The following is a 72,089-nucleotide window of genomic DNA, read 5'->3' as shown; positions in this document are numbered from 1 at the left end:
TTTCATATGTATTGGTTTGCACTGATATGCTATGATACTTTTTGGGTGTTTTTTGGTTGCTGGATTTTCACTAATAGATACAGGGAAACCTCCTGTGACCCTAAATGGTGTAGAAAATTTTAAGTCTCTTTCATGCCCTGTTCTCTGTAGTTTTTCTGATGTATCAGTTTGAAGGTCTTCTAAGGACTGAAATCTATTCACCATTGTTTCTTTGAGTGTCTGAACTTCTTGAACCATATAACTTTATAGAGACTTCATTTCATCAGTAAGTCTTACTTTTTCCAACTACAAATGATTCCATGTTTTTAATATTCTCACCCTTAGATATTATCTGAATGGCATGTAAACTGCCTTCCAGAAACAATGTTCTATCTGCTAATTTGCCATTATCCTCAGACATGGAATAGATTCTATCATCTAGTCTTTCTATCTTTTGTTCCAGTTTTTAAACGTCTTAGTAGCTTCCTCCAACTAGAAATGAACTGTTTCTGCTAGCATGTTAATGTTTTGCATATTTCCATTTTGGTTTTTTTTAGTACTTATTTATTATTTTACATGTCGGTCCCAGTTCCCACTTCCTCCCTCCCTCCCTCTTACTTACAGTTTATGCCCCCTCACATTCACCCTGACCACCCTGCCATCCCATCCCCCCACCCCAATTCCACATGTAGGGCAATGCCATCCAGGTGGAGTCATGTAAATCTATCAAGTTATTTGAAGAAGAAACTAGGACTTCTCTCCTGTCTCTAGGTTAAGGCAGTATCCCTTCCTGGGGGATGTGGCCACAAGATCCTTTTGTGCACCAGGAATACACCCTGTTTCCACTGTCTGAGGTCCCTTAGACTGCTCAGTCCTTCTGGCTGAGACTCATATTCAGGGGGGCCTGAGTCAGTCCCATGCTGGATTCCCAACTATCAGTCTTGGGTCCCGTTAGCTCCTCCTTGTTCAGATCAGCAGTCTCTATGTGTTTCTGCAACCTGGTCTTGTCCTCTCCCTCTGCATCTGGATTCTAGTTCGACTTAGTGTTTAGGTATGAGTGTTTGCTTCAGTTTCCAACAGGTACTAGATGAGGGCTCCATGATGGTAGATAAGTTAGTTGTTGTTTTCACTATCTGGGAAGGGCATTTGTGGTAGCCTTTCCATGGTTGCTCAAATTGTTAGATGGCGGCAATTTTGTAGGTCACTACACATTTCTTTAGGTTCAGTTTTCTTTTCAAACCAATAATGGCTCCCTCTTTTATGTTCTCTCTATCTATCTATCTATCTATCTCTCACTCACTCTCTCTCACTCACTCTCTCTCTCTCTCTCTTCTGTCTCCTATTCCTACACTGACTCAATCTTCCTAGTCGCACCTGTTTTCCTCTCCTTTCCCTCTCTTTCTCCTACTTATCTCTCCATTCACTGCTCCCCCAATTCCCATGTGCTCTGGGGGACTTGTCTCTTCCCCCTTCTGTGAGGGACTTTATGTGACTCTCTGAGAATATACCTTGTATCCTAGTTCCTCTGGTGGTGTGAATTATAGGCTAATGATCCTTTGCTCTAGGTCTAAAATCCATATATGAGTGAGTACATACTGTGTTCCTGTTTTTGTGATTGGGTTACCTCATTCAGAATGGTTTCTTCAAGTGTCATCTACTTACCTGTGAATTTAAAGATTCCAATATTTTTTTCTGCAGAGTAGCATTCCATTGTGTAGATGTGCCACTTCTTCATTAACCATTCTTCAATTGAGGGGCATCTAGGTTGCTTCCAGGTTCTTGCTATCAGAAATAGTGCTGCTATGAACATAGTTGAAGAGATGTCTTTGTTGCATGGATGTGGATCATTTGGGTATATGCCTAAGAGGGGGATTGCCGGGTTCTGTGGTAAACTCATTCCCACTTTCCTGAGGGACTGCCGTACTGATCTCCAAAATGGCTGTATGAGTTTGCACTCCCACCAGACATGGAGGAGTGTTCCCCTTTCTCCACATCCTCTCTAACATGAGTTGTCATTGGTGTTTCTAATTTTAGTCATTCTGGCATGAGTAAGTTGGTATCACAAAGTTGTTTTGATTTGCATTTCCCTGATAGCTAAGGATGTGGAGCACTCTCTTAAGTGTCTTTCAGCCTTTTTGATTTCCTCTGTTGAGAATTCTTTCGTCAGTTCTGTACCCCATTTTTAATTGGATTGTTTGGTGTTTTGTTTACTAGTTTCTTGAGTTCTTTATATATTTTGGAGATCAGCCCTTTGTCGGATATAGGATTGGTGAAAATCTTTTTCTCAGTCTGTGGGCTGCCATTTGTTCTTGTCCACAGTGTCCTTTGCCTTACAGCAGCTTCTAAGTTTGAAGAGGTCCCATTTATTAAATGTTGATCTCAGTGCCTGTGCTCCTGGAGTTATGTTCAGCAAGCAGTCTCCTATACCAATTAGTTCAAGGGTACCTCCTACTTTTTCTAAGAGATTCAGTGTGGCTGGATTGGTGTTAAGGTTGTTGATCCATTTGGACTTGAGTTTTGTGCATGGTGACAGACATGGGTCTATCTGCAGTCTTCTACACATCATCATCCAATTGTGCCAGCACCATTTGTTGAAGATGCTTCCCTTGCCCCGTTGTATTCTTTTAGCTGTTTTGTCGAAAATCAGTTGTTCATAGGTGTGTGGGTTTATATCAGGATATTCAATTCGATTCCATTCATCTACCATCTACCTGTCTATTTTGATTATTGAGGCATTAGATATGGAACAAATTCAGTTTACTAATTTGTCATTTTTATGTTCCATGTCTTGCATTCCACCTATCAGCTCTCTATTGCCATCTTTAATATTCTGAACCTTTTCCTCTAAGCATTTTATGTTTTGCATTCTAATTTTAAGCTTTGCATTGCTATTTTCAATATTCTGAACCTTTTTTTCTAAACATTCCATGTTTTGTGTTCTAATTTTAAGCTCTCCATTATCATTTGCAATGTTCTGCATTCTGTTTTTTAGATCTCTATTGTCATTTCCATATTTTGAATCCTTATTACTAACTCTCTTATGGCTTGTACAAGTTCCTTATTATTTGCTCTAATCTCAAAACATTTCTTTAAAGAATATCATAATAATTATGAAACCCATTGCTATTACCGAAAAAATGTAAATATTGGTTAAGCCATGATTTTCTTCTGTTAACATTCCCTCTATACAAGAAGAAAAAGAATTCCTAAAGTCCTGCATTGTAAGATTATCTGCCATCGGTATGGGACAATTGAACTCAGATATTATATCAACTTAAATTGCAAAGAATGTTGCAATTACCTTAGCTGTAATTCTGCTGTCCAGGAATTTTGATGGTTTTAGTTGTGGTATTTATGCCTGGAGGTATCCCACCAAATAGCATCTGGCAGCAGATGATCCTTCTGATCTTGGTCCCTGTAGAATAGCTCTTAACAAACTATGGCAAGCAAACTTTTGTTAAACAAATGAGTAAAAGGAGCCTCGTGGAATAGCTGGGACCACAGGGCTAACAGGTTGCTGGTGCCCCTGGACCATAGGAACACACAAGCAGGGCAGGCGCCATGTGGCTATGAAGAATGCAAAGTGGGGCAATGGGCAAAAAATGAGAAGCAGTGAGTGCCTTCTCAGGGCCCCTGTGGAGGCAAAGGAGTTTTATGGCAGAGGCAAATGTCCCAAAGCTATGGTATGTCCACCAGTTCGGGAATGGTGGGGGAAGGGAGCTGCATCTGCCACCTGGGTGAAAACCAGGTCAAGTGAAAATCCGGATCCTGCTTCTGACACCAGATATTGCAGTTTAATAAGGATCAATTAGGCTGAACAGATATTTATTCAGGGAGAAATAACTCACAACATAGACAGATGAATGCCAGCAGGTTCCTGGCCCCAAGGATGCTCTGGAAGTGCTCCTGTCCCTAGGCTGCAAGCAAGAGAGCATTCACCCCCATCCTCCTCAGACCTAGTTCCATGGGTCACTTCCACCCCTGGCTCCACCCACCAATGGGCGTGGTCAGTGCCACAGAAGGAGACAAAGTGATTATCCCACTAAAGTAGGCAGCCTTGTCTTGTTCCTGATTTTAGAGGAATCACCTTGAGCTTGTTTCCTTTCAGTTTGATGTTGCCTGTTAGTTTACTGTATTTTACTTTTGTTATGTTTAGGTATTTTCCTGTTCCATGTCCTTTATCATGAAAGGGTGTTGAATTTTGTCAAAGTTTTTTCAGCATTTAGTGAGATGAAAATGTGCTTTTTTTTTTTTTTTTTTTCAGTTGGTTTATATGGTGGATCAAATTGTTAGATATTCATATGTTAACCATCCCTGCAAACCAGGGATGAAGCCTACTTGGTCATGGTGGATGATGTCTCTGATGTATTCTTGGATTCGATTTGCCAGTATTATATTGATTATTTTTGTATCAATGATCATGAGGGATATTGGTCTATTGTTCTCTTTCTTTGTTGTGTCTTTGTGTAGCTTGGTAATAGTGGTCACGTAAAAAGAATTTGGAAATGAACCTTCTGCTTTTAATGTGGGGTACAATTTAAGGTGTATTGGTATTAGCTTTTCTTTGAATTTCTGGTCAAAGTCTTCACTGAAGCCACCTGGCCCTGGGCTTTTTTTTGATTGGGAGGCTTTTGATGAGCTCTTCTATTTCATTAGGGGTTATAAGTCTATTTAAGTTGCTTATCTGTTCTTCATTAAATTTTCTAAGTGACCACTATCGAGAAATTTGTTCATTTGCTTTGAATTTTCAAATTTTGTGTAGTATAGGTTTTCAAAGTAGGGCCTGAAAATTGTCTGGATTTCCTCAGTGTCAATTTTTATGCCCCGTTTTTTTCTAATTTTGTTAATTTGCATGTTCTCTCATTCTCTCTCTCTCTCTCTCTCTCTCTCTCTCTCTCTCTCTCTCTCTCTCTCTCTCTGCTTTTTGGTTAGTTTGGATAAATGTTTGTCTATCATGTTGATTTTCTTGAAATACCAACTCTTGATTTCTTTGTATTGTTTTCCTAGTTTCTACTTTATTGGCTTCAGCCCTTGGTTTGATTATTTCCTGGCATGTACTCCTCTGCAGTGAGTTTGCTTCTTTTTGTTCTAAGGCTCTCAGTTGTGTTGTTAATTCTCTAATATGACTGTTCTCCATTTTCTTCATATGGGCACTTAGTGTAATGAACTCTCCTCGTCCCACTGCTTTCAAATTGTCCCATAAGTTTGGGTATGTTGTGTCTTCATTTTCGTTGAATTCTAATAAGTCTTTAATTTCTTTCCTTATTTCTTCCTTGACCCAGGTTTGTGAGATTTTGTGTGAGCTTTGGGTTTTAGTAACATTTCTTTTAAGAATGTGGGTGCCTTTGTATTTGGGGCATAGATGTTCAGAATTAAGACTTTGTAGTGATTGATTTCTCCTGTGATGAATATGAAATGACCTTCTTCATCTCTTTTGATTGATTTTGGTTTGAAGTCTTACTTGTTAGATATTAGGATAGCTATGCCTACTTGCTTCTTGGGTCCATTATATTGGAAGAGCACTGCCCAACTCTTTACCCTGAGGTAATATCTGTCTTTGAAGCTTAGATGTGTCTCTTGTATGCAGCAAAGGATGGATTCTGTCTTCATATCCATTCTGTTAGCCTGTGTCTTTTTCATAGGCGAGTTAAGATCATAAGACCAATAATGTTGAGGAAATGTAAGGACTGTTGATTGTTAATTCTTGTTTGTTTTAGATTTGTCATTGGCAGTGGTATTGTGAATATATTTGTCCTGCTTTATCCTGTGGGTTCTGGTGAAGTGGGATTATCAATTGCCTATGTCTTTGTGAATGTAGTTAACTTCCTTGGGTTGAAGTTTTCCTTCCAGACCTTTCTGTAGGGCTGGATTTGTAGATACGTATTGTGAAAATCTGACTTTGTCTTGTTTTCTCCATCTATAGTGATTGAGAGTTTTTCTGGGTATAGTTGTTTGAGCTGGCATTTGTGGACTCTTAGTACTTGTAAAACGTCTATCCAAGACCTTCTGGCCTTGAATGTTTCCATGGAGAATTCAGGTGTAATTTTGATAGGTCTGCCTTTATATGTTTCCTGGCCTTTTTCCTTCACTTCTCTTAATATTGTTTCTTTATTCTGTATCTTAGGTGTTTTCATTATTATGTGGAGAGGGGTCTTTTTTTTTCTTTGTTCCAGTTTATATGGATCAGTCACTATGCTTCTTGTACTTTCATAAGCATTCAATGATTTTCCTGAATATGGTCTCCTCACCTTTGAGCTAGACTTCTTTGCCTTCTTTATACCTATTCTTCTTAGGTTTGGCTTTTTCACAGTGTCCCACATGTCCTGGATATTTTGTATTAAGGATTTGTTGGATTTAAGATTTTCTTTGGTGGGTGAAACTATTCCCAATAGAGGAAATCAAAAAGGCTAAAAGACACTTAAGAAAATGCTCCACATTCTTAGCTATCAGGGAAATGCAAATCAAAACAACTTTGAGATACCATCTTACCCCTGCCAGAATGGCTAAAATTAGAAACACCAATGATGACTTATGTTGGAGAGGATGTGGAGAAAGGGGAACACTCCTCCAATGCTGGTGGGAGTGCAAACTCATACAGCCATTTTGGAGATCAGTATGGCGGTTCCTCAGGAAAATGGCAATTAGTTTACCACATGACTCAGCAATCCCCCTCTTAGGCATATACCTAAAGGATTCACATCCAAGCAACAAAGACATCTCTTCAACTATGTTCATAGCAGCACTATTTCTGATAGCAAGAACCTGGAAGCAACCTAGATGCCCCTCAATTGAAGAATGGTTAATGAAGAAGTGGCACATCTACACAATGGAATACTACTCTGCAGAAAAAAATAATGGTATCTTGAAATTCACAGGCAAGTGGATGGCACTTGAAGAAACCATTCTGAATGAGGTAACCCAGTCACAAAAAGAGGAACACAGTATGTACTCACTCATATATGGATTTTAGACCTAGATCAAAGGATCACCAGCCTATAATTCACACCACCAGAGGAACTAGGATACAAGGTGTATTCTAAGAGATTCATATAAAGTCCCTCACAGAACTGGGAAGGGACAAGTCCCCCAGATCTCAGGGGAAGTGGGGGGAGGGACAGTGAATGGATACAGAAGTTGGAGAAAACAAGGTGGAGGAAAGGAAAACATGTGCAACCAGGAAGATTGAGCCTGGTTACGAATAGAAGACAGGAAAGAGGGAGAGAGAGAGACAAAGACAGAGAAAGAGAACATAAAAGAGGGAGCCAATATTGGTTTGAAGATAAAATTGAACACAAAAAAAGGTCTAGAGAACTACAAGACTGCTCCCAACTAACAATCTCAGCTTCCGTGGAAAGGCTATCATAAATGCCCTTCCCAGAGAGTGAGATCAACAACTAACTTCTCCATGGAGCCCTCAACTAATGCCTGTTGAAAACAGGATCAAACAGCTATACATAAACACTGAGTCGAACTAGAACCCAGATGCAGTTGGAGAGGACAAGACCAGGCGGCAGAAACATACAGATACAGTTTACCTGAACAAGGAGGAGCTAACGTGCCACCAGACTGATAGCTGGGAAGCCAGCATGGGACTGACTCAGGCCCCCCTGAATATGGGTCTCAGCCAGAAGGACTGAGCAGTCTAAGGGACCTCAGACAGTGGAGCCAGGATGTATCCTTGATGCACAAAAGGACTTTGCGAACATCCCCCATGGAGATATGTCTAGAGACAGGAGAGAAGCCCTAGTCACTACTTCACAGGACCTGTCAGATCTATATAACCCCAACTGGATGGCATTCCCCTACATATGGAATTGGGGTGGGGGGATGGGAGGGGAGGGTGGTTAGAGTGCACGTGAGAGGGCAGAGAGGGTAAAAGGGAAGGAAGGAGGGAGGGAGGGAAGGAGAGGGAGGGAGGGAGAGGGAACTGGGATCGACATGTAAAATAATAAATTAAATTAAAAAAAAAAAACTGCTTTGACTCCAAAATTTAAGTTGAAGGACAAGTTACTGGGGAAAAGGATTTCTATTTTTGTTTCCACAGAAAATGAAAGGATGTGAATTCCTTTCAGACTAAAGTGGTTTGATCAAGCCAGACCACCTGAAACAGAGTACCAAATGATCCTACATTCAAAACAGCTGGACAAAGCAGCCTTACAGACTACAGCCAGGATTTCTGAATCTTCTTTGAATCCTCCATGACAGTGCCCCTTACCAGCAGGAAGTAGTTTGGAAAGAACAACCCCCAAATTCCCAAATATTGTATATAAATGTTTGTTCTCATTTAATTGGACTTTTTATATAAAATAAAAAAAGAAGATTATAAACTGTAATTAACCATATCAACATTTTTGTTTGAAGTTACATAAATAAAGGTGACATTTTAAGTTTTTGAAATTACAAAAAAAAAAAAAAAGTTGTTTTGGTTTGCATTTCCCTGATAACTAAGGATGTTGAGCACTTTCTTAAGTGTCTTTGTGTCTTTCAGCCTTTTTGATTTCTTCTATTGAAAATTCTTTCTTCAGATCTGTATCCCATTTTTAAATAGAGTTATTTGGTTTTTTGTTGACTAGTTTTTTTGAGTTCTTTGTATATTTTGGAGATCAGCCCTTTGTCGGATCAGAATTGGTGAAATCTTTTCCCAGTCTGTGGGCTGCTGTTTGGTCTTGTCCACTGTGGCCTTTGCCTAACAGAAGCTTCAAAGTTTGAAGAGATCGCATTTGTAAAAGGGAGGGAGGGAAGGAGGAAGGGAGCGGGAACTGGGATCACCATGTAAAATAATACATTAATTAATTAATTAATTAATTAATTAATTAATTAAATAAGAAGACTGCTTCCTGCTGACTTGGGGGTGTTGATCGTGTTTGGGGGAATCTGAGAAAGTTGGGGTTCTGCCACTTCCTGGTAGCTAGTTGTTTCATCACATTCCTGACAGTATGGAACTCTGGCATCTCTTTGAGACCTGGCAAGATGTTGGCAGAGCAGAGAACAAGGTTAAGTTTAGGGAAAAAAAAGTTTTTCTTAGGTTCTGGTACTTGAGGAGAGAATTGTATGATGAGGGAGGGGTTCCCGAGGTGAGGGAAGGGAGTCCTAGGACCAGGGAAAGGTTGAGTAAAGTTGAATAATATTTATTTGGAGTGAATCTGACCAGTTTGGTTGGGTCCAATTCAGCTCCCTGAAACTTACAAGAATCCTTTGAATTTGTGAAAACTTAAATATTAGACACATTAGCAGCATACTCATGTTAGAAATTATTTGGCTTAAAGACAAACACTTGTACAACTGATAGATCTTTAACACAATGAAAAGCACCTTAATTTTGAGTTTATAGTTATAATTATGATCGTATAGTGCCATAGTATGGTGTTTAGTACTCTGTCAGAATTGGATTAGTAGCTCATTAAAACTTCATTGATTATTGTTAAGACTTTAAACAGTAGCAACCTTAAAATACCCATTTCTGAAATCTGTTTTCTAACAGTTGGAGCCTTGGCTGTTGCTTTAAGATGACAAAGCTACCAGTCATCAAAAGCATCAGAGTTCTTAAGAAGGATAACATTTTACCTGAATGATTAGAGAGTAATAGAGACTTACTAACTGGCAACATGGACAGTCAACCCCACAGTTGTTGAGGTAAGAGGCTTTAGGACATCTGCCTTCTGTTGATGGCACTAGACTTGTGGATTAGCTTTTGGAAGTCTTACCTACCATTGGCCCAAACAACGTGGAGAAAGTCAATTCCACTGCCCTCTTGTCCATGTCTTTAGAGTCCTTTGTAACAGTTGTGATGAAAGGCAAGATTTCTCAGTGGCTATCATTGCCACTTTTGTGGGTGGGGTTTCTTCAGTGTTCACCAGTATTCTTGGAGGAAATGGGTGGTGACAGCAGCTGCAGCTGGCCTGTCTCTGTGTTATAGAAAGCTTTTTTTTTTTTTTTTTACATGTCAACCCCAGTTCCCTCTCCCACCCTCCCACTCTTACCCTCTCTCCCCACGCTCATGGACCCTGACCATCCTCCCCTCCAATCCCCCACCCCAATTGCTTATGTAGGGCAATGCCTGCTATTTGCTGCAGGTGTTTATCAGCTGTAGGAGTTCCCTGGTAGAGTTTATTGGGCTGCTTATATAAACTATCATATCATCTGTGAATAGAGACAGTTTGACTTCTTCCTTTCCTATTTGGATCCCCTTGATCTACTTTTGTTCTTATAACTTTAGCTAGAACTTCAAGTACAATATTGAAGAGATATATAGAGAGAGGGCAGCCTTGTCTTGTTCTTGATTTTAGAGGAATCGGCTTAATTTCTCTCCATTCAGTTTGATGTTGGCTGTTGGTTTGCTATATATTGCTCTTATTATGTTTAGGTATGTTCCTGTTACCCTTGATCTCTCCAAGTCCTTTATCATGAAAGAGTGTTGAATTTTGTTGAAGGCTTTTTCAGCATCTAGGGAGATTATCATATGGTTTTTCTTTTATCAGTTTGTTTATATGACGGATCACATTGATAGATTTTCGTATATTAAACCATCCCTGCAATCCAGGGATGAAGCTTGGTCATGGTGGATGATTTCTCTGATGTATTCTTGAATTCGGTTTGCCAGTATTTTATTGTGTGTTTTTGCATCAATGTTCATCAGGGATATTGGTCTGTAGTTTTCTTTCTTAGTTGTGTACCAAGGTTATTGTGGCCTTGTAGAAAGAGTTTGATAATGAACCTTCTGTTTCTATTGTGTGGAACAATACCAATATTGGTATTAGTTCTTCCTAATTCTGCACTGAAGCCCTCTGGCCTTGGGCTTTTTTTGGTTGGAAGGCTTTTGGTGACTGCTTCTATTTCATTGTGGGTTATAGATGTATTTAATTTGTTTGTCTTGATGCCATTCAGTTGGTGTCACGTAAATCTGTCAAGACATTCAAAGTAGGGACTAGGACTTCTCTCCTGTCTCTAGGTTCAGGGAGTATTAAAAAAAAAAAAAAAAAAAAAAAAAAAAAAAAAAAAGATTTTTAATGAAACATTTTAAATGATTTTAAATGCCATTCTCTAAATCTCTGAGCATTTGAGAGCTGAGAGCTCTCTGGCTGTTTAGTATATCTCAGAAGAAAAAAAAATTGTCTTTAGTTACTTGCCTTAAGCACATAGGTGGCTATGTTAGACTTTATACCTGTAATTAATTAATCCAGAAAACTGGATACAACCTGAGAGTCTGTGGAGGAATGTTTTACTCAGAGCCCACCAGCCTGACTGTAACTGCATGCCATTCCACAAACAAGCCATGTGAAACAAAGTCAGTAAAGAAGAAATTAGAGACAAAGAATAAAAGCAAAAAGTAAATGAATTACAGGTTTTGTTGATGGCAGAAGCTGGCTAGACTGTCCCTCTACCTAGGTGGCTGGTGTAGCAGAGGGAAGAACAATGTGGGGTGAGGCTAGGCCTCATGGTCAAGATGGCGGCTGCCATAAATATATTCACAATCACTTGCAGAAGTCAGAAAGTTTTGAGATATAATTTTGTTGACTTTTTTTCTTCACAAGTGAGGCAGCAGGATTTGTGAAACTAACAGGACACCAGAGTCCAAGGAGTCCAGCATCCAAAAGACCACCGTAGGTCTAAGAACTGAATTACCAGAGTAAAGACAGTGCTAGGGTATAAAACCCAAGAGATCCCTCGTGGGTCTGAGAAACAAATGCATTAGTCAGCATGAGTGGTGCTAGGGCACAAAACCCAAAAACCTCATTCGTGGGGAAAAGTCAGGGAAATTCTTATATGTCCTCCACCTACTGTACATCAATGTCTTAAGCTATTATCTTATAAAAATCTAAAAATTGCCATTCTCTCTGCCTGATTAATATCTCTAGATTTTAATTTCGGACTGTTACTTTATTAATTTGCTTTTTGGCAATGATACTTAAGTGAGTTGGATTATCTAATAATCCAAGTAATTGTGACAATATCAATTTCACTTAACTCAGAAATAGACCATGTTTCTTCCAATGGCCAAGGGATACTATCACTCCCTCCAGTCAAACTCAGGCTGTTTCTGGATCCTCCAAGGACTTCTGGTTAGTACATCATTAGCCAATCAGTTTGCTCAGCAAAACAATTCACATAAAATCCAATCTCCAGATATGTTAATTCCTTTGAAAGCATGTACAAGAGTGACTCTGTACTATTCTTTCTCTTAAAATTACTTTTGTCTCTTCTAGTTATGAGAGAGGTAAGTAAAATGACAAAATTGAATTTCATCAACAAGCAACTACAGGTTAGAGTTCTATTGGTCTTTGAATGCATCTCTCAGTTGAAATTCATTATTCGGAATTAAATTAAGCTTTTTTTTTTCTTCAGAAACAAATGAAAAATCCTAAAGGGTTGCCTTAAATAATTACAATAATTAACATGAGTAATATTAAAAGAATAAACCTTGTTAGGAGTGTTCAAATAGCAATAATTATTGCTTCTTAAAACTACTTTTATTTAAAGTATACTTCTTGCATTATTTAGTGCTTTTATACAATTCTTCTGTTCCTCAAAATCTAGTATTTTCTTTTCTGTGTGTGTGGTTTTTTGTTTGCTTGCTTGTTTTTATTATGGCTTTTTTATGTAATCCCAGTGAAGCCTAGTTTTGAACATTTTTCACATAGTAGTTGCAAAATATTTCATTATAACTATAGAAATTCTGAGTATTACTGAATTATTCAAAGTTGAACCATTTTGAAAACAGATAAATGAAGGCCAAGAAATTTTTCTAAGTATATCCAGGATCAAGCAGTGAATCTGTGCTTACACCCAAAATCCTGATTCCCATCCTTATGAGAATAAAACTGTTTCCTTTAAAAGAAAAAAAGTCAAGGTAAATTTGTTTATGAAAGGCACACATTTTAATGATTGAATTCAAAGTGAATGTGATGAAATATCTTATCTTTATTCACACTTGGCCCTTGGTTATTATAATATAAACAGTGTGTAAGATGCAACAGTATCCCCTCAGTAAATGCAAATTTAATAATAAAATTATTATATTCTTCTAAAACTTCTTCAGTTTTTTAAGTTTCCCTAATAAACTCGTACAAGAACCCTAGATGAAGATTCCATTTATTCATTCTTCTTTTAGCAATATAAATTATGAAAATGAGACCCAAAGTGAGCTCAAAATTTCTGTTTGCTGAAAAATATCATTCTTAAATTCTTATTTTCTATTATGATAGATTTTGGATTCCTTCACATAAGACTCATTGAACCATCTTCATACATAACATATTTTTCATGGAGATATGGCCTGGTATTTTTCCTTCACTATCAGTGAAACCACGTTTCAAATTTTTGAAAACAAAACCACTCAAAACAATTTAAATGTGCATAGTGTTATTTTAAAGAAAGGCCTTAATGAAATAGTCACACCATGTTTTATCTTAAAAAGTAAACTGGTCTTTGAGTATTGTGAGTGTTGGGATGATTTTGTCTTACTAGTTAAAGAAGACACGAACTGAAAGAAGTTTCATGAATAATTTTATGATTAGTTCTGTCCATATGTTTAGGAAAAGTAGAGACACTAAGTTTCATAAGACTTTGCAAACAGTAATTTAATTTATAACTGTATAGGGATTTTAAAAAAGAGGAGGTCTGGAAGAATAAAGAGATAAATATAATTTCTAAGCACAACTGATTGTGTGAAATAAATCTCCAAGCAATAAGAAATATCAGAATTCTCCCATGAAATTGAAGACATATAACTCATCCTCATTATTTCCCATGAGACATGGCTCACCATATCTATCAGTCTATATGTCTGCTGTGTGACATAATCTTTTCAATCATATTTTTACTTATTTTTGACCTTTCTAATTTTCATGTTACATTTCATTCTGGTAAGTTTCTTTTGTAACCTAAATAATTTAACATTAAAAATGTAAAGAATGTTCTATATAACACAGTCTTTTAACTTTCAGAGGAAAAGGAAGTTGGTCTAGCATGAGGGTACAGAGACAGCAACACAGACAGTAACATTGTGTGAGAATGGAGTCTAGAACCAGTGAACATGGAAACCTTGGTGACCTGAAGAACAACACTACCAAGGATGCAATGTAGTATAAATTATGAATAATGACTCTTTAGTTTAGGTATTTTGTGCAATAGATCATTACAAGTCTTTAATGAATGAGCTAAAGGTAGAATTTTCAGGTAAATACTCTGACTAATATTCATTGTCTTCTCCAAGGCAAGTGCAGACACTATCTTCTGGAATGAATCAACAAAGGAAGCAAATCACTCTGTGGTAACAGAATTCATTTTTATTGGACTGTCTGATTCTCAAGAACTACAGATCTTTCTGTTTGCATTGTTTTTTGTTTTCTGTGTAGGAATTGTGTTTGGCAACCTTCTTATTGTCATAACCGTAACTTCTGATTCCCACCTCCACTCTCCTATGTACTTTCTGTTGGCCAACCTCTCATTTATAGATCTGTCTCTGTCCTCTGTAACAGCTCCCAAGATGATTGCTGACTTTTTCAGCAAACGCAAAGTCATCTCTGTTAAGGGCTGCCTAGCACAGATATTTCTCCTTCACTTCTTTGGTGGGAGTGAGCTGGTGACCCTCATAGCCATGGCATTTGACAGATATGTAGCAATTTGTAAGCCTCTACGCTACACTACAATTATGTGTGGCAATGTATGTGTTGGCATTGTGGTTGCTGCATGGGGAGTCGGCTTCCTACACTCGGTGAGCCAATTGGCATTTGCAGTGAACTTACCCTTTTGTGGTCCCAATAAAGTTGACAGCTTTTATTGTGACCTTCCTAGAGTAATCAAACTTGCCTGTGCAGACACATATAGGTTAGACATCATGGTCATTGCCAACAGTGGAATACTCACTGTGTGTTCTTTTGTTCTGCTAAGCATCTCGTACACCATCATTCTAATGACCATCCAGCGCCGCCCTTCTGATGGGTCATCCAAGGCTCTGTCCACACTGACTGCTCACATCACAGTAGTTCTTTTGTTTTTTGGACCCTGTATCTTCATTTATGCCTGGCCCTTTCCCACCAAGTCACTAGATAAATTCCTTGCTGTGTTTTATTCTGTTGTCACTCCTCTTTTGAACCCCATTATATACACATTGAGGAACACAGAAATGAAAATTGCAATGAGACGTCTGAGAAAATGGAATTTAAACTTTTCAGTAAAGTCTTAGATCTTTTTGTAGCCATGAAATTGAGATAAAGGAAGTTATAAAATTTTTCAGCAAACCTTATATTGACTTCAACATTCCATTTTTACCTAACTTAGTATTTCACAAAAAAAGGTATTCATATTGCCTCAATTTATTCTATTTGATCAAAGCTTATATTTTATATAGTTTTCAAATTAATAAAACTAATTCAAAGTACCATTTCACTAATTTTCAGAATAATTGATGGTATTATGTTATTTTTTGTTAATTATTGAGACTTTCTAGATACTTTGGGGTTTGAGATAATAAAAGATAGAAGCTTTGATATTTTACATTGATGAAAATTTTATTTGGCTCATTTTTCAAAAAAACTATATACTAAAAGAATTACTACAACCTAGCTAAAAAATACATTCAGTCATAAGGGTTTCTATGCTCACTACATGGATTCATGAATAATATTCCCACTTGGTAACCATCTATGATTTTTCTCCTGCTACTATAACAAGTCATAATCTATTAGTTTATTATAATAGTTTGTTAGGAAGACTGAACTTTCCAATATTGTTTACCTTCGAGTTACTCAACAACCTGTGATAGAACAATTGGTTGTAAATCAGTAAAAAGAATTAAGAATGTCCAAGCTTCTTACCATATAGACACAAATTATATCACTTATACACACTTTTCATTTTCCATTTTACAGTTAAAAGATGCAGGTTTAATTCTACTTAAGCCTTAAAGATAGGAATATGACTACTTATTTTCCTTTTGTAATGCTTTATTTTCACAGTGATATAAAGGGGATCATGATATATATTGCATATAATATTATGAGAAGTAATAAAATTTTACAGACACATAACATAATACAAACATGTTACATATTCACCAATCAGTGAATATTTGGTTGTATTATAATATCCACTAATATTGCTCTATGTTAGCGTAGTCAAAAGTTTTCAAACTTTGTATTTCACAACTTACTCCAGGGACACTACATGTTCTTATCTTAGCATTCATTTGAAACAATGTAGTTACAATAGAAATGTATTCATTTATGTGCTAATGTGTATATTTGTGTGCATACTAATGTGTAATACTCTATAACCTAGTAAGCAATTCTAAAGATCAGGACAAAAATAAAAGAAACCATAATTTTTTTTTAAATGAGTGATTCTGTCAGCTCTTTTACCTTTCTACTGAATGTCATGGAAGCAGGCTAAAGTTGAACATCATATATTCTGATGAAAAAGCAACATAGCTCAATGATTTATAATCTGAATGAATGAATACAAATGGAAGTTAAGATATTAGCAAGTTTAAAATTAGGCCTACCAACCTGAAAAAAGTAGTACAAATATCCACAAATATTAAATTACATCAAAAGACTTAACCTATGACCTAATGAGTGGTAAAATGAAGGAGCTATTTATAAATTGGTGGAATAACTGAGGTAATATGGAATATGAGTTATTGGATCTAGTCATCATTTCAGAAAACAATTTCTTAATTAACTAAAAGCATAAATCTGTTTATAAACTGTACAGATATTTTTAAGATGAAATTTTTATAATTTCTAAAGTTTTCTGATAACATTATACATCATTAAATGTTAGATTAAACTACATAAAAAGAAGATAAATGAGAGAATAAATAGCATTACTATTTAAAGAGCACTCAGATACATATATATGAAATATATATATATACATATCTTTCATGAACTCAGTGATCTCATAGGAAATTGAGCAATAGATATGATCTTAAAGTTTATATGTAAGATATAAACTATATTTACAAGAAAATGATTAAGTAGTTTCATGGTAAAATTCATGCATGCTAAAATTATGCCTAATTGTTATCTCTGGCATAGGAGATACATGATCTCAATATTTAATAATAAAAATCTAAGGATGAAGTCATAGAGAAAGAACTGCTAATTATACTCTTGATAAGAACATAAAATGAAGCAACTTAAATGGCAGTACAAACAAATCAGCCATGAGACAAACAAAAGAAGCATCACATCAAATGATAAACTAGTAAATGAAAAATGATGGAATAATACTGAAATTAAGATAAGTAACAATTCTATGCTTAAGTTATAATTATAGGATAGTTAAATCAAATCATTACTCTAAATACTACACTGGAGCAATCTACAAGACATAGATTAGGTGATGTCAAAGAGTCTATAAAAATGCTAATTTTATATTAAAACAGATACATATATTATATATGTGTGTGATTTCATAAATATTTAATAAGACTTAATTGTTTTCAACATCAAGAATAAGTATGATTATATGCTAGACTTTACTAAACTTATTTTATAATTTTACTTGAGAATCAAAACTATTTTACATAATGAAAATAAAGTGATTGACACTAGGGAGATGCTGTCCAAGCAAGTACAACTATCTGAATTCAGCTCCCATAACACAAGTGTAAAGGTTGAGCTTAATGGTATAATGCATCTATTCCCAGCACTGGGGATCACTAATAGACTAGGTTAACTATGAGTAAGAGACACTGTTTAAAAATCAAGTGGAATATCTCCAGATGTGACCTATAACCCTCCCACATACCCATGCACATATGCATACAGTTCCACACACATAATCATGTGTGCATGAGCACACACACACACACACACACACACACACACACACACACACACACCACTACAGAATTAAATCAGTTGAAATACTACAAGGTCCATGTGATACAGAGATGGCTCTGGAGTTAAGGAAATATTTTGCTTTTTCCAGAAGAACTGAGCTCACTTAGCAAAACTTATCAGGAAGCCCATAGCTTGCAAATCCAGCACCAACAGATTTAATGCCTTTCTGCCTTCTGTATGCACATGCCCACATGAGCACAGAATCCCAAACAGTAAGATAAACATGTACAAAATTGAAATGAAAAATATTAAAACAAAAACCCTACAATGACTTGGGTAGGAGCTATTGGAAAAGGAAATTGGATATGGAGGCATTCATGGGGAAAGGGATATGTCTGACCATTATATTAAATTGTCAAAATTTATTTTTAAAAGTAAAATTTAAGGCAATTTACAAACTAAAACAAAAACACATTTAAACAAAAATACAGGATTCAATGACAATTAATTTAAGTAATCTAATATTAATGAAACAAAAGCATTCACTAAACAGAAAACATAGAGTTGAACTATCTATTAGTTGTTAATATTAATTTTGCTTTTCTAACAACACTTGTATAAGACACATAATTAATATTTTAATACTAATAGTAAAAATATTCAGCACTAAAATGATAAAACAATTTTATTCAATTTCAATTATAAATCAGTATCAGTTAATTGTTGAAAAACATAAAAGCTTAAGTTGTGTAACTTAAAAGATATTTTAAGGACAAAAAGATACTTTTAGGATGGTAATAAAATTTGTGATGGAAAACAGTTTATGTGTAAAACTTTAAATTCATCAAAATAAGACAGATAGTAGAGTATTTTCTCTGAATATGCCAAATATAAATATTGGATATTGAATATTGAAATGTAATTCATACCTGATAATTGTTCTTATTACATACAATTTTACTGTTGAAGTTAAAATCTTTTCATTTTATTTATTCATCCTTCTTCTGGAAGGGAATAACTTTGCTTCCACTTTCTAACTATTATGAATAAAATTCTTTTTTTTTTCTTGGAAGCCTTTGCTTTTTTTATTTTATTTAATTTTATATAACAAAGTCCAATTAAATGAAAACAAACATTTATACACAATATTTGGGAATTTGGGCGTCGTTCTTTCCAAACTACTTCCTGCTGGTAAGGGCCTCTGTCTTGGGGGGATTCAAAGAAGATTCAGATATACTGGCTGTAGTCTGTAGGGCTGTTTTGTCCAGCTATTTGAATGTAGGATTAGCTTGCACTCTGTTTCAGGCAGTCTGGCGTGATCAAACCACATTAGTCTGGAAGGAATCCACATCTTTTCATTTTCTGTGGAAACAAAAATAGAAATCCTTTTTCCCCAGTAACTTGACCTTCAACTTAAATTTTGGAGTCAAAGCAGTTTTTTTTTTTAATTTAATTTATTATTTTACATGTCGATCCCAGTTCCCTCTCCCTCCCTCCCACCTCCCTAGCCCTCCCTCCCTCCTTCCCTCCCTTTTACCCTCTCTGCCCTCTCACATGCATTCTAAACACCCTCCCCTCCCATCCCCCCACCCCAATTCCATATGTAGGGGAATGCCATCCAGTTGGGGTCATGTAGATCTGACAGGTCCTGTGAAGTAAGGACTAGGGCTTCTCTCCTGTCTCTAGACATATCTCCATGGGGGATATGTTCGCAAAGTCCTTTGTGCACCAAGGATACATCCTGGCTCCACTGTCTGAGGTCCCTTAGACTGCTCAGTCCTTCTGCCTGAGACCCATATTCAGGGGGGCCTGAGTCAGTCCCATGCTGGCTTCCCAGCTATCAGTCTAGTGGCCATTAGCTCCTCCTTGTTCAGGTAAGCTGTCTGTATGTGCTTCTGCAGATTGGTCTTGTCCTCTCCATCTGCATCTGGGTTCTAGTTCGACTCAGTTTGCTCCTATTTTCCACAGGCATTAGTTGAGGGCTCCATGGAGAAGTTAGTTGTTGATCTCACTCTCCGGGAAGGGCATTTATGATAGCCTTTCCACGGAAGCTGAGATTGTTAGTTGGGAGCCGTCTTGTAGTTCTCTAGACCTTTCTTTGTGTTCAATTTTATCTTCAAACCAATATTGGCTCCCTCTTTTATGTTCTCTCTCTCTGTCTCTGTCTCTCTCTCTCTCTCTTTCCTATCTTCTATTCCTAACCAGGCTCAATCTTCCTGGTCGCACAGGTTTTCCTTTCCTCCTCCTCATTTTCTCCTACTTCTGTCTCCATTCGCTGTCCTCCTGCACTTCACCTGAGCTCTGGGGGACTTGTCCCTTCCTAGTTCTGAGAGGAACTTTATATGAATCTCTTAGAATACACCTTGTATCTTTGAGATACCATCTTACCCCTGCCAGAATGGCTAAAATTAGAAACACCAATGATGACTTATGTTGGAGAGGATGTGGAGAAAGGGGAACACTCCTCCACTGCTGGTGGGAGAGCAAACTCATACAGCCATTTTTGGAGATCAGTATGGCGGTTCCTCAGGAAAATTGGTATTAGTTTACCACATGACTCAGCAATCCCCCTCTTAGGCATATACCCAAAGAATTCACATCCATGCATCAAAGACATCTGTTCAACTATGTTCATAGCAGCACTATTTGTAATAGCAAGAACCTGGAAGCAACCTAGGAGATGCCCCTCAATTGAAGAATGGTTAATGAAGATGTGGCACATCTACACGATGGAATACTACTCTGCAGAAAAAAAATAATGGTATCCTGAAATTCGCAGGCAAGTGGATGGCACTTGAAGAAAGCATCCTGAATGAGGTAACCCAGTCACAAAAAGAGGAACACAGTATGTACTCACTCATATATGGATTTTAGACCTAGATCAAAGGATCACCAGCCTATAATTCACATCACCAGATGAACTAGGATATGAATAAAATTCTTAATGGAATCAAACATTGAAAACATTCAACTTCGACCTGGGTAATTTTATGTATGGATATTGTTAAAAACACAGTAATGGTATATTTTGTAAAATGCTAGTATCCATGTATCTGTGAAGCTTTTCTTATGTGAAATTAGCATTTAGGTCAGTAGAATATTTAGTTGAAAAAATTGTCATTTGTAGTGCAAAATATTTATTCTGACACTTGAATTTTATTTAAGAGAAAAAAGGTAGCATTCTGCATCAAGATATCCTTGGAATTCATCAGCTCCAAACATCAGCTATGTCAAGTTTGCCCCAGGTACTCAATATACTCAACCTGACAAATGATTAGCATCTTCCACAAATGACATGAATAGTTGATCCAATCCTACACACACACACGCTACACACGCATGCACACACACACACACACACACACACACACACACACACACACAGGGAATGGGGTGGAGAGTGACAAAGAGAGACAAGACAGAGAGAGATAGATTTCTGTTAGATTTCTAAATTGCTCATGGGGGGGGGAGAATTCCTCACATTTAGAAATATACAGCATTAAATTTATTGGAAATGGGATATCTTGCAGTGGTACCTATTGCATAATGAACTCTGACAAGACCCAGCCCAAATGGCCAGTGTTGGTAAGAAATATGGCTCTTGAAGTTCTGAAGACTTCATCCAAGATACTTGCCACAAACTGTCTGGCCCAGTTGTTCCATGATTGCTCAACCCACCCTGTACCATAACCCTCTCTGCCAGACCTTAAGCACAAATGACCATATCTAAACACATTCTTACTTCTCCTATTATTTTGTTCACTTTGCTCCAAAAATCTCACTAAACTTCCAACTCACTGTTCTTCCTTGGGACTTCAGCCAAATGGTCTAAAAACTCATTTTAAAAGATCCAATAGCCTAACTCCAGAAGTCAACATATATCATAAAAGCACAAAAAATATTAGAATAGTATTTCCCCACCAAAAAAATCACCAGTCACATGGCAATGATCTCCAACAAGAACAATCTGAAAACAAAGATATTCAAAACATCCCTAAGCAAAAAGAAAAGTGTTCCTTGGACTATAGACATGAGCTAAAGTTACATTACTGAACCATGGTAATGAAAGCATAATGGTAATTACATGAGCGCCTACCAAGATGTAAATGAATAAAATATAATTAAAGAATATATATATATGTATATATATATATTATAAATATATTAAATAAAATATATTAGAATGACCTGATTTTCAACAAAGATGCCAAAAAAAATATATAGTGCAGAAAAGACAGACTATCAAACCAATATTGTTGGGAAAACTGGATGCCTACATGGAGAACAATGATATTAAAAGCTTATCTCTCATCCTGAAAAAACTCCAGATGAATTAATAAAAAAACTTTAGATAAGATCTGAAACTCTTAATGTTCAAATGGCAATAGAGTTTAACCAGAATTACAGTATCAAGAATAAATTCTCTGCTGTGGAAAAGCATACAAATTACAGTTGGCTACCCTGTCAGAATAATGACATTATTGCAGTAGTGGATACTCCTTACCGTGTCAATTTGTATTTTCCCATTATTGTCTAGAGTTGAGCAAGAACAGTGAAGTATTTTCTACTCCTCTACCCTGTGAACCTTTTCACAACATGAATGCTATCAAATAAGAGGAAGTTCCCCAGTTAAACTGATATTGATTTCTCTGTATCCTGCAACCAATGTATATGCTGTTTATTCATCAACAGCATCTTTCCATATGTTTATTGTGTGCAAACAAGGACAAAGGCAATAGTTGCTGTTTTAGGTACATATGCAACCTCATGGACCAACAGCGGCATATGTGTAATTGCAAATGTATTTTATTAACTGTTTCATATGTGTTAGCCACTGAATTAAATACAATAGTTTAAGTCAGTGAACTTATGGACATAGTCTTCATAGAGATTAAATTTCAGTATACTATACAGTATGAAAAAATTATTTAAATTATAGATGCTATTGCTAGATTGAGATAAATTAGAAATCTAATTAAACTTTATTCATAAATGTTATTATAATACTTATCTAATAAAAATATAAAGAAAGGTTCACTGATATTCCTTCCAAAGTTTATCATTTTGTTTCATCTTTTCTTAACATTTTTCTGCCCTCCCCATTAGTGTTTTGGTAGATATCTGTGAGGGGGCAAAAATGATGATGTTGGCCATTTGGAAAAAGGAGTAAACTATTTGGGACCTGTAGTGATGTATGGAATAATATTCAATTAAAATTTACTATAACGTTAACTCCAAAAGTAAATATATGAGTTTGATCAATAAATGCTAAGTTAAACTTTATTAAAAATGTAGAAATATAGTTATCATTCATATTTAGATTTTGAAGAGAGGATTCACAGTGTTTAGCTTCATGATCTGACATATATACTTTTAAAACAAAACATCATTTTTATATTAGAAGATTGGTATAATTTTTAAATATAAATTATACTTCCTAATTTAAATCCATTTCATAAAGTCAGTCTCATTATTTGAAATGATTAGTTTACATTTCTGGGTATTAGGAAGTATAGGTCAACTTTTCTTTCCCACCAGCAAGTTCCCAAATAACTGACATGGATAGTCATCTTAATTATAAATGCTTGGTCAATAGTTTTGGCCTATTATTAAATAGTTCTTATAACATAAATTAACCCATCTATCTTAATCTACATTCTGCAATGTGGCATTACCTCTCTTTCATCTAGCACCTCCTTTTTCCTCTCCATATCTGGCTGGTTGCTCCTCAGACTCCTCATTTCTTCTTCACAGAGTCTTTTGTCTGGTTTTCTGCCTAACATTAACTGTCCAGATTTTGGCCAGTCACCTTCTTAATTAAATCAATGACAGCATAATTCACACAGTGTACAGAAGGATTATTCCACAGAATTTTCCAGTTTTGTCTAAATAAAAAAGGAAGTTTTTAATTTCAATATAATAAAATTGTATACAACAAAACAGTTATCAAGTAAGAATTACAATTACAGTGTCCAGTCCAATTGTACTTGACAACATCAGAAAAAATATTTCTTATCTTCGTGAGCCTAAAGTTTCATATCTAATTTAACTTTTTATCATAACTAAGGAAATATTTAAGTCTAATTATTTACTCTTCAACTCCATCAAAGACCTCAGAAGAGTGAAATGTTACCTATAGACAGGACATCTGCCTTCCTGGACTATTACCCTAAATTCTTCTGTAATGCTGAACAGGCAACCAACTCTGGCCTGTAGGCCTGATATATGTTACAGACATTTCTGAGGACAGGGAATTTTAAAGGACTGTCCTACCTTGTCTTGAAAAAGTTCGGCAGTTACTGTTTTGCATCCTACTAATTCAGTTTGGATAGTTCTTATAACTTAAATTAACCCATTTGTATTAATCTAAATTCTACAATGTGGCATTACCTCTCTTTCATCTCGCAACTCCTTTTTCCTGGTTGCTCCCCAAACTCCTCATTTCTTCTTTCCAGAGTCTTTCGTCTGGTTTTCCTGCCTAACATTAACTGTTAGCAATTAAGAAGAAGGCAGTTTATTTGCTTAAATGGATAGCTTTTGCCCTAAAGAAAACAACTCCGGATGGAAGTTCTTCAATGCCATCATCTTCTTTTGAAATAATTGGTGATGACGTGATGACAGGAGCAGATATATCTCACTGTCAAGGGAAGTCTCATATTATTACATTGTATTAATGCCATATTCTGTAGGTGTTTGAAGTGATTGAAGACCATCTATCTAAATATGTCTGTTTAACCTTAAAAACATACCTAAAGTGACTACATGTTTTATTATTACCAATGAGTAACTAATAACCTATATTTTTAAGTTATACATTATAATTTTAAATGAGCTTCATGAGAACAATACCTCAAGTAAGAGCAGAAACATACATAACAATATAACAAAAATAACTTTAGTTTTGTATCAATAAACAAAGTACATAGCAATGTAAAATATTTTGAAATTGTGTTGTTTTTTAATTAAAGTAGATTAAATAATCTTAATCTACCATTTTATTTCTTCCTTTCTATACCACATCCCCCTTTTAATCCTAGAAAGAATCTTCTAATTTAACTATTTTATTAAACTGACTATGATCAATAATAATTTATAACCAACCCCCTTAAATGATAATAAACATCTATAACCTATCTTTTGGGAATATGGTATTATTTTCTATAAAATACTTCTTGTTTTCTGGGTGTTCTGGTATATTCGAGGGAATCTTGAAAAAAATAGGATAATAATGAAATCCCAGGCGGAGTAGTCCATGATGTTGAACCATCTCAGCCAGCAGCCCTGAAGCTAGTTTGAATGCAAAATTTTGAGGAAATTTTAACAGAGGCATTTTGAAGTGTTATGTTACCATAGGGCCACCTATTTTTACTGGCATTTTGTTCCTTTGTCCTGAAAATTTTTACACTTTTAAAAGTAACATATATTATAAGTATGTAATATGTGGTGTGCATAAGCCAGTTAAAAGATGACTTTTTGTTTTATGTTTGAACAGATAAAATATACATTGCATGCCATATAGTTCTTCTAGGTTTATTTTTTTTAATATTTGTAGCCAGAATTTTCAGGGGTTCTTCCATATCAAACCTGATTTTCTTTACCCTGGAATGAATCTACAGCTTCTCATTTCCTGTGGAAATAAAAGCATAACCTCTACCCCAAAGCAACACACATTTTTACTTAATTTGGAAGTCAAAATTTGTTTAAATTTATAGGTTAGTTTAATCTATCTGACTTTATAGTCCTGTGTCTCTGGGAGAGGGCCTAGGCCCTGTCCCAAATGATGTAATAGACTTTGATGATCCCCCATTGATGGCCACACCCTTTCTATGGAGAAGAAGAGGGATGGGATGGAAGTTGGTGGGGGCCATGGAAGGATGGAAGGGAGAGAGAACTGGGATTGTTATATAAAATAAGACTGTTTCTAATTTAAATCTTCAAAAAAAATAATTCAGTGTCTCTTAGCAGTTGAAAAATTCAAAGACACAATAACTTCAGGATTCAGAGTCTCTGTATATTTCCTATCTTTAAGTGGCTTTTTTGCTTTTAAATAACTTTATTCCCTTTTTAAGGACTGCATTTTACTATTTTAAAATTATACATTTCTTTATTATTACTGCCTATATCCTTTTTTCTTTTCTCTCCCAATCTTTTGTACATTTTTAAAAACATTATTATCCATTTCTGGGTCATTTTCTTTCTGAATCTGTTTGCATGTCTGTAATCTTTTCATGTCATGAACCTTTAAACTGCTAAATGTCATGACTAGGACCTGACTAGGACCTTTGCCTCTGTTTTAATAGATGGCTCCACCCCAGTTGGTTCCATGAGAGACTAGCTTCATGGTGGAGTACCGGCAATAGCCAAATCAATGCCCCAACTCTGGGGAGTTTTAGGGTTCACATTGGCAGCAAGTACTGTGACTCCTGCTGCTCATAAACACCATTTAAGTATTTGGTAGCAGGGCCTCTGAAAGAGCTACACCAATTTTTCCACTAGCAGTGAGCTAGTAGTCCTCTCTTAAAGAAGCCAAGCCTCTACATACTAAGCAAAGAGAGCCTACCAAAAAAACACTAGTTACCAAGAAGCTGTGTTTGACTCAGTTTGTTGTGTGTTTAGAATCTTTTTTAAGCTTTGTCAAACAAACATTTGTTAAATGGGTTAATTTATGTAATATGACCTAGTTAGTAATAAGATTGAGCATTTAGCCATGCACTTATATTTAATATTAAGTCTCCCTGTCAGGTATTTGGAAATTGACAAGTGGGAAAGAAAAGTCTGCCTATAAGGAAGATCCTTTGGGATGCAAAAAGTTGCTTATGAACCTTTTCATTGCATTTTTCATCTCTCTATTTCTCAGTGTATAAATGGCTGGATTTAGGAGAGGGGTAAAAACAGAATAAAACACAGCAAAAAATTTGTCCAACCAGGTAATATTGAGTGGCCACACATAGATGAAGATGCAGGGAACAAAAAAGATCATCACCACTGTGATGTGGGCACTGCATGTGGACAGAGCCTTAGATGCACCAGCTTTAGAGCTCTGGCGAACAGTGATAAGGATATATGTGTAGGAAATGAGCAACAGAATGAAGCAGGTTACAGCCACAACTCCACAGTCAGCATTCATTAATGTATGTAAATCATGAGAATCCATGCAGGCTAACTTTATTACCAATGGCATGTCACAGAAGAAACTGTCTATTTCATTGGGGCCACAAAAAGGCAATCGCACAGTCACTACTATGTAACTTATACCATGTATAAAGCCAGTGATCCACGAAGTCAACACCAGCGCAGTGCATCTTTTCAGGTTCATAATGGTGAAGTAGTGGAGTGGTTTGCAGATAGCCACATAGCGGTCATAAGCCATTGCCACCAACAGCACCATCTCTCCTGCAGCGATGCAATGGGCAAAGAAGACCTGAGACATGCAGCCTGCAAAGGAAATGGTCTTGTTTTCTCTGAGAAAGTCTGATATCATCTTTGGAGTAGTGATAGATGAAAGCCACATATCAACAAAGGACAGGTTGGCCAACAAGAAATACATGGGAGAATGGAGATGGGGGTCGGTGGTGATTAAAACAAGGATGATGATATTTCCAGACACAATGAGCAGATAAAGTACCAAAAACATCATGAAGAGTAAGAGCTGAACGTTCTGTGAATGGGCAAGTCCCCAAAGTATAAATTCTGACACCACAGACTGATTGCCTCCATCCATTTTACTTAGAAGTAACCTGCAAAGAAAGAAAACTGCCAACTAGTCACATGAGGAATTGTACTTCCTTTGAAACTTACATGAATAGAAATGCATAAATATAAAGAGATCTAAGGTATATATGATTGATATTGCTGCCCAAGTAAAAGCTAATGATCCAAGGGCAACTCCCTTGAGAAGCTTCAGGTGTGACTGTTACATGCATGCTCTATCAGGAAATTTCTGTTATAGGAGAGAAATGAGGAAGTAGAACAGCAAAAACATGTGTGTGGTTTCTTAAGTAAATGGTTGAATTTGTCACTAGTAACCATGGCATTCCACAGTGGAAATGAGGAGTAAATTTGGAAACTAGTGGAGAGCTGCATTTGAAAATGGCCTGACAGGACACTATCATTTCTGGCACCATGCATAATGATTTCATTGGACATCAGCAGAATTGTTTCTGTGACATCACTAAATTTAAAATTTAGCTTAAAACTAGAATGTAAATGATAGGATAACTTCAGTGAGGAAGCATGCAGAACAGAACATCATTTAAGATGTACACAGATACCAGATTGAAATATATAAATAAGATTCACAGTTATTCATTAGTAAATATGTATTATTGAATTTACTTGTTCAACTAAACTGATTAACAAAATACCACTGTAAATGCTTGTTTGAATGGATTAACCAAAGAACACACCAAAGCATATTCAGACATGACCTCTAAAAGACACAATTAGTTCAATCTTAGCCATGGAAATCATTGATCTGAAATTGTAAACTATTCTTGAGAGCCCTTAGATTCCTGATTCGAATAACACATCATCTGTCATCAGTCTATCATCAATATATTTTCTCATTTATCTACTGACCTTCTAAGAACAGAATAAATTACATAAAAAAGTAAGTGTTGCTGTCTTTTAATTGTCAGTCTTGGTTAGGTGTGATATTATGCTTTCAGTAAGCAACATTATTCATATTAAAGAACAGGCAGCATGCTTATACTGATCTAATGGGTAATACTGAAGCCAGACAGGGGATAGTCATTACCCATTTCTGCTCACTACAGTTATTCCCTTGGAATTTTTCAACTTTATCTTAAATCAGTGGAACAATTGAATCTCTGAAGTAATTGTCAGAATTATTTTACACTCAAGGACTTAGAAAGGTGGAGTGTGAAAACTAAGAAATTTCTGAAGATATCAGGTGACATATCCATCTGCTATGGGCACATGATGGCAGATAAGTAAACACAGTCGCCTTACATAGATTTAACAAATATCTAAGGAAAATACACTGATTATACAGCAAAGAGTTCATGTTCCTTGAATATTTTTATTATTCAACGTTTCAAAAAGTGTCTGGTTAATCTAAATTGTTTAGTTTTCTTTTGTATATTACTTTTATTTTTAATATTATAATTATAGCATTTCTCCTTTCGCTTCTCTTCCCTCTCTCCAGATTCTTCCAAATACTCTTTTTTGTTCTCCTTAATACTCATGGCTTCTTTTTTACAATAATTGTTTTAACATATAGGCATATATACATGTGTGTGTGGGGTGTGTGTGTGTGTGTGTTACATAAAAGTGTGCTTATGTGTGTGTGTGTGTGTGTGTGTGTGTATTCATACTCCTCTGCATAAACTGCTCAGTCTATATGATGTTTCTTGTACATATGTTTTCAGAGTTGACCATTTGTAGTTGGAGTGCCAATTGGTGTGCTCTTTCCATGGGAAGTCTACCTTTCTAACTCTCAGTATCACTTAGGTTTGTGGAGATTTTTTGTTGAAGCCTCTAGGACTTTCCCCCTTCCATTATAGCATGCCTATTGCCATTGGGTTTGTTGAGCTCAGTGTTGACAACCATAATAGAACTGTGCCATTAATCAAAGGAATTACGAAGAGAGAGCAACCATTTACAGAGCTATGTCAGACTGTCCTTTGGGACCTCTTCTGTGAAGCAGAACCAACTCTCAAGTAATGCCTTTTAAGTTATGTCTTCTAGTATTATTGATGTAGGACACTACTTTATCAGACCTCTATGAATATAAAGTATATTAAAACTACTTTCTGATACATAGGAGTGACCATGCTTTAAGAGACCTGTTTTAACAATGCTGCTCAGACTATTTTATTTCCTGGTGATTATTGATAAGCTAGTAAAAATAGTACCAAATAGTACAATAGATTAAACAACATTACACATTCAATTTAATAATGGATAATGAAAATGTATAGTAAAATATACACACAGGAATCATTAAGCCTTACAAAAACCCAAAGTAAAATGATATGAGTTGTTTCAATTCATCATATATTATATTGTATATTGAAACAATTTTGTTTTTAAAGGCCAAAAATTTTAATGTTAATTTGAACTCATTGTGTAATATGTCTGTACATTTATTTATGTACATACTGGCACATATGTATTTATTTGAACATATTATATATTTGTACATATGTATTTATATACATTTGAACACAGATTCATATATATAATCACCTTTTTAAAAAATAATTGTTACTTGCACTTAAGTTGAGATATAACTATATAGCAACATGAAATATATAAATAGAAAAGATACATTCAACATGCCAGTTACTTTAGAGACTATAACAGCCACTTTACTCTTCTCTTCTCTTTCTCAGGGTCTATCAGTATTTTCAAAGACCTAATTAAATACAGTAATCTATTAAAGCAACTCTATAATTATTGCATCTTACTTAGCAGCAATTGTCCTAGAAAATCTAAAGTTGGATTATACATGAAAATATTTTTAAAAAAAATTAATGAACACTAGCAAACTGAATAATCTTAGGACTTTAAAAGCAAACTATTCATTCTTTTCTGCTTTTCATTATTGGCTTTTTTCTGTATTGATTGCCCTTCTATCAAAATATTAAACTTTGTAATATTCTCAGTATTTGAATTTCTATATTCATGGTTATAATCATAATTACACAACTTGAGCAGATACCATATGATAGATACTGATGACTGAAAGATTGTTGTATTGTCAATTTTTTTCTATATTTTTTTTGGTTTGTGGTGTATATACACTTTACTTTTAAAATATGTTTTCATTGAAATGGAATGCCATAATTTCCTTCTTTTCTTTCCTTTATAATTGCCCCACCTATCCTTCCCATGCTACTTCTCAAGTAGCTGTCTGGTTTTTCTTTGATTCTTATTATTACATATATAGTTTATGTATGTGTATATGCAGAAATACATTTAAAAACAATCAGTTGAGTCCATTTTTTTTGTTTTGCATATGGTTTCAGGACTAACCACTGGGTATTTGTATTTGACAAAAAATTAAGAGACTCATTTATCCAGAGATTAACTATTCCTTTCCTAGCAGATAATAGTTTGCAGAACTTTTTAATCTGGTTTCTAAAATTCCCACTTGCTTTCATTTTTACTCCTAATTCTATGCTGTCAGTTATCTACAATGTACTCTTTTATTTATCCAATTAAGGGCTAGGCAATATTTGGACAATCTTAGCTGTATAGAGAAAATCATAACATTCTGATATAGACACCTGAACACATGGAATAGGAGACAGAAAAATACATTAATTGGCCACTAAAAATTACAGGAGACAAAGAAAATGTTCTCAATTCCAAACGTAGTGGGTATAGGTAAAAAGAGATAACCATAAATATTTTAAAAATTAATTACCTTACAGAAGAATATCAGAGAGTTGAGATGACTTACCAAACTCAAAATTTCCTTTCATATCAGAGAGAAAACACATCTAATGTGTTCCTGTGAATATATCCATGTTGTATAGAGACAGCCTTCCTCTCATTTAGAAATATATTCATTTCCTAAAATTTCCCCATGGGTGAAATTCACTTGGTATGTGTTCTGACCCAAATGAGAACAATGATAATTACTTTGGACACCTCTTAGGGATTTCTCTGTTTAAGTTGATACTGAATGCTACCTACATGTTTGTGAAAATACAGAGAAACTGACTTCCTCTTAGACATCCCAGCATTTATGAGCATTAGACAAGTTTTCAAAATTGTTCACTTCACTGATAATGACAAAAGAGAAGCTTTCTGCTACCTGGTCTCTTACTGAATTGTATATAATCAAAGGGAATCAATTTATTTTCTTTGCACTTATGCAACCATGTACTATAAAAATGTAAAATACAACCAGATAAAAAGCCATGCTGTGAAAATAATTCCAAATGAATAAGAAATCTGTGTCAAATTTTGGTCACATGACTGAAAATGCTTAGTGTGCTCTATAACTACATATGATACTGCCAAAAATGAAGTAGATGCCACAAATATTAACTCCATGGAACACAAACATTTCTTCTATTGTTTTATAAAACTAGGGAGTATATATTTCAAACAATTTTGCTAGAGATGGAGTTGCAACAAATTTTTCTGATCTCAAAATAAAAGTGTCACATAGTTTTTTGTTATTCCAATTGGCATGCCTAACGTATAAGCAATTACTGCAGAAGCTATCATGTTATTTTCCTTGTAAAAAAAATGTACATACATGTGTGTAGTGTAACTTCATAAGCATATTTATCCAAAAAAGACAACAGTAATATTAATAGATATTTCTTATAAAAATTATGTGACTCTAATAGGTAAAATATGGGCTTATTTAAATAAACAATTATGGGAGGTGAAATGAACATTTTCTGAAGTATACATTAAAGTAGATAAATAGGAAATGTTAATATTAAAACTCACGCATATTCTTTCTAGCCTGGTTTTTCAATGATACTATATTTGTCATTTTAGACACAGACTGCAGTAAATTGAGTCCTGTAATGCCCGTTTCTATCTCTCTAGTACAACAGAACAATTTTCTTGTCCTGGTAGTATTCCTCAAAATTCATGACTTACAGAAAAATACATGCACATTTTATTGTGTTTCAGGAGATATATCATGTAAAGTTATACCACCAAAGTCTTATAAGATTATTTAATGTGCCAGCTCCCAAGCTGCAGTGCTCAGGAAGAAGACTGCCCAAATCCTTCAGAAGAAACCAGAACACATGGTGGTCAATAAGCACAAATTAAGACATGTCTTGAATGTTTTTGTCAGAATTTGAAACATTGATGGTTTATCTAACTTATATTAATGTAGTCATGGCAATTAAATCTGCAAAATAAACTGATAAAAGCTGAGATGTTAAATGTTTAGTCACAGATTTTTTCCTGTGTTCTCCAAATACTGGTCATCAATATCTTAAGCTATTATCTGTTTACAAAACCATTCACTGCCTGATTAATTGATCCCAGTTCCCTCTCCCTCCCTCTCACTCTCTCTCCCACCCTTCTATGCCCCCGGACCATCCCCCCACTTCACATGTAGGGTGATGCTTTCCAGGATGGGTCATCTAAATCTGTCAAGTTATTTGGAGTAGGGACTAGGCCCTCCCTCCTGCCTCTAGGTTAAGGGAGTATCTCTCCATGGGGAATGTGCTCCCAAAGTCCTTTTGTGCACCAGGATAACATCTTGGTTCCACTGTAAGAGGCCCCTTATACTACATAGGCCTTCTAACTGAGACCCATGTTCAGGGGGTCTGAGTCAGTCCAATGCTGGTTTTCCAGCTATCAGTCAGAGGGGGGGGTCAATTAGCTGCTCCTTGTTCAGGTCAGCTCTCTCTGTGGGTTTCTGTAACCTGGTCTTGTCTTCTCTCTCTGCATCTGGATTCCAGTTCTGCTCAGTGAGTAGCTGTGGGTGTCTGCTTCTGTTTCCATCAGCTACTAGAAGAGGGCTCTATGATGGTGGATTACTTGCTTGCCTCTGCCTCCAGAGTGCTGGAATTAAAGGTGTGTGCCACTGCACCCAGTTACTCTCTTTCTATTTTTTTTAAAACTTCATCCTATTTCTTTTTCTCTCCCAAGCCTACGTATATTTTAAAACACACTAAACTTTAGACATTTACTTATCTTAATCTGTCTTTACTGTAAATCTTTATCTTTTCTAGCCACGAGTCTTTTGTCTGCTAAACAACATTGGTAAAATGAAAGCCACAGCTTTAATGCCAGCACTGAGAGCTGTGCCAACCACCTTGATCTATGGTGCCATCAAGCAGCATGCTGCAATTTGGAAATGTGATCACTGCTACTGCCAGTTGCTCGTACCCACCATAGATCTGTTAAAAGGGCTTCTTAAAAGAGCCCTGTGGTTTTTTTTGTCACTTATGGAGAGTCAGGAAGACTCTGTTAAAGGATCCATGCCAGTCTCTGTTTGTCTTTAGCAAACCAGAGTCCACCTGAAAAAAAAAATGCTGCTATCAAGAAGACTTGCCTGTCTTTGTTCTTTTGTTTCTAAAATCCCTTTTTAAGCTTTGTCAAGTTTTAAGTAGAGTTCTTAGTGCACGCGATTTTGTTACCAGCAGTTTCCTGCCAGCCTGGTCCCACAAAATGGTGCCCAATGTGGGGCTGAAACCCACAACCCTGGGATTAAGAGTCTCATGCTCAACTCAAAGAATAATTAATAAATACAAAGGATGGATAGAATGGGGGTCTGAAGAAGACTCCCCCTCAATCTGTTATTAATATGGTATTTATTTCATTTTTTTAAGCAGATGACAAGGGAAATACTGCAGCTCATAATCAGGTTCCCTAGGCAAGGACTGACTATGGGGCTACCTCTTGTGACCTAGGAAGATGTAACAACAAGTAAATGACAATAACTGTTGGGAGAGGTTCTGCTTGTCTCTTTCCAGAAAATAGACCACAGCCCATCTGAATCCATGCCCAGCTCACCAGACCCAGGACAGCTGAAACCAACAATGAAGGAAATAAAATTTAACAGCAGTATCAACAAATGGTGCTGAATGGCACCATGAAGAATGGGATGACAGCATGTAAAAGAATGTAAAAGAATACAGATAAGTTCATCCTTATCACTCTGTACAAAACTCAACTCCAAATGGATCAAGACCTCAACATAAAACCTGACACACTTACACTCTTTAAGTGTAAGAGAAAATGGGAGTAGCCTTGAACTCATTGGCACAGGAGAATCTTTCTAAAGAGAAAACCATTACCACAGGCATTAAGATAGACATTAAATGGGACCTCATGAAAGTGAAAATATTATGTATGACAAATAACATAGTCAATGAGACAAAAAAAACCTACAGAATAGGAAAATGTAGTGATATATTATTTATGATTTATTAAAGCTTGACTGAGGATTAAGGAAAGTAAAGTCAACTTCAAGCTATAGAGATCAGATAGTGGTGATATACAGCTTTAATCCCAGCAGCCAGAAGCTAGAAGATAGTGGTATACACTTTTAATACTAGGACTCAGGATTAAGAGGTAGCTGGATCTCTGTGAGTCCAAGGCCACCCAGATCTACACAAGAGTTAATAAATATAAAAGAGAATTGTAGCTCAAACACTTAATACCAGAACTAGAGGGATATGAAAGAGGGGAGCAAGTATTCATTAGGGGGCATTCATTCTGAGGAGAGGTTACAGTCTGAGACTTAGAGAGAGCTCATGGAGACAGAACCAGCATATTCAGTCTGAGATAGAGGTAAGAGCTATTGGGCATCTGCTTTGCTTTTCTGAACTTCCACTTGAAGCTTGAACCCCAATATCAATCTCTGTGTCTTTTATTTTTCTTGTTACAGGAAAAAAATTCCACCAATTCTACATCCTTTAGAGGACTAATATCCAAAATATATAAAGAACTCAAGCAATTAGATATCAAAAAAAAATAATTCAACTTCTAAAAAATAGGGTACAGATCTAAAGAGAATTCTCAATAGAAAGATCTCTTAAATAACTGAGAAACACTTAATTGTTCAACATTCTTAACCATCAGTGAAATGGAAATAAGAACTAACTTGCATCCCACGTGCTTTCCTCTCCTCCCCTTCTCTTTCTCCTAGTTCCCTCTCCACTCACTGTCCCCCCACTCCCCATGTGCTCTGGAGAACTTGAGATTTCATGTTACAACCTGTTAGAATGGCTAAGTGACAGCTCATGCTGGTGAGGGTGTCAAGTAAAGGTTGTACCCTTCCATTGCTGGTGGAGTACAAACTTGTACAACCACTATGGCAATAACCAAATGACACTTTATCTTACAATGAGGACACTTTTTCAACCATGTGCACTGCTGCTTTATTAATAAAATCTAGAAACTAGAAACAGCCTTGATGTCCCATAACAGAAGAATGGGAGAAAATGTGGTTCATTTACACATTGCAGTATTGTTCAGCTTATTTTTAAAATTGAAATCATGATAATAGCTAGCAAATGAATGGAACTAGAAAAATCATGCTATGTGAAACCACCCAGACACAGAAAGATAAATATGGTATATATTCACTTATTTGTGTATATTAGCCATTAAATAAAGGATAACCAAGCTACAACATGTAGTCCCAGAGGGGTCAAGTTTAATGGAAGGGACTGGGGATGGGAGGAACACTTGGATTTCTTTAGGAGGGAAAAATAAAATAGATTTTACAGGTAAGCAGGATGGTGGGGGAGATGAAAGTGAAAGGATCATGTTGGAAGGGAAATGGGAGATAGAGTTGAGAAAGTAATGTGGGAAGAAACAACTGGAATTGAATTTGTGGGTGTGGGGAACATCATACAATAGAAATTTCCTAAAATATTTAAAGAAAACCCTAATAAATTCTTCAAATAATGTGAGAGTATCAACTGGTCATCTCTTTTTTTTTTTTTTTTAACTTGGTTATATATTGTAGTTCTTGCCTATCAGGGTTCCATGGAAATCAAAAAAAAAAAAAAAAAAACCCTCAGACATTTGCCACTATAATAGGCTACTTTCTTACTTTCTGCGAATGAAAAGTAAGATCACATTGCTGTAAACAATACCCACACAACTCAATGAACATGGAGAAACCATCCTGGTGCCTACATAGAACCTTTAACTGCATCTAGTTTCTTTGGTATGGGAAGATACTCTTCAGGCTACCAAAAAACCATAAACACCAACCCAGCCACAAAAAAAAAAAAAAAAAAAAAAAAAAAAAAATTGATTCACAATCTGCACTGCTTGCAAAATGTGATTAAGCAATGGTGCCATAAAATTTATGGGAGTAAACAATGAATGTCTGATTTAACTTAGGATCTCCCCACAACATGAAACTCATAGCCAAGAATGAACCAGAGACCAGGTAGTCCAGAGACCTATAGAAAAAGCAAATACTACAGGTCAAAAAAAATGTTAAAATGAATTAATTCTAATGATAGTCTTCAATACTTGTATACTCATAGATCATTGCCTTATTCAGCCATTATTGGAGAAGCATCATCATGCAGTAGATAGGAACAAATATAAAGACCCACAGTCAGACAGTATGCAACAAGTGTGACCTGGGAACATACAGCCCTTTCCCTCAGAGCTCAGGAAGCATGGAAAAAGAATGTAGAAAGAGTGTAAGATCCAAAGAGGTTGGAGAGCACCAAGAGCTCAAGGCCCTGTAAATCAACTGAGAAAATGCTTACATGAACTAACAAAGACTAAAGCAGAAAGCATAGGCCCTTCATGAGTCTGTACCAAATCCTCTGCATGTTAATATAGATTTCAGTTTAGTAATTTTATGGGACTCCTGAGTGTGTGGACAAGAGGATCTCTGATTCTAAAGAGCTTTTTCCCTTCTGTTGCTTTACAGTGTCCAACTTCAAACTAATTGATGTGGTTTCATCTTCTTATATATTATTATGTTATGTTTTGTTATTATCACTTAAAACCCTGGTCTTTTCAAATGAGACACAGAAAGGGGAAATCCAGATAGAAAGGGAGATGTTGAGGAAACAAGTAAAAGTTCAGGAAATGATAATAAGAATATATTGTATGAGAAAATAAACTATTTTTAATATGTGGCTTTAACAAACTCATAACCATCTCCTAGCTCCTAAATACATTGAAGTCTGTAGCAGACTGGAAACATGATTTTAAATAATAATAATAATAAAGTCTTTCCCTCTAAAAATGGTCAATATGAGGATCAATGAGGTACTGGTGAGCATAAAGTTGAAGCAAAATACATAAAAGCATCAACAAAAATGACCATTACATCTTTTAAATTAATGGGCATATGGTGGTGTTACACAGTATTATAATCAGATAAAATTTACTGAAATTTTATTCCTAAAAATAAACACAAGATGTTGGTCAAAAATGTTATGATAAACTTTATTAAAAACATAGATAAATACTTTGTTGGCAATCCTGTGTAATTAAAATCATATTTAGAATTTAAGACGAAGGATTAACAATGTTCTTCTGGTGGATCAGTACATGCATGCTGTTTTTAAAAAGTTAAATTATATCCACATTGGATTATTGGTAGAAATTTTCAATATAAATATACTTTTGATTTTTAAATATATTTCATACAGTCAATCTCATTATGTGAAGTAAATAGTACATGTTTCTGAATATTATGAATTTCCTTTGGGACCCAGGAATTTGCCTATGAACCTTTTTGTAGCATTTTTTATGTCTTTATTTCTCAGTGTATAAATAGCTGGGTTTAGGAGAGGTGTAACAACAGAGTAAAACACAGCAAGGAATTTGTCCAACCAAGTGATACTGAGGGGCCACACATAGATAAAGATGCATGGCAAAAAGAAGATCATCACCACTGTGATGTGGGCACTGCATGTGGACAGAGCCTTAGATGCACCAGCTTTAGAGCTCTGGTGAACACTGATAAGAATATATGTGTAGGAAATGAGCAACAGAATAAAGCAGGTTACAGCCACAACACCACATTCAGCATTCATTAAAGTATTTAAATTATGGTAATCCATGCAGGCTAGCTTGATTACCAATGGCATGTCACAGAAGAAACTGTCTATTTCCTTGGGACCACAAAAAGGCAGCTGTGCAACCACTGCCAAGTAACTTATACCATGTATGAACCCAGTAGTCCAAGATATCAACACTAGCGCAGTGCATCTTTTCAGGTTCATAATGGTGAAGTAGTGGAGTGGTTTGCAGATGGCCACATAACGGTCATAAGCCATTACCACCAGCAGCACCATCTCTCCTCCAGCAATGCAATGGGAAAAGAAGACCTGGAACATGCAGCCTGAAAAGGAAATGGTCTTGTCTTCTATGAGAAAGTCTGATAACATCTTGGGAGTAGTGTTTGAGGAAAGACACATATCAATAAAGGACAGGTTGGCCAACAAGAAGTACATGGGAGAATGGAGATGGCGGTCAGTGGTGATTAAAACAAGGATGACAATATTTCCTGACACAATGAGCAGATAAAGTATCAAAAACATCACAAAGAGTAAGACCTGAAGATTTTGTGAGTGGGCAAGTCCCCAAAGTATAAATTCTGACACCACAGACTGATTGCTTCTATCCATTTTACTTAGTGTGTCCTCAGGAGGAACCTGCAAAGAAAGAAAGATTTTTTTCAACTGTCATATAAGGAAGTCTACTTCCTTTGTAGAACTTGACATCCACTTTGAAACTTACCTGAACATAAATGCATAAATGTAAAGAAAAACCTAAGGTAAATATGATGACGCTGCTGCCCAAGTGAAAACTAATGAGCCAAGAGCAGTTCCCTATGAAGAGAAGCATCAGGTGTCACTGTTATACACACGCTCTATCAGGGAATTCCTCTACTAGTGTGCAGTGAGGAAGCACAACAGCAATGTGAAACCAAAAAATGTGTGTGTTTTCTTAAATAATTGGTCTGAATTTGTCACTAGCAATCATGCTCTTCCATTTAAAAAGTGAAGTTTAAATTCAGAAATTGCTTTCAAGTTCAGTAAAAAGGATCAGAAAGTATGTTACCATTTTGGAATCACATATTATGATTTCAACGGCATCATTAAAATAATATTTGTGACATAAATTTTTAAAAGTTTTATCTTAAAACTCTGAGGTAGAGAATTTGAAACCTCAGTGGCAAGGCATACAGAATATCATTAAATATCAGTTATTCACCTCAAAGCATAGACAGGGTGCTTAAACTGATCTAATGGATGGTGGGCAATAATCCTCCTTTTTCTGCCTCATTTAGTTATTCTCAACTTGTTGGGCTTATCATCCTTTGTCCTGTGAAATCTCTAGGTAGGAGGAATACAACAGGTGAACAATGAGCTTCCTGATGCTATCATCCGAGCTATTCTACATCCCTGTTCTCCAAAGACCCAGATACGTGGGGGTGAGGATGAAAACAAGAAAATTTGAAAGACATCAGGAAACACATCCATATGGTATAGCAGCATGATAGTAAGAAATAAATACATGAGCCTTACAAAGATTTACCAAGTATCTAAGGAAAATACACTGATTATACAGAAAGGAGTTCATGTTTCTTGATAATTTTGATTTTTCACATGACAGCTTCTGGTCAATCTGAAAATTTTCCAGAACCAATCCTGGTTTTTGTTTGTTTTAACCATTTCTTTTAATTTTTTTGAGCTTATAGTGTAATTGCACCCTTTGCCCCTTCCCTTTCTTCCCTACAAATCATGCAATATTCTTCCTCCATGCTCTCTTACAAATTGATGGCCTCTTTTCTTTCAGCAATTGGTATTGCATGCATATATGTTTATACCTAAACATAACCTGCTCAGTATGAATAACATTATTTATATATGTATATAAATTGTAAGGGGTCAGTGAGCATTTGGCATTAAATAACTCCTTGATGTGATCTTTCTTGAGGAAAATTATTTCTCCAACTCTAACCATTTCTCAGTTGCCCTTTTTTGTGTGTAGGGTTGAGTCTTCCTGGACTTTCCCCTGTTTCCTTCAGCATGTCTTCTGTGATTGTCTACATTATGCACAAATTTGGCCAGTCATGATATAACTTGAAAGGAGTTGCTACCTAAGGGAGCAAGTGTATTTCTTTTCAGAGCTGTGTCAGAATATCCTTTTGACCTCTGCTACAAAGTAGAACCCAGTCTCAAGTAATGCCTTTTAAATTGCCTGCTCTATTGTTACAGATGTATGAAATCACTGCATCATGCATCTGAGGATGTAAAATATCTAATACCTGCTTTATGAAACATTCTGGTGACGATTCATTGAAAGTCTTTTAATAATGTTACTCAGAATGTTTTATTTCTAGATGGTGAATGAGATTAGTAAACATGGTGCCAGATACTACAATAGCTTAAAAAGTATTACACACTCATGTAGTAAAGATATAGAAGAAAATATACACACAGGAATCATTAAGCCTTTTTTAGTATCCAGAGTACAGTGATACATGAGTTATCTCCTTTTATCATATTTTCTAGTGTATTTTTAAACAACATGTTGAAGTTATAGGCAATTATTTTGCTCTTCAAGTGAGCTCTTTGTATAAAATATATAGGCACACACATATAAAACATTATATATACATACAGATAAAAGATTATAGATAAGTAGATAGATGATGAATGACAGATAGATATACAAATAGATCAGGTAACACATACCTTTGCTATAAAATACATGCGAATGTATGTGACCTTTCTTTAAAATACTTGCCACTTTCATATGTTCACACATATTTGTTCAGTAGTTATAAGATAAGCAGATATAAAAGACATTTGCCAGCAAATTTCCTTTCAGAAACATAACAACCATTTCATTCTTTTCTTCTCTTACCCAGGACCTATTATTATTTTAGAAGATCAAATTGCATTCTTTAATCTATCAAAGTGTCACTGTAATTTTTGACTTTATCTTAGTTACAATTCTAATGTTGGCTTTTACATTAACAAACAATTATGAAGGGAAACAAGCTGAATTATCTTTTTCAGAGTCTAGAAGCAAACGACTTATTTTCTTCGACGTGTAATGCTTTTTCTATAGTGATTGCCCTTCTATCAAAGTGCTGAACTTTGTAATAGTCTCAATATTTATACTTAAGTATTTACAGATATAGTCATATTTATAGAATTTAATATATATTGAGTGATAAATAATAACGATTTAAAGAGTGATATTTTAGTAGCTTCTAATAGTTTTTATTGCTAGCAGATTGGTTGCTGTTGGGTTTTTGTCTGTTTTGTTTTGTTTTTAGGAGGTGTAGGTTTATTTTACTTTTTAAATATAATTTTAATGGAAATAAAATTATATCATTTCCTTCCCTCCTTCCCTCCTTCCCTCCTTCCTCTCCCTAAAACCCCTCCCAATTACCCTCCATCAACACTTCCAGTACCACCACTAAAGTTGATAGCCTCTTTTTCTTTGATAATTATACTTACCTATATATTTGTGTGTGTATGTATTCGTATGTACAAAGATACACACATAACCTGTTGAGTCCAATTTTATTATTGTATACCAATTCAGGGATGACCACTCTACATTTGAGAACAAATTAAGAAACTCATCTCTTCTCTGGGAGCTGCTTACTCCCTTTCCCCCTGGAGTCATTCATTTTCAGATTTCTTTACATATGAGGTCTATAATAACCATGTGTTAGGTCTATTCTTATTTAATTTACAATACTTTTCCTGTTTCTATGCTGAAAGTTATCTTATGTACTATTCACTCTAAATTAAGAATATTTTGTCTGGTTAAGTTGAAGGGAATATGTTCAACGGTAGCTGTATACTGCTTTATGGATTAGCTGACAAAGAATGATAGGACAAAAGACAAATAAGCAATTCTCAGCCTAACACATAATGGGTATTGGTAAAACTATAAATATTTTAAGAATTACCTAACAGAAGAATATCAGAGAGTTGACTTACCAACATCATAATTTTTCTCTTGGGTTTGATATTCTTCCCATTTGATGTGTGCTTATGAAGACATTCATATTGTGTAGAAACAGTCTTCCTTCAGCCTGACCAATCTCCACTTCTGAAATTGTCCCATGAGTAAACCATGTCATTTGTTCTATGTCCCAAACAAAATGAGAGCATTGGAAATAATTACCTTGGACATCTCTTAGGGATTTCTCTGTGAAGAGTGATACTGAGTGCTGCATGTTTGTGAAAATATAGAAACAAGTAAAACCCCTATTAGTCAGGCCAGCATTGATAATGTTAGTCAATTTTCAGAATTATTCACTACACCAATAAAGATGAAGGACAGGCATTTTGCTGCTTAGTCTGTTTCTGTATCAATATAAAAAAGTGACTCCAAATATTATAGTTATGAGACTATTTGCTAAAAGTGTGAGATATGACTACAACAAAACCTATGCTGTGAACATAATTCCCTAATGTGTGGCAACACTGTTCCAAGTCTTGGTCACATAACTGATGTATTCCAGTGTACTCTATACTTGTATGTGATATTGCTATTTGAATTGGCTCACATGTTATTCAGAACCCATTATATTTTTAAATATTTACCTATGCTTATTGTGTATGCATGCATGTGAATTTGTGCCATAGTGTGTATGTGTGTGCATGTGTACACATAAATATATATATATATACATATATATATACACTCACATATTTTATATATAATATATATTATATATGTGTATATAAATACACATATGTAGATCAGAGGTCACTCTGTCAATACTGTTCTAACATTACCAGTTCACTAGGAATTGATCTCACACTGTCAGACTTGCATAGCAAGTATCTTTGTTGTTTTAAATAACAGAATAAATTACATAAACATGTAAACATTGATGTTCTTTGATTGTCAACCTTGGATGAGTGTGACATTATACTTTCAGTGAGCATAAATTATTCATAAATAATTTAAACTATAAACTAAATAAACTAAATAAATAAATAAATAAACTATATAAAATCATGTTATACAATGATCTGGGCTGTGAAACAAGTATTAATTTTGCTAAATTTATTTTTCACTTTCTATTCTATGTGGATTTTTCATTTTTCAATGCATGTTTAATACATTTTAAATTACATATTTTCAATAGGAGTTATCTAGTTTATTACAAAAAGGATAATTTAAATATAAGATATACATATATATATATGCACATATACATACACAGTTTTTATTAATAAATTTTATTTAAATTAGAAACAATCTTATTTTACATATAAATCCAAGTTCCCTCTCCCTCCTCTCCTCACATGACCTCCCATCCCATCCCCCATCCCAGGGTGGATGAGGTCTTCCATAAAGGATCATCAAAATCTGCCAACTCATTTGGGGTAGGGCTAGGCCCTCCCCCATGTCTCTAGGCTAAGGGAATATCATTCCATGGGAAATGGGCTCCCGAAGTCCATTCATGAATTAGGGATACATCCTGGTTCCACTGCCAGAGGTGCCATAGACTGCCCAGTTTATATAATAAGGACATATGGTCAAAATAAATTATTTTTTCCTAACTTAATTTTATTGATTTTTTTTGTGGATTTCACATAATGCATCAGGATCCCACTCATCTCCCTGTCCCTCTACGTCTGCACTCTGTCCTTGTAATCTCCCTCTCCCCAAGATTAAAGCAAAATAAAATTTAAAAGAAAAAAATGTCATTGTGAAAGCTGTAGTGTGACACAGTGAGTCATGCAATATAACCTTTAGTCCATACATCTTTACTTGCAAATCTTGCAAAAGTTCATTGCAATGAGTCATTGGTCTGGTTTGAGGCCTCTGGTTTCTGCTGCATTGTTGATACTGTGCCCTCACTTGGGGTCCTCTTGGATATCCTTGTTGTCCTGTGTCATAGGGATCCTGTCACTTTGGTTTTGAAGAGCTGTCCCCTTCTAATGCTCCATTAGATCACAGATGGGGTGGATGTTGAGATGGGCTAGTTCATAGCCCTGGGTATCTGCTGGGTTAGTCAGCCTGCCATCTCTCCCTCATCCTCATCATGAAGGTGAGCTCTCCAGCACCACCCCTGCTAGCTCATCCTATCAAGTAAGCAGCAAGAGTCAGGGCCAGTTCTCCTGTTCTATACCCTCTGTGCCAGGTCATTCACAACTACATCACCAGGGCTGGCTCTACTCCACTGCCTAAGTTAGGTGCAGGACCCAATCTCCAGAGTGCTGCTTCTGGTGAGAGGCAGGGCCAGCTTTCTTGCTCTCACTGGGGAAAGGAGATGTCTCCCTAGCTCATGACATAATATGGCAGATGAGAAGTGGAACCAGATAGCTGACATGTTTCTGGATCTTCTCACCCAAGCCTCTGTCAGCAGGATCATCTCCACTGTGCTGCCCAGGTGAGGTGCAGGACCACTGTCCTGAATGCTATAGTTGGTGGGCTAAGGAGAGGAGGGCCATCATTCCCTAAACCACACCACCATATGGAAGAGGGTAGAGGAAGGACCAGTTCTCCCACCCTCATGCCCTCAGGGCCAGCTTACCCAAGTCCCATGCCATCAGCTTCAGCTCTGTCCTGCTGTCCAGCTGAGGGTCAGGGCCAAATCTCCCTAGTGCTGTAGCCAGTGAAGGACTGGGTCAACATTGTACAGGTGTATCATCTGGACCTTTGGTGGAAACAGGAGCCACAAACAACACAGACTGTGGCTGCAGCAGGGTCATGGGCCCAGATACAGACCTTGGCAGCAGCCCAGGCCTGGATATCACCAAGTCCCCAGATGGCTCAGGCCATCTACCTCAACCCACTCCTCGCCACCTTCACCTCTTTATATCAGCCTATCTCAACAAGACACAAACCATTCTCTCTCTCTCTCTCTCTCTCTCTCTCTCTCTCTCCCTCCCTCCCTCCCTCCCTCTCTCTCTCTTTCTCCCTCTCTCTCTCTCCCTCTTCCACACACCACCATATATATTCAGTTACCATAATAGCGCCCAACCACTAGGTACTGCTAGGCACTCAGCAGGCCTGTGTTTTCTCTTTCCTGCCCAAGGCAGAGAGCCCTGGGTCTACTCCCACTCAGTCTTAATCAAAATAAATGTGTTTGAAATCCACATCAATATCTTTTTTTAGACCTCCCAAGTTCTTAATAACTTGAAAATCAAGTTTATATCCTCCAGCATAACAAATGATCAAAGAACATACTGAAATACAATTTCCAAATGATCAGCATTTTCTGTCTGGTTGAGACAACTTTATCATATATTAGAGAACCACTTTGTTAGACCACACAACACATTGTTTCTCTTAAAACTGGGAGCAAAATTTTTATGAACTTAGGATACATAGTAACAGATCGAATATGAATAAAGTATTACTGTGGCATTAATGGACAAGAGAGAAGTTCATAATACTTCACTAATTTTAAATTCTGTACCTCTATACTTTTGCTGCATATTTAATAAATATGCAGCTCTTGGTGTCACTCTAACAAATAAATCCCCAAGAGATGCCAGACATAATTACTTCCAGGGTTCTCTTTCCTTGGAATGTAGGCTAGATGAGTTTAGCCTTGGGACAAATCCAGGTGGTGAATAAAAGCCAAGCCAAAGAACAGTGATTTCAAGATAGCAACCTTAAACAACATGGATATCTTCACGGGTACACATCAGCAAGGAAAAAAATCTAATCTAAAAGAAAATTATTGAGTCTGGTAAGCTATGTCATCTCCCTGATTCTCCTCTTTATGACAACTCTGAAAATACATTTGTGCATCTGCTTTGTTTCTTTGCTTTGTCTCCTTTTAGAAAATAATGCATGGGTTTCACAACATCTCCTATTCCATCTATAATTCTGTAGATTGCCATCAATTCACACACAACAAAGAAGTATGGTCTCAGAAGTGTGCTAAAGTCTGCATCAGATCATGATTATTTACCTGCTAACCATAGGAGCAGCTTCCAGCTATTCTTCTTCACAGTCCTCTACCACTTAACAGGATAGAGGCCTCTTATGTTGGATTACTTTATATGTAGGCTAGCTTCTGGCATAGATGGAGATATAAAAAGGATCACCAATCTAGTGAGAAGTAATGTGACAATTGGGTATTTCAAAAATAAAATGAAAAGGAATATGAGAAATAAAAAGCATCAATGAGCTTCTGGAATGTCCTTTGAACAACATCTGAGTACATCACACAAAATCTACTTCACTAAGTACTAATGTGTCCTTAATTGCTTGCAAAAGTACAAATGTTGATAATAATATATATTTTCATATATAAACTTTCTGCATGAACACTAACCCCACAAAGGAAGAATATATTTTTTTATTTTATATATGTGGGTGTTTTGTCTATATAATGTCTGTGTACTATGTGTATATAAGAACATATCAGATCCCCCTGCAAATTACAGATGGTTAAAGTTACACAGTCATGAGCCATTATATGGGTGCAGGATACTCTTCAAGAGAAGTCAGTGCTCTTGACCACTGAACAATCTCTCTAGCCCCAACATGAAAACATTTCAATATTCCTAAAAGAGTCTTCATTGGACAACTTTTAATATTATTAAATGTAAAACCAACATTAGCATTTTCTAGAAGAATTCCAACCATATCAAAAGCAAGAATTCTAAAGATACTTTAATGGAAATTTCTATGTAGTTATTCTGAGAAGAAGACATGAAGAGTGAGATAGTTGCTATATTTATGAAAAAGAGTCAGGCATTTATTATGTCATTTGTTTCTATACAACCATGGTTACTAAGTAGGTCTCATGTAGGCTCCCTAGCTGTTGGTCCAGGCTATGTGAGTTCCTATGAGTCCAGGTTAGTTTTTTCAGTGGGTTCCCTTTTGATGACCTTGACACCCCTAGCTTGTATATTTCTTCCTCCCTTCTTCTCTCTCTTTGGCATGGTTCCCCTAGCTCAGCCCATTGCTTGGCTGTGGATATCTGCATTTGCTCTTATCAATTACTAGATAAAGGCTCTCTGATGACAATTAAGGTTCTCACTCACCAATAGAATACAGTAGATCAGTTTAGGCACCCTCTCCATTATTACTAGGAGTCTTAGCTGAGGTCATTCTCATGGATTCCTTGGAGTTTCTCTAGCATCAACTAGGTTTCCCTATAAGCCTCAAATGCCCCCTCATCAAGAAATGTCTTTAATTACTCTCCCCCTCTCCCCTGCTTCCAACCTACCTCCCAAGCCTAGCCTGCCCAACCTGATACTTGTCTTTTAAGAAATTTGTTTCTCAGGCACACTTTATTGTGTGTGACTTGACTATTTTATCATAAATTATCCAAAAGGTAAAAAAATATATTTGGAAAATACTGTAAATTTCATATTGATGAAAAACTTAGTTACAGGCAAATTCAGATTAATTAGCCTTTACCTGGACCATAAATATGTTTGCTATATTAGAGTTTTTTCCTTAAAAAACTGGTTTCAAGTTAAAGCTTTATTATCAAATATTCACCTTTTCAATAGCAAGTGTTTCACCTGATTTCTTTCCTTTGCTCCTTAGTCCATGCATTTTAGCCCTCAGTAAATGGAAAGGTAAAATAATACAAGATGATGGGAGAGTTCTCCAGGCTAACTTATCCACTTCTCCACACAAGAGATATAACAGGGCATAATATGTAAGATGCACATATTAGTGAAGTAAGAGAAAATTTGCAAATATTCTCCCCCCATGAAGTTTGAGTGGTATCAATATTACTTATCAGTGAGGACACTGTTATCTTTGAATGTACATAATTAGTTCTCAATGAATCTTTGACCTGACATTAATACAAGACTATCAGTCAAAGACTTACTTTATTTACATGTATATGTAATATATTCTCATCTTTCAGGTAACATTAGTGATCAACAGATACATGATGCAAACTGAAGATAAATAGATGGTAGATAATGATGAAAAATGATGATGAAGATAGACATACAGACAGATAAATAATAGATAGATAGATAGATAGATAGATAGATAGATAGATAGATAGACAGACAGATAGATAGAAAGATGAACATGCAGGAGATGAATACATGGTTTATAATAAAGGGCACTAATATTGTACAGTTTAGTGATTCATTACTATTTATTGGTATCATTTTAAATAAACACTTTCTAGTTACAGGCTTAAACTTATGTAAAGTTTGTTTGAATCTGAATTGTCCTTCTGTTTGGCAAATCCATTTCTACGTTCACCTCCAATGCCTTTTTTTTTCTAGTGAGTCTACTTGACCAAATAAATTCCCTGGTGCATTTTAATTGATGTTAAGTATGAATATGATGCTCATAACCCAATAATCATGTATTAAGTATCCTGTATAATGTTCTATAGTTTCTCACATAAAGATTATCATAACATTACCTTCAGAGGTGTAAGATAATATTTAATAATATGAAGTGTATAAGAGAAACTTAATTATGTCCTAAAAGAATCACTACCTGTAGTGGTAAAAATAGTAAGACTGTAGAATATCCTATGCATTGAAATTCAGTACAATTTATTACCATTTCCTTGAGGCTATGAGTTAGTTTTTGTAGTATAGTGAAAAAACTGTTGGCTCTACATTTAGGTTTTGTTTGAACTGAACTAGTGGGTAAAATAATCCTCAAAGGGAAAATACAATTATTATCATCATCTGAGATTGCTGACCTGTGTTTCTCATTCCCCTCATACAGAGAAAATTTCTGAACCATTGTTCATTTGAATTTCCTCTCATGCGCTGCTTCTGCTAAACTTAATCATGTCTCATGAGCTTTTGACTTTGGATAGCATATTTGGTTAAGACTTCTTTTTACATTTATTTGATGTATAGACATGAAGCCTGAGTGTGGATGTCAAATTTTACAGTCTAACCCTTCTTCCACATCCCTTTGGTAAGCATTCCTTTCTGCAGGTTGTATCTGAGGACAAAATGGATGGAAGCAACCAGTCCTTGGAATCAGAATTCATGCTTTGGGGACTTACCCAATCACAGAACCTACAGGTCTTACTTTTTGTGATATTTTTGATACTTTATCTATTCATTGTGTTGGGAAATATTGTTATCATGATCTTAATAACCATTGACCACCATCTCCATTCTCCCATGTACTTCTTACTGGCCAACCTGTCTTTTGTTGATATATGGCTTTCCTCAGTCACCACACCTAAGATGATCACAGACTTTCTGAGGAAACACAAAAACATTTCTTTTGAGGGCTGCATGTCCCAGGTCTTCTTTGCCCATTGCATTGCCGCAGGAGAGATGGTGCTGTTGCTGGCAATGGCTTATGACCGCTATGTGGCCATCTGCAAACCACTCCACTACTTCTCCATTATGAACCTGAAAAGATGCACTGGGCTGGTGTTGACTTCTTGGACTATTGGCTTTGTGCACGCCATGAGTCAGCTTGTGGCAATTCTGCAGCTGCCTCTCTGTGGCCCATTGGAAATTGACAGCTTCTTCTGTGACATGCCATTGGTAATCAAGCTAGCCTGCACAGATTCCCAAGATTTGGATACTTTAATGAATGCTGACTGTGGAGTTGTGGTTGTAACCTGCTTCAGTATGTTGCTCATTTCCTACACATATATCCTTATCACTGTTCGCCGGAGCTCTAAAGCTGGTGCATCTAAAGCTCTGTCCACATGCAGTGCCCACATCACAGTGGTGATGCTCCTTTTTTTGCCCTGCATCTTCATCTATGTGTGGCCCCTCAATATCACCTGGTTGGACAAATTTCTTGCTGTGTTTTACTCTGTTGTTACACCTCTCCTAAATCCTGCCATTTATACACTGAGAAATAAAGAAATAAAAACTGCTCTGAGGAGATTTAAAAGCTATTTCATGAATCACAAAGTAAATACTTAAAACCCAGAAAATTCACTATAAATATTTTGAATTGACATTTCAATAAAATTAATAGAAGTTACAAATTTGGGTATTTAATTTGAATTTCTAATTAATTTCAGCATTTTGATATGTGATAGGTTTAATATAATTCTAGAGACTAAACATTTTAATAATATAGAACACTAAATTATTTTTGAAAATTTTCAATAGCTGACCCTTCTTCCTAAGAAAAATTAATGAATTGGCTTTTATGTATGTACCTTCAGTAAATATGAAAAAGAACTTAAATGTATTTGTTAAGCTCACACATAACTTTTTTGTAAAAGTCACTTAAATATTGTTCTAACAACATGAAAGATTTATTCTTTATCTTCTCACATCCCACATTTTATTCATCCATTTGTAAAAAGGAAAAATAATTACTTTTACCTCATTCCAGCTTTCTCCATAAGAGCGAATAATAAAATTGTGGATGGATAAAACAAAAATTATAGACTGTACAAGAAGTACAAGTAGGTATTTTGTGTTGATAATATTACCTAATAAAAATAAAAATGTTTTCTCAATTATCTGAACTTCAAAAACTAAAGTTGTCTCTTAAAGTATTGTTTATTATTTCAAGAAAATTATGAACTATAGTTTTCCATATGAGCATCAATCCTACAGTAACTATATGGCCTTGTTTTCTTGTGTCTGCTGTCCCAGATGGCTCCTATAATCTTTATATCTCCTCTTCTCCATAGTCTTCTGAGCTATGAGAACAGAGATTAAATAGAGACATCTACTTAGTACTGAATTTTGCAAAGTTGCTTATTCTCTGCACATTGTCTAGTTGTGAACCTCAGTATTCATTCCTATCTGCTGCAGAAAGAAGCTTCTCTGATGATTGCTGAACAAGACATTGATCTATGAGTACAGTCATTTTATCACTACATTCTTTTAGTAGAATGGTAGTATTTGGTTTTCCCCTAGGTTCTTGGTCTTAACTTCTTAGCTACATGAGCAGGAGTTCCATTTTAAAAATAAAGTGAAATCTATACATGATAGTAACATATATCAAGAGAAACTTCAGCAATTATATTAATATTAGTCAAAGTAAGTTTCAGATGGAAGAATATTACTACAGTAAAAAGACCATTTCACATAGAAAACATAGGTTAATTAATTATACTACAGCAATTTCTAAACTACATGCTTCATCATGTTTTAAACTACAAAGTTTTAAATATGTGAATCTTCTGATAGAATTATAATAAATAATCACATGCAGGAAAGGATATAATGAAACAATAAAACCCAATCTAAATGTTAATATAAATAGAAACAATTTATCAAAGATGAAGTGATTCAGTAAGATTATATTTACATAAAACTTATACCAAAATATCACATTTCTGCTACCTAAAATACAATAATATGTTACACAATGATTGGGACTATGAAACAACTGTCAATTTTCTTAAATTTTATTTTTAAAAGGTTCATATATGTGTACAATGTGTCTGAATCATATCTATTCATATCACCTCCTTCCAACTCCCCCAGAGTTTCCTCTACTACATGGATCATCTAAAGCCATACTCTCTTTTTACTAACCCCTTGAGTCCAATTAGTAATGCCAATATGCACATGAGTGTTGAGTTATCCTCTGGGACATGGGAAAGCTACAAGTAGCCACCTCAGTAGCTATCTGTTTTAAATAACTGCTCGATTAGATATGAGGCCATAGAAGTTCCTCTTCTTTCCATGTTGGAATTTTTAGCTGGTTTGACCTTGCTCTTGGTTGCTCAACTTAGCAAGATCAGTAAGGCCTATCAGCTGGAGCAGGCTAGAATCTCCTATCAGACACAAAACAAATGCACTAAATCCACAAATTAAGATGAATTCATAGCAAACTTAAATATAGGCCCCCATCGAGTGCTGAAGAGTGCTAAGACACATAGAAATCAAGTAGGTTGCATAAATTATAATCATATAAACTTCTTCAGTGAGAAACTAATCTTTCCAAGCAACAAATATTAATACAGATTTCTGTAAAACTGACAAGTCTACCAGTCCCCAGTGGAAAAACACACACCTAGTAGAAAAATACACCTAAGAAATATTTGGGCAGCAGAAACTGATTTTGATGATTTTGTTTATTTTTAATGAAAACACAAAGTTGAGTGGATGGGAGAGAGATTTGAAAAGAGTTGGAGGAGAAGTGAATATGTATGATCATAACAATATATAAAGCTCAAGCTCTCAAAGAAATAATTTTAAGAAAAAATAACTTTGAGACAATCATGACCTCACTTAATAATAAATTGGCTGAAAAAAAAAAATTGACCAGAGAGAAACCATTATTGGTGAGTGCCTGAGATTATTGACAAAAATCTCTATGAAGTATTTATATTTTTTTCCTTTTACTGAAAATAGATTATTGAGCTCTGGCCCAGAAGAGGACTCAGCAACATGAGGACAAATGCAGCCAGAAGTTTCTAGCTATGGACAGCAACAGGACTCCAGCAACTGCTCTGCACCAACCAGTTGGGCAGACAGGAGAGCTGGACTGGGGCAATGCTAGAGGGCTCACCCTAGTGGTGAAGATGGGGAAGAGCTGGCAGGCTGACCAACCCAGGCAACTACCAAGACCCAGAATTGGCCCACCCCAATACCCAACCCATCTACGGCCTATTGAAGAACTTGAAGGGGATAGTCCTGCAGACTCAAAGCTACAGGATCTGCACAACACAGGGCTACAACAGGATATTCAAGAGGGGTCCCAGTGAGGGTCCAGCATTGATATTGTAATAGAAACCAGAGGCCTCGAATCAGATCAGTGATTCTTTACAAGAAAAACTTGCAAGGAAAGATACATAGACAAAGGGGTTTACTGCCTGACTTCCTGTTTATCACTATAGCTTCCATGACCAAATTTACCCCCTTTTTATTTCTTTTCATTTTTCTCTCTCTCTCTCTCTCTCTCTCTCTCTCTCTCTCTCTCTCTCTCTCTCTCTCTCTTAAATTTTACTTTATCGGGAGGGGATTGCAAGAGCAAAGGGTAGATATGAGAGAATAGGAAAATAAATGGGATCAAGATGCATGATGTGAAGGACACAAAGAATAAATAAAAAGAAAGTTTAAAAAAAAAGAAGAAAATATATTTTTTCTCAAACAATATATCTTGATAATAGTTTCCCCTCCCTTTACTCCTCCAAGTCCCTGCTTACTTCCCCTCCCCTCCAGATCTACTCCCTTTATGTCTCTCATTAGAAAACAGGCTTCTAAGAGATACCTAATTTAATAAAAATAAAATGTAATAACATGAAGCAAAAACTGTCATATAAAAGTTTGATACAGCAACCCAGCGAGACGAAAATAATCCCAAGAGCAGGCACTAGAGTCAGAGACCCACTAGTTCTCATAATCACATTAAAATACTAAACTAAAAGCTATAATATATGTGCAAGGTACCTGGTGTAAATACGTGTAAGCCCTGTGCTTGCTGCTTCAGTCTCTGTAAGTGTATATGTACCTTGCTTAGTTAATTCAAAGGGCCATGTTTTCCTGGTGTTGTCCATATTTTCTGGTTCTTACAATCTTTCTGCCTCATCTCCTGCAGGATTCCCTGAGTCCTGAGGACTGGGATTTGGGTGCAAGATAAGAAATTGCAAAAGAATCAATAACAAAAAGTATGTAAGATTAAGAAAAAAACTTTGAATTAACAAACACCCAGGCCTATACAGTTTCAAAGAATTCTACCAAACTTGCAAAGAAAAATCTGTAACAAATACTTCTTTTCCTAATAATTTTTTTTGAAATTATAATGTAAATTTCCTTATCTCTTTTCTCCCTCCAACCATTCCCACACACCCCTGCTCTCTCTCTCTCTCTCTCTCTCTCTCTCTCTCTCTCTCTCTCTCTCTCCTCTCTCTCTCTCTGTCTCCTCTCTAATTTTTGGCCTCTTCTTCTATAGTAGTTTATATGTATGATATATTCTATAACAGATATTGCTGCCATGAGTACCAGCCTTCAGCAGCTCAGGGTTTAAGGAGGAGCCACAGAGTTTACAAACTAATCACTCAATTTGATTTTTCTTTCTGAGACAGTAAAACTTAATTCTCTGGGGTTGGCAAGTTGGGCAAAACTTAACTCTCTGTGGCTGGTGAAAAAGGATAACACACACACACACAGAGAGAGAGAGAGAGAGAGAGATACCTTTAGGATCTACCAATCATCTGCCTTTATTTTTCCTTAAGAGCTTATAAACCCCAGAAAAATTTTTCAAGCAATAAAAAACATCACAGTGTGATTATATTCTATTTTTCAAGTAAATTATTACAATTTTTCTCACTTTACTTACATGATTAAACACTTTACATATCACAGGTGAAACACAAATTATTCCCAAGAACCCACATGCATTCATGTCCAAGCAACTTCTTATAAATTAACAGAGTATAAGCATAAGCAAGCAAGGTATTTTTTGAGCCAGTTCTTTGGCTGGCAGGCTGCAGTCTGCAATTACAAGGGAAGGATCAATCTCTTTATTATTGACCTCAAAAGACAATCTTATCAAAAGTCTTAAAAGAATCACAAACCTAAACTTTTCTTTTTTCAAGTCAGGGTTTCTTTGTGTAGCTTTGTAAACCAGGCTATCCTTGAACTCAGAGAAGTCTCTCTGCCTCTGTCTCATGAGTCCTTGGATTAAAGGCATATACTGCCATCACCTGACATATAGACTTTTATATGTGTATGTGAAAAACAATCAGTCAGCTGTATTTTAAATTTTCAGAGTGAATTCTCCTTCATCAACAGTTTTTGTTTTGATTTGTTGTTGTTGTTGTTGCTGTTTTTTAAGGAAGCTGAGGGCAGAAATGGGTCAAGGAATTAATCATCACCTTTGATCACCAATCTATCCTATCAAGAAAGGCCCATCAGCTAATAACAGGCAGGCTAGCTTTGTTCTTGTTTCTTGACCTCAACAAGTCCCTCATTCAACTCAACTATGTGCCTTTCTAAACTTTAAATTCCTCCTCAAAGACATTAACAAAACAACTTAGCATAACATTAAGTTATTATTCAAAGCTTTGTTTTAGCTATGATGCACACTAAAACCTGTGAACACATCTCCCAACATTAAGATTAAAAGAACATGAACTAGCCTAGCTTCAGGGACACAATTATTTTTCTTAATCATTAATCAGTGCCATAGCACATACAACTCCATAAGAGAAACCCATAAGTACTAGCTGTGTGACACTTCCTTGTTCTTATTTTCTATACTCTGGAACCCCTGATTAATCAGCATAGGAACAAACCATATCCTGCCTTTACCTATATTTATTTTCCCACTAAAAAACCTCTATCACAATCCCTTACTGTGTTTATTTAAAACCCTCAGTTGAGCTGGAGAGATGGCTCAGCCATTAAAGGCTAGGCTCACAACCAAAAATATAAAAAAAAAAAAAAAAAACCAGTCATCAAAATTCTACTTAAACTAACACTATTATTGTATAAAAACTATTGTTCCAGTTAAACAGTACAGCTTAGGAGGAAATCATCTTCAAAATAATCCACAGGTAAAAATGCCCAGTAGAATGGGCTATTTCCATGAGATAATAACACTAAGTTAAAGGCAGTAGGGATCCCCTATACCCATTCACACCATGCCAGACACCAGAGAAAAATGACAGTGGTAAACATATTAAGGCACAGCAGTCGCAAGACACATTCTAGAATAAAGCCCTCAGAACCTTTCCTATCTGAGATTCACCCATCAGTGCCTTGCTTACCAGATAGCTGATCCCCCAAAGCTTCCAAAGTTGATGCCTCTGACTTGGCCACCAGCAATTTCTATTATTCATAGATCTGATCTTTTCATGGTGTCCCAGATCTTAGATTTTTAGTGTCAGAGATTTTTTTTTTAATATTTTACTTTTACTTTGACTGATGTATTGAATTCTTCTATCATATGTTCAACACCTGGAATTTTTTCTTATGTCTCTTGTATTCTGTAGGTGATGTTAGGGTCTATAGTTCCTAGTTACTTACCTAGATTTTCCATTTCCAGAATTCCCTGTGTGTTTTCTTTAATGCTTCTGTTTCTACCTTCAGGTCTTGAACAGTTATTTGTTTCCTTCAATTGTTTGTTTTTCTTAATGTTCTTTGATGGATTTATTAATTTCCTCTATTTTTTGTTTGTCTTTTCTAAATTTTCTGAGGAATTTATTGATTTCCTCTTTAAGAAAGTAAGTTATCTTCATAAAGTTGGTTTTCAGGCCTCTTATGCTTCTGCTGTGTTAGAATATCCAGAACCTGCTGTTTTATGATAGATGGACTCTGCAGTAACATATTGCCTTGACTGTTGTTAATTGTGTTCTTGTGCCAGTGTCTAGACACTTGGATTTGTAGTGATTACATATCTAGATGCTGATTTCTGACTTTGTTTTTATTATATGGATATTTTGTTTCTTAGTTTCTGTTTCCTCACAGATCTTCTGTTGGTTATAGCCTGTGGATGAATAGGGTGTCTCCACTAGAGTTGGGGGCTTAAATTCTGGTGACCACCATGTCCTCTGGTCAAACAGAGGGTCTCCACCTGTGTTGGGAGGCTAGAACATGGTGACCTAGGGGTGGTAGTGAATGGGTAATGGGGGGACTTGGAAAGAGAGATTTACCTGGACTTCTAGTCACCAACATGTTCTCTCATAGAGCAGGGAGTCTCATTCCCAATTGGGTGTTAAGGAGGAGGGCATAGGACTGGAGATAGGGTGAGTCACCAAGAAGATGAGAGAGTTGGGAGGGCCAACAAGCAGATAGCCTACCTGGAGTTTTCATAGCTGTCATAGTCTGTGGTAGAACTTCAAATATTTTAATAATTGAAGACTTAGAAATATATATTACATTATTTTAAGAAGAAAAGAGTTGAGTTTTTCTGTAATTGAAGAATGCAGAAAAGTATTATATCCAATGGCATTCATTTTTAAATGTCATTGTACAATATATTACAAGGAAGTAAAGAATAACTCCTGCTAAATAAAATGCCAGAACACAGCTCTTAAGTTCAGATTGTTTTTAATGATACACTTGTTATTTTGTGCATTCTGTTTCTTCCGTGCAGTATAATTTGTAAACAATTCTGATATGCATTCTAAACTGTAAATTGAACATATTCTGGCACATATATAACACTAAATAGCTATCAGATATATATTTAATTTCCTCAGTTTTACTTATAACAGATATTGTTTCTGGCAAGAGTAAGAACTCCATTTATATTCATTGTACATTTTAATTTTTTTCTTTATCTTATCAAGCTCATTAAGTGAATTCTAAGAATATGACCTGAGTGAGGGAATGTTTTCTATTAAATTTTCTTTTTTTTTTTAATGCTTTAAGAATTCCAACTATGTATGCAATGAAACATATCTACCCAGATGCCAGGAAACATGGCTCCCTCCCAAATTTCAGGCCACCTACTTGAGTCTAAAGTAGTTTCATTAAGTGCAGAGGTCTGGTGCCATCCACTGGAGAATGAGCAACATTACAATAGACAAACTAAACAATGACAGCTGAAAAACATTACTAGCTCCTCAGTTCTGGGTGGGGGCCAGGGAGCTCATCTCCAACCATACTAGAATTTTGGCAGGTTTGAACTTGTGTAGAACTCATGCAGCTAAACACAACTTCTTGTGTTGAATGAATATAGTAACCACATGCAGAAGACAGAATTTCACATAGATCTCTCCATCCTCCACCTCTTACATTCTTGTCTACTCCTCTTCCAAAATGGTCCCTTAGCCTTGACTAAAAAATGTTCCATTTAGGAATGAGAGTTAATGAATGAAGCACTGTTGGCCAATAAGAAAGCAAGATAGGCAGGACTAGGAGACTAGGAGGAGAGAGGAAGTAGTAGGGAGGAGATTCATCATGGAGGATTGAGAGTAGAATGCTAGCCCCTCTTTCTGGTAAGATAAGACCATGTGGAGGTACTTAGATTAATAGAAGTGGGTTAATAATTAAGAAAGAGCTAGACGATAAGAAACTAGTAACTGGCCAACAGTCTTATATCTAATACAGGGTCTCTGTGTATTATTTGGGACTGATGCAGCTGTGAGTCCAGACCGGCAGGGAAAAACTACTCATAAAAAAAGAGCAAAAATTACCAATGACCCTGGGGGGGGGGGGAAAGACTATCTTGGAAAAAAGGCAAGCAGAAAAGAAAATTCAAAGATACAAAACTCTCTGTATGTTAACTCTGTGACTGTAGTTTTGAAAAAATATAAAAAGAACTCTGTGGGAAGCCACAGCCACAAGGTGGTGCCTGGCTGGATGGTCTCTCTCTGAAAAGCTTGCCGCAGCTAAATCTTTAGTTCAAGAACAATTAAAATTGGGACATATTCAGCCTTCCGTTTCCTGGAATACACCCATTTTTGTGATAAAGAAAAAGTAGGGTAAATGTAGGTTGTTGCATGATTTAAGAGCCATAAATAAGAAATGCAAGTTATGGGGCCTGTGCAGCGTGGCTTATCTTTACTGTCAGCTTTACGCAAGGATTGGTCCATTATAGAGGTGGACATTAAGGATTGTTTCTTTTCCATCCCATTGTGTGCTAAAGATAGTGTTAGATTTGCTTTTACCTTGCCTTCTGTTAACCATGAAGAAACTGATCTGCATTATGAATGGGTAGTGCTGCCCCAGGGCATGGCTAATAGCCCACTATGTGTCAGCTTTTTGTAAGTCATGCCATTGTTCCCATTAGAGAAAGATATCCTGAGGTACGATGTGTTCACTATATGGATGACATTTTAATGGACAGTAAAGACTTGAAATTACTACACAAGGTATATGGAGAGTTGGTAAAGATCCTAGAGAACAAGGGGCTGTATATAGCCCCAGAAAAGGTACAACAGGGCAATATTATTGATTACTTGGTAGCCAAGATATATAAGAACTGCGTAGTGCCTCAGAAAAATTACTTTAAGATTAGATATCTTGCAAACCTTAAAAGATTTTCAAAAATTATTAGTAGATATAAATTGGATTTGGCCATTTTTGAAGCTTTCCAATCAAGAATTGAGACCCTTATATGATATATTAATTGGCAAGCCTGATTTAAATGCTCCTCGATGTTAACTGATGAGGCCCGAGTGGCATTGCAAAAGGTGGAACAAGGGCTGAGCATGGCGTCTTTAATGAAGTGCGTTCCTGATCAAGCCATTTGGCTTTGTATCTTGGCAACTGTGTGTCAACCCACAGGAGTACTATGGCAGGGGGCACCATTACAATGGATCTATCCCAAAAGTTCAGTGACTAAGTCTGTAGAGCATTATCCAACCAGCATTGCTAGTCTAGCTCTGATGGGGATCCAGCAATGTTTACAATTTTTTGGATGTCAGCCTGAAATGCTTATTACCTCATATTCTGCTGCACAAATAAAAGTTTTAATTGCCTCATTAGATGAATGGGCTATTTTAAAATGTAGTTTTGATGGAGATAGAGATAACCATTATACCAAGCATCCCATTTTGAGCTTTTTTAAAGAACATCCTGTTATTTTCCCAAAAGTTACCCGTAAAGTACCCATTTGAGGGTGCAGTAACCATTTTTACGGATGGTTCTAAGACTGGGTGCGGCACGTATGTAATTGGAGAAGCTGCCCCAATTATTTGTCAGTTTATGCCAGGCTCGCCTCAAATAGTGGAGTTTCAAATAATGTTACAGGTTTTTAGGAAAGTTTCTGAAGCCTTCAATTTAATTTTTGATTCCAATTATGTTGTTAATTTGGTTAAAGATTTGGAGGTAGCTGGAAAAATAAAAACTGACAGCCCTGTTCAGCCACATGTAACCCAGCTACAAGAGATCATTTGGAAACTTCACAACCCTTTTATATCCAACACATTAGAGCGCATACTGGATTGCCTGGACCAATTAATGAGAAAAATGAATTAGTGGATAAGTGTACCCAGATACATTTTATATTTGCCTCTCCCCCAATTGATAGAGCTCAGCAATTTCATTCTCAATTTCACGTTAATTCGAAGACCTTGCAGCATCGCTTCGGGATATCCAGTGTAGCCACTCGCAATATAGTTAAGGCTTGTAAAAATTGTGTAGTGTATTTACATCCATCTACTTGGGGGGGTTAATCCCAAAGGATTGGCCCCTCTTAGAATATGGCAGATGGATGTTACTCATATCGCTGAATTTGGCACATTAAGGTATGTGGATACATGTTCAGGAGTGATACATGCTACTCCTTTAAATGGAGAAAAGACACAAAATGTAATTACCCACTGCTTAGAAGCTTGGGCTACATGGAGTATGCCGCAGCAATTAAAGACTAATAATGGACCAGCATATACTGCTGCATCTTTCTCTGCATTTTGCAAGCAAATGCTGATAGATTTGAGACATGGTCTTCCCTACAACCCACATGGTCAAGGCATTGTTGAACAAGCTCACTGAACTTTGAAGGAATGCTTAATAAAATAAAAAGGGGGAATAGGCCAAGGCAACACCCCCAAAGAGAGAATATCTCTAGCTCTACTGACTCTTAATTTTTTTTCAATTGGATGTGGATGGGCGCTCAGCTGCTGATCACCATCGCAGTGTCCTCCCCATTGATAAGGGATTTGTAAAATGGAAAGATGTCATTTCTGGACTATGGAAGGGTCCTGACCCTGTGTTATCATGGGCGAGAGGATCTGTTTGTGTTTACCCACCTGATCAGTCAGAAACTCTGTGGATTCCTGAAAGACTGACCAGGAGAGTTCCTGCCTCTGAAGATGGCAAGGTCCACAAGCAGATTGATGCACCTGATGCTGACGATCATGATGATGGTTCTGGCCGACGAGATGGAAGCGGGTCCACGATGGGGGATCCTGTCGGTGTTTCCTAAACTCATGCCAATTAGGCATTCTGCCCAAGTTTTTCCCAGATATTTTTAGTAGCAATTTAAGTTTAAATTTACCCTTTTTGACTTTAGATAAGGATATTTGTCCTGTAGAGGGAAATGTTAGATTTGTCCTGGGAGGGATGCTTATCCTAGTCAGTCTCATTGCTTTATGGTGTATCTGCAGGATGAGGATTACACAGCAGAGAAGTAATGCCATGATTGCACAAGCCTTCGCAGCCCTGGAGGCAGGGCAGTCAGCTCAGGCTTGGTTAACTGTGCTTAAAAGCTAAGCAGTCATCACGCTCAGGATGCAAGACATAGTACTGCACTTGAGGCCAGCTATTAGCAGCTTCATGGAGGGCAAGTCTGATTGCATATGGGTTGGTATTGTAATCCCATCTCTGAGAAAAGATACCGGACGGGTATGGCACCAGCTTGGCTGATAACTGGGTGGGGGGCCATTACAATGTCTCTTGTTCATCAGAGATCAGACCTCTACCCTTGCCTGTTGCGTTTTAAACAAGAAAGGGGGGATCTGTGGGAAGCCACAGCCCTAAGATGGAGCCTGGCTGGATGCCAGGTAGTCCGAACTTAGCTGTAAACAAGCCTTATTTGGAAGTGCTTGATGGATCTGGTATGCTTCCTCCTTCTGTGGCCTATCCGGGATCAGCAGGTGGCATGAGCTGATTGGGCAGTGAGCACATATTTAAGGGCTTGCTGGGGCTGGGAGGAGGAGAAGATTGTTCAAGGTTCCTGAATAAACTGCTTAAAGAAGAGTCCGAGCATTGTGTCTTCCTTGCTGGTCAAGGTGGTCACGACAGAAATCTACTCCCTGAAGAATTGGAGGAGAAAACAAAAGGTTGCCTTTACATAGAAGACCAAACAAAGAGAGTGTTCAGTGTGGAATGTGAATGTACAGCATTTGTTCTTCTTGTGACACATGAGGATTTCCCAAGAAAACTTTCCATCATACACTGTGCTATGTGATAGGAGATTTTGAAAGAGATCAAAACAACAGTTAACAGAGTGATCATGTTGAAGCAAAGAAAACCTAGTAAATAAACACTTGGATTTGAAGACTCACCCCCATTAGACGGTTTTAAAAATTTAAATTCCCTAATAGCATGTCATACTTAATATGACATACAGTGACAGCTATGGTTCTATGAGAGATAAGTTTAAACTGCCTATATACAAATCATCATGCTAACCTAATGGTACATGTCAAGGTAGACAAACAAGAAAATGACAAACACAAAATTAATACAATGAAAAAATCAGTATTTGAATTGAAATTAATGAAAAAATCAATTTAAATACAAGTAATCATTAAAATTAAGATTGCTTAATTGAAGGATAAAAAAAAAGTTTGACAGAACCTTAGCAAAAATATAAACAAAAATGGATATGAGATAAATTAATACAATTAAATAATAAATGTGACATTACAACACAACCACTAAAATCCATAGGAGCACTTGGGGATGTTTTGAAAACATATATCCTAATGAGTTCAAGCATTTTAAGTAGATAATCTGATTAAGTAGATACTCTGATTTACTTCTCTGGGTCTGTGAATTGTAACTTGATTATAATTTACTTAACAGCCAGTATCCACCTATTAGTGAATATATATATCATGACATTTGCTCAGCTATGTTTACTGCAACTTTATTCATAACATACAGAAATTGGAAACAACATAGATAGCTCTTGACTGAAGAATGGATAAAGAAAATGTGGAATATCAATAGTGTATGAGTCCAACCCACAAAACTACCTCTGAGGGTTGAGGTCAGAGGCCACAATTCAGCAAAGGGAACTTAAAAAATTTCTAATCTGTGAGATAAAGGAATAACTTGAGTGTTATGAATAATTTTCCTGCCAGCCTGGTTCCACAGCCATGCCAGCCCCAAATAACACAGAGAGACACTGTATTAGATAAAAAGCTGTTGACCTTTTGCTAGCATTACTTATTGGTTAGCTCTGTCTTAAGTATTAACCCATTTCTATTAATCTAAGTGTTTCTACATGGTCTTGGCGTACCGGAGAGAGGGTCCAGACTGCTGCTCTCTCGAGTCTCTACATCTTGAATCTGTCCTACCTCTCCCCAAATCCTCCTTGTCTCTTTGTCCTGCCTATCTTGCTTTCCTACTAGCCAACAGGGCTTTATTAATTAACAAATAAGGGAAACATATTTACAGAATGACATCTTCCATCATATCCTCTTTTCTGTCTAAAATAAAAAGAAGGGTTTTAATTTTAACATAGTAAAATATATAACAAAACAGTTATCAAATAAGAACTATAGCTAATAATATTTAGTCTATTAACATTTAACAATATTAAAAGAAAATATTTTATCATCTATCCTATCTTTGTGAGTCTAAATTATTGTATGTAACTTATCTTTATTCATAAGGAAAACTATAATCATAACTATCTGTCTTCAATTCTATTGCCTACCTTGTTTTAGCAGTTTTTTTCTGTGTGTCTTTTATGTCTAGGATATACAACATAAATTCAAACAGTTTAAAGAAGAGCAGTATCTTGCCTAAATGGCTAGTCTTGTCATATTGGAAGTAACTTCATAACATGTTTTTTGGTGTCCATCTTTCTTTCTAACATAGGTGGTGTTGGTAGGAACGGTTGTGCCTCACTGCTAAGAAAAACCCTAAACCATTTTAAATGACATATTCTGTAGTTCTTTGAAAGGTTTGAAAAATGTGAACCATTTGAAATATATCTCTGTATATCTAGAAAACCTAACACAATAAATTTTGATTATAGATAACTATCTATATTCTGTGCTAAATTATACATTGCATTTTAAATGAGCTATATAAACACAATACCTAAACAAGAGGTGAAATATACATATCACAAAATTGGCCTTAAATTTGTATCAATTAATGGAAATTCTTTCCAAAACAAAGTATTATTTCTATATCATCTCCTTCACTTGAGTCATGGTCTTTATTCTTCCGTTACTCTAACACTACCTCTGTACTTACTAGTACCCCTTTGTTTCAATTCTCCCTGCTTCTCTATTCACCTAACTTAAATACAGTTTTTACAGGAGGCTTGAAGCAATAATTAAAAATTACAAGAGTTATATTTCATTGGTCAAAGCACATTCCTTTGTGTGAGCCCTAAGGGCAGAACAGTTTACCATGGCAATGCAGTTTCGAGGTTTCTGGAGGAAGACTGTGACCAGAGCGTGGGGGCATAGTGCCCAATGAGACAAGCTTCAAGACAATGTTTTTATCAGCCAGACTTAGCACAAGAAGAATTGGCATGAATTTTTTAAGCTGTTTTGTATTAATTACCTTGGTTTCACACCTCCGACTCTGACCTGTACACAACTGTAAAGTTTTAAACTTATGCTCCATTTAGAAACACATTTAGTCTAGTTTGAACTTGCCTGAGGTAAAAATGAGCTCATTGTCTGAAATTTACATTAGACTAAGGAAAAATTTTTATTTTCTCATGTTAGTCTGAGTAAAAGGAACAAAATAGGCTTTGAGTGTCTTGCAGTCTTGTGAAACAATAGATCTAGTTATGAAGCATGCCCTAGTGTATTATCTATATACCAATATACATACTAATGATAAATAACCTTCCTGACCATTTACAGATATATGGGTGCCCAAAAGATAGAATATTTTCATGAGATAAACACAGAAGCAGTGGGAAAACATCCAAAGTTATTTTGGGGGAATAAATGAAGTGACTCATGAGAGAAATTACAGAGACAAACAGTTATCTACAGCCAGTGACATGATGGGAGTGGTCATTCTGTAAGCATGTTTCTCTTATTGGCTAATAAATAAAGCACTGTTGGCCAGTAGGAAACCAAGATAAGCAGAACTAGGAGACAAGGAGGGGAGAGTAAGTAGTAGGGAGGTTCCACAATGGAGGACTGAGTATAGAATGCCAGCCCCTCTCTCTGGTAAGATAAGAACACATGGAAGTACTTAGATTAATAGAAATGGGTTAATAATTAAGACAGAGCTAGCCGATAAGAAACTTGTAACAGGCCAACAGAATTATATCTAATACAGTGTCTCTGTGTATTATTTGGGGCTGGTGTGGCTGTGGGACCAGGCAGCAGGGAAAAACCTACTCATAACATAATGGCATCCAACGGGACTGAAGAACTTCCACTTAAAACTTAAGAAAAGCTTAAGAAAGGGTTTTATAAACAAAAGAACAAAGACAAGCAAGACTTCTTGGTAGCAGCATTTTTCTTGGTTGGACTCTGCTTTGCTAGGGACAAGCAGAGACTTGTGGGGCTCCTTTAAGGGAGGTTTCCAGACTCAGCATAAGTGGAAAAAAAAAAAAAAAAAACCTGCAAGGCTTTTAAAGAACTCTGCTAACAACTTACTGATGTGTATGAGAGCTGGCAATGGCATTGGCCACATCTCCAAGCTGGCAGCATGCTGCTGGGTGCAGCGTAGACCAAGGCAGAGAGCACAGCTCTCAGTTCTGGAAGTAAAATTACCCACTGCCATCTTGGATAGACCGTGGCTAACACCTCTTGTGGCTTTCATTTTATCAATGCTGTTGTTTAGCAGATAAAGACTCATGGATAGGAAAAGATAAAGATTTACAGTAAAGACATTAAGAAAAACTCTAAAGGTTTACAGTGTGTTTTAAAATATACATAGGCTTGGGAGAGAAAAAGAATAAAATGGTTTTAAAAAAGACAGAGAGTAGCAGAGAGCTGCCTTTAATTCCAGCTCTCAGGAGACAGAGTCAAACAGAGCTCTGTGCGATTTCAAGTAAGCATGGTATGCAGAGTTAATTTCAGAACAGATAAAAGTTACACAGAGAAACCCTGTCTCAAAAATTGAAAATATAGAAGTAGAAAAAATAGAATAATAAAAAAGCCATGTAAAGATGGAAAGCACAGAGAAACTTTGGATACTATACGCTATTCTGTTGTCTTTAAATTATTTGACTGCTGAGGAAATAACAACTGTTAAAAAGAAATGCTGCTGGATTGATTAAATTTATATATTTTAAAAATGCTTTAACTCCAAAATTTAAGTCTAAGGACAGGTTACTGGGGAAAAGGATTTCTATTTTTGTTTCCACAAAAATGAAAAGCTGTGGATTCCTTCCAGGCTAATGTGGTAGAAACAGTGTCCCAGGTGATCCAGCATTCAAAATAGTTGGGACAAGCCAGCCTTGTACATTACAGCCAGGATTTCTGTAACTTCTTAGGATCCCCATGACAGTGCCCCCTACCAGCAGGAAGCAGTTTGTAAAGAACAACACCCAAGTTCCCAAATATTGTTTATAAATATTTGTTTTCATTTACATGGGGTTGGTTATAAACGTTTAATGACCACAACCAGTCTTTTTAAAGGTAAAAACTGGGTCATGGTATAGATATGAATACTTTGTTTTGGAATGGATTTTCATTTATTGATACAATTTAAGGTCAATTTTGTGATATGTATAGTTCTTCTCTTGTTTAGGTATTGTGTTTATATACTTCATTAACAATGTAATGTAAAATTTAGCACAGATTATAGATAGTTACTTATGATAGTCAAAACTTAGAGTTACGTTAGGTTTTCAAGATATACAGAGATATATTTGAGATGGATAAACATTCTTCAAACCTTTCAAAGACTTACAGAATATGGCATTTAAAACAGTTTAGGGTTTTCCTTGAGTGAGACATAACTGCTCCTGGCAACAACAGCTGTGTCAGAAAGGAAGATGGACATAGAAGAAACTCATTATAGAGTTTCCTTCCAAAATGGCAAGGCTAGACATTTGGACAAGATACTGCTCTTGTCTGGACTGTTTGACTTTATGCTGTATAAACTGGACATGCACTACCCCAGGAAAATGACTGCTGATACAAGATGGACACTACTACAGGATTTCTGCTTCATGGAAGAGTCTGCCAGACTTTCTACAGGACACAGAGAAAAGTGACTGACAAATGCCAATACAGTTGGACAGTTAAAGTTTCCTGCTTTGCTGAGAACTCTGCCAAACACACTGTGGTCTATGGGCTGAAGATGGAACATTACAGAAAAACTTCGGGTGACTGACCAGGCAGTGTGTCATTTCTGTCATTTCTAGAGTTTTTATATTATCCTTCTGTGGTCTTTGATGGAGTTGATAACAGATAGTTATGGTTATAGTTTTCCTTAGTTAAGATTAAAGCTAAGTTACATATAAGACTTTAGACTCACAAAGATAGGATACATGATGGAATATTTTCTTTAACTCTTACTAAATGTTAATGGACTAAATAGTGTTAACTGTGATTCTTATTTGATAACTGTTGTGTGATATATTTTGCTATTCTAAGGTTAAAACCCTTCTTTATATTTTAGACCAAAAAGAGGAGGTAAAGGGAGATGTCGTTCTGTAAATATGTTTCTCTTATTGGTTAATGAATAAAACACTGTTGGCCAATAGGAAAGCGAGATAGGTGGGACTAGGAGACTAGGAGGAAAGAAGAAATAGTAGGGAGGAGTCAATATGGAGGATGGAAAGAGGGAAGAACTCTGGGTCCTCTCTCCGGTCAGATGAGAGTACCTGGAAATACTTAGATGAATAGAAATGGGTTAATATTTAAGACAAAGCAAGCTGATAAGAAATTAGTAACAAGCCAAACAGAATTATATCTAATACAATGTCTCTGTGTACTATTTGGGGCTGGCACAGCTGTGGGACCAGGCGTCAGGGAAAACCCTACTCATAACAGTGATCCTGCAGTTTTCCAAGTGGGGCTCTCCATCAGAGAATCACCCATTTTATAGGTAGCCTGTTGAACACTAGTTGTCACCTATTATATACTTCAATGGCCACCTACAAAGTTGCATTTACAAAATAGAGTGTGTATTACTTCACTGTTAAAAAAAAAAAAAGAAATTTTGAAATTTGGAAGCAAATGGATGCACAAAAATTATTTTGAGTGAGATAACATAGACCTATAAAGAGAAATATAATATGTGCCCAAGGCCTTTCAAAAACAAGAAACAACAATGTTCCTAAAATTAATATTGTGAAAAATAAAAGAAAAAACTTTGAAGCATATTCAACAAACTCAGTATCAACTGGATTCTAAATCCAGATAAGGTCAAAACAATAGCAAAAGAAAAAAAAAAAAAAAAAGGTCAATTTCCTTGACGAACTATACACAAAATCCTCAATATAATATTGCAAATGAGATTAAACAACACTTTAAAATCTATATAACATTTCACCCAAACACAAAAGAATATACTTTCTTCTCAGCACCTGAAGAAACATTCTCCAAAATTGACCATATATTCACTCACAAAGAAAATCTGAACAGACTCAAAAAATTGGGATAATTCCTTGTATTTTATCAGGTCACCATGAGTTGAAGTTAGAATTCAACAACACAAACTACAGAAAGCATAAAAATTCAAGGAAAACTCTCAACTGAATTACAACTGGCTCAAGGAATAAATAAATCAATTAAAGACTTCCTAGATTTTAATGAAAATGAATGTACAACAAACCCAAACTTATGGGTCACAATGAAAGCAGTGCTATGAAGAAAGTTCATAGCACTAAATGCCTACATAAAAAAGTTTCAGAAATCTCACAGCAGTGACTTAACAGCACACCTGAAAGCTCTATAACAAAAAGAAGAAAACTCACCAAACAGGAGTAGACAGCAGGAAATCAACAAAGAATCAATGAAACAAGCAGTTGGTTCTTCAGAAAGATCAACACAATAGACAATCCTTATCCAAACAACCAAAGGGCAGAGAAAGAATATCCAAATTAATAAAGTCAGAAATGAAAAGGGAGTCATAACAACAGACTGAGAAAATCCTGAGAATCATAAGGTCATACTTCATAAACTTGTACTCCACAAAATTGGAAAATCTAAAAGAAATGAACAATTTTCTTTATAGGTACTACATACCAAACAATTAAAATGGACCTATAACCCCTAAAGAAATAGAAACAGTCATTTAAAAAATCTCCCTACCATAAAAGAAGCCCAGGGCCAGATGATTTCAGTGCATAATTCTATCAGAATTTCAAAGAAGAGCTAATACCAATACTCCATAATTGTTGCATACAATAGAAACAGAAGTAACATTGCCAAAAAACTTTATTTTACTTATTTGTAATTTTTAAATACTTTTTATTTAATTTAAAAAACAATCTTATTTTATGTAACAAAACCAGTGCCCTCTCTCTCAAGTCCTCTCATGCCCTCCCCATCAATCACCATTCCACCCACAACCACTCCCCAGGGAGGGTGAGACCTCCCATTGAGGATCATCAAAGTCTGACACATCATTTGGGCCAGTACCTAGGCCCTCCTCCATGTATCTAGGCTGAGAGAGTATCCCTCCATAGAGAATGGGTTCCCAAATCCCACTTGTGCCCTATCAACAAATACTGCCAGTGGCCTCATAGGCTGTCCAAGCCTCCCAACTGACACCCTCATACAAGGGGCCTGATTCAGTCTTATTCTGTTTCCCCTAGCTGTCAGTGTGGGTTCTACTAAGCTCTCAGTTGCTCAGGTCAGCTAATTCTGTGGGTTTCCTCAGCATGGTCTTGACCCTTTTGCTTATCATTCCTCCCTTTCTACAACTGTATTCCAGGAGTTTGGCTCAGTGTTTAGCTGTGAGTGTCTGCTTCTACTTCCATCAGCTACTGGATGAAGGCTCTAGGATGACATATAAGGTAGCCATCAATCTCATAATAAGGGAAGGACATTTAAGGTAGCCTCTGTACTATTGCTTAGATTCTCAGTTAGGGTCATCTTTGTGGATTCCTGGAGATTTCCCTAGTGCCAGGTTTCTTGTTAGCCCATAACAGCTCCCTCTATTAAAGTTTGTCTTTCTTTGATCTCTATTCTTCCCCAACTCGAACTTCCTGATCCCTCATGTTCTCCTCCCCCTCCCCTTTCTCCTACCTCCATCTCCCCCTACCCATGCTCCCAATTTACTCAGGAGATCTTGTCCCTTTCCCTTCTCAGAGGTCTATGTATGTCTCTCTTAAGGTCCTCCTTGTTTCCTAGCTTCTCTGGGGTTGTTGACTGAAGGTTGGTTATCCTTTGGTCCATGTCTAATATCCACTTATGATACAGTACATACTATGTCTTTCTGTGTCTGGGTTACCTCACTCAGAATAGTGTCTTCTTGTTCCATCCATTAGCCTGTGATTTCACAATTTCATTGGTGTTTTGTTTGGTTTGGTTTTGTTTTCCCCTGAGTTGTACTCCATTGTGTAAATGTACCACAGTTTTCTTCATCCATTCTTCAGTTGAGGGGCAACTAGGTTGCTTCCAGTCTGGTTATTACGAATAATACTGCTATGAACATAGTTGAACAGATGTCCTTATGGTATGAATGTGCATCCTTTAGGTATATGCCTAAGAGTGGAATTGCTGGATCTTGAGGTTGTCTGAGTCATTGCCTGAGAAACCTTCATACTGATTTCCAAAATGGATATACAAGTTTGCATTCTGATGGTGCAGTGTTCCATTTTCTCCACATCCTCTCTAGCAAAAACTGTTCTTGGTGTTTTTTATTTTATCCATTCTGACAGGATAGTATCTCAAGTTGTTTTGATTTGCATTTCCCTGATGGCTATGGAAGTTGAGCAATTTCTTAAGTGCCTTTCAGCAATTTGAGATTTCTTTATTGAGAATTCTCTATTTAGACCTGTACCCCATTTTTTAAATGGATTGTTTGGTGTTTTTGGTGACTAACTTCATTATTTATATATTTTGGAGATCAGCCTTGTGTCAGATGTGGGGTTACTGAACATCTTTTCCCATTCCCTGAGCTGCCATTTTGTCTCATTGAAGCTTCTCAGTTTCAGGAGGTCCCTGTTCTCAGTGTCTGTGCTACTGGTGTTATTATGTACAGGAAGTAATCTCCTGTACCAATTCTTTCAAGGGTACCTCCCACTTTCTCTTCTAAGTGTTTCAGTGTTGCTGGATTTATGTTAAGTTCTTTGTTCCATTTGGACTTAAGATTTCTGCATGGAGATAGATATGGATCTATCTGCAATCTTCTACATGTCAGCTTCCAGTTATACTAGCACCATTTGTTTAAAATGCTTTCTTTATGTTTCTCTCCATCTAGTTTGCTGTTGGCTGTTGGCTTAATGTATATTGCCTTTATTGTGTTTAGGTATGTCCTTGTTGTCCCTGATCTCTGTAAGACCTTTATCATAAGGGATGTTGGATTTTGTCAAAGGCTTTTTCAGCATGTAGTGAGATGATCATGTGGATTTTCTATTTCAGTATGTTTATATGGTGGATTACACTGACCGATTTTCATATGCTGAAACATCCCTTAATTTCTTGGATAAAGCCTACCTGATCATGGTGGATGATTTTTCTGGTGTGTTCTTGGATTTGATATTGAGTATTTTTGCATCGATGTTCATGAGAGAGATTGGTCTATAGTACTCTTAGTACTCTTTCTTAGTTTTGTTTGTTTGTTTGTTTGTTTTTGGTGTGTGTGTGTGTGTGTGTGTGTGTGTGTAGTTTGGGTACCAAGGTACTTGCAACCTCATAAAAAGAGTTTGGCAATGAACCTTCTTCTGGTAAAATTCTCCACTGACACCATCTGCCTTTGGCTTTTTTATGATTCTTTTCAAGAAGTCTTTTCATGACTGCTTCGATTTCCTTGGGCATTATACATCTATTTACATTGCTTATCTGTTCTTGATTTAATTTTGGTAAGTAATATCTATCCAGAAAATTGTTCATTTCCTTGAAATTTTCCAATTTTATTGGAGTACAGGTTTTCAAATTATGACCTGATGATGGGGATGTCTTCTGCCAATGTTCCTTTTATTGGTTGATTAATAAAGCACTGTGGTCATTGAGGCAAAATGATAGGTGGGACTAGGAGACAAGGAGGCAGAAAGGAGTCATTATGTGAAACCTGAGAAGAGAGGACATGAGTAAGGTGTCTCTGTTAAGATAAGACCACAGCTATCCAACTTCCAACAAAGGGGGAAGATAAGCCTAGGCCTGTTTCTAGCCTGTATTCCTCTGCCATGAATGAACCCTGCTGAGCCTTGGGGGTTGCACATGCCTTGGGGAACCCTTCTCTGTAGACCAGCATATCCAGAGTCTGCCAATATTATAGTCTTGCCAACACCCACAGAAGGAGCCTGCCTTCCTGT

General features: G+C 36.2%; 4 protein-coding genes across 4 annotated transcripts; 2 read left to right on the top strand and 2 right to left on the bottom strand.

Annotated features, from left to right (window-relative positions):
• Positions 1 to 12,184: 12,184 nt before the first annotated feature.
• On the top strand, positions 12,185 to 15,163 carry LOC127221712 (olfactory receptor 4F4). The gene is made up of 2 exons (XM_051183727.1): positions 12,185 to 12,193; positions 14,192 to 15,163. The coding sequence occupies exons 1-2, from the start codon at positions 12,185 to 12,187 to the stop codon at positions 15,161 to 15,163; spliced, it is 981 nt and encodes a 326-aa protein (XP_051039684.1).
• Positions 15,164 to 23,808: 8,645 nt separating this feature from the next.
• Positions 23,809 to 27,489, bottom strand: LOC127221737 (olfactory receptor 4K14). The gene is made up of 2 exons (XM_051183745.1): positions 26,591 to 27,489; positions 23,809 to 23,848 (listed from the first exon to the last, which is right to left on the bottom strand). The coding sequence occupies exons 1-2, from the start codon at positions 27,487 to 27,489 to the stop codon at positions 23,809 to 23,811; spliced, it is 939 nt and encodes a 312-aa protein (XP_051039702.1).
• A 10,411-nt stretch (positions 27,490 to 37,900) lies between these two features.
• LOC127221736 (olfactory receptor 4K3) lies at positions 37,901 to 38,842 on the bottom strand. The gene has a single exon (XM_051183744.1). The coding sequence runs from the start codon at positions 38,837 to 38,839 to the stop codon at positions 37,901 to 37,903; it is 939 nt and encodes a 312-aa protein (XP_051039701.1). The 5' UTR covers positions 38,840 to 38,842.
• A 10,275-nt stretch (positions 38,843 to 49,117) lies between these two features.
• On the top strand, positions 49,118 to 50,056 carry LOC127221735 (olfactory receptor 4K3). Its single transcript, XM_051183743.1, has one exon. It carries the CDS (start codon positions 49,118 to 49,120, stop codon positions 50,054 to 50,056), a length of 939 nt encoding a protein of 312 aa, XP_051039700.1.
• Positions 50,057 to 72,089: the final 22,033 nt, after the last annotated feature.

Source organism: Phodopus roborovskii, unplaced genomic scaffold, assembly GCF_943737965.1.
Source record: "Phodopus roborovskii unplaced genomic scaffold, PHOROB, whole genome shotgun sequence".
Classification (NCBI taxonomy): Eukaryota; Metazoa; Chordata; class Mammalia; order Rodentia; family Cricetidae; genus Phodopus; species Phodopus roborovskii.
The sequence above is the reverse complement of the archived record's forward strand: the minus strand, read 5'-3'. Positions and strand labels throughout refer to the sequence as shown.

Excerpts from the sequence above, each read along its gene's own strand:
- LOC127221736 (XM_051183744.1), bottom strand. The coding sequence starts at position 38,839 with ATGGATAGAAGCAATCAGTCTGTGGTGTCAGAATTTATACTTTGGGGA.
- LOC127221737 (XM_051183745.1), bottom strand. The coding sequence starts at position 27,489 with ATGGATGGAGGCAATCAGTCTGTGGTGTCAGAATTTATACTTTGGGGA. Across the intron at positions 23,849-26,590 it reads ATGAAAAATGCAATGAAAAG|ACTTAAATATTTCCTTAGTT; the intron begins GTTCATAAGCAA and ends GTAAATAATTAG.
- LOC127221735 (XM_051183743.1), top strand. The coding sequence starts at position 49,118 with ATGGATGGAAGCAACCAGTCCTTGGAATCAGAATTCATGCTTTGGGGA.